Raw genomic sequence first — 72089 nt, 5'->3', positions numbered from 1 at the left:
TGTTAATGAGAGTAGAAATTGATAATGTCCTTTTAGGGGATGATTTGGCAGTGTCTAGAAGACATTTCAATGCACATACCTTATGACTCTGCAAGATAGGACTCTGTCTTATAGAAACAGAGGTGGGGAGAGATTAACCAAAGAATTTATATGCATATATGCATAACCCATGGACACACACAACAGTGTGGTGAAGGCCTGGGGCGGGGGGTAGATGCGGAGTGGAAGGGGTCAATGGGGAAAAAAGGGGGCATCTGTAATACTTTCAAAAATAAAGATAAGTTTAATTAAAGAAATAGTCACATATGAGAAAAAGAAATATTAAAACATCCTCACTGAAAATCTTGAGACCTCTTAAATGTTCATCAGTAGAGACATGAATTGATATATGTTTGTGTATTGATAATGTCTATATCTGATATAGATTGCTCTATAAGATATATTGTTAAGCAAAAAAAAAAATCAAGCCTCAAAACAATATATTTTGTACAACCTACTTTTGGAAGTAGTAACACTAAATGTGTGTGTGTGTGTGTGTGTGTGTGTGTGTGTGTGTGTGTGTGTGTAATAGGAAAACCATGTCCCCCAATCTTCTAGCACTGATTGCCTCTGGGTGTGTGTGTGAGAGGCAGGAGGACTGGTGATTGGCGTAAAGGTGAAGGAGTAACACACATACTATTTCCTAAGTGATAATAATTGTCAGCATTTATGGAATTCTTGCCATAGGCCTGGCACTATGCTAAAAGCTTTACATGAATAATCTTATTTAATTCTAACAACCATCTATTGAGGTATTATTGTTATTATATGAATTTTCCAGTAAGTTAATTGAGTCACAAATAGGTGGAGTAATTTTCTTGAGGTGACATAGCTAGGAAGTTGTTATGCTGAAATCTGAACCAAGGTAGTCTGATTCTAGAAACTATGTTCAGAACCTCAACTCTATCTAGCTACCCATCTAGCAACATATCCACCCATTCATCTATCCATTACCCACCTACCCATTATTTCTATCATCTATCATCTATCTATCATCTATCTATCATCTATCTATCATCTATCTATCATCTATCATCTATCTATCTATCTATCATCTATCTATCTATCTATCTATCTATCTATCTATCTATCTATCTATCTATCTATCTATCTATCTATCATCTATCTATCATCTATCTATATCTATCTATCAACATCTATTATCTATCATCTATCATCTGTTGTCTCTCTCTTCTATCTCTTCTGCCACACTAAGGGTCTCAGGTTGCCATGAAGAAAATTAAACCCAGTTTTCCATTTATATCATTGACATATAATATAATTTCTGAAAATACACTAAGTTTTTCAGAGAGCAGCACAATTTACAGGTGATGTAATTGGTTCTGATTCTTTTCCAGTGTAAGGGAGGTTTGGCTCATTCCAGGACATTTATCTATCCCCCTAGCTGGCCACTGATCCACAGAACTGAACATTTCATAACAAGGAGAAGACCTTAGTGATCCTCTCCCTTATTTTGCTAATGGAGAAACAGGTCCTGATTAAGTCAGTGGCAGAATTGGTGTTGAAATCAGGTTTTCTGACTCTTGGTTCAGTGTTCTGTCCACTGTATTAAGATTTGGAATTGTGTCAATTATGACACACAGTTGCTTCCTGTAAGATGTAGCCAGGGAGATGGACACAGGTGCTGACCCATTACTGTGTATAGAGTCCCCAAAATTTGTATATCTTTATCTAGAAGGAAAGAAAGGACTGAACAGTCAGTGTTGAACAGATTTGGCCACTGTACTCTCCTTAAAAATTATAGAGGTCAAACTAATTTCCTAGGGGTTATGTTTAACTATGTAAATTAGCTAGTTGGTTTTTACAGAGACTCATTCCAACTCTCTATTTTAAAGATTTCCATTTCCCTTACCCAAGAAAACCAGCTTGGTGATATGGTTAAGCAATGGTGTGGTCAGGTAATGGTGGACATGAAGCGAGTCATCCTCAGAAGACATGGGCAGACTGATGAAGCACAATGATGGGTCCAGGACATAGAGATGGCAGGAAGTCATTGTCAGCTAAGCTCATGGGCAGGTGACAGAAAAAAAGGTCAAGGGTCAGGAAACATGTGGACCCTGAGGAGCATAGAGAAAGTACTGAGTCTAAGCCACTTTTCCTGATTTTATTCAAGCCAAACGGAAGGCAAAGGGCTGTGTCAACTAACTTCCCCTGAACTGGTGCATCAGCAGAACATGCTGAGCCTCTCCAACTTATCTCAGATCCCAAACCCAGAGTTCATGGCCATCTGGCTGTTCTGCTTTGGGCTCCAGCAGGCAAAGGAGAAGAAAGGCCACTTGGACATCTGGAGCTCCTCAATCTTGCTCAAGGGTGGTAGCTGTCAGAGAATGTCACCAGCCAATAGAACATTATATCCACATGTTCTCCACTTCATAAACCTTTAGTCTCTCACTATTTATGATCAATTCCATGAGCCATGTGTTGTATCAGCTTTAAAATTTAAGCTTCTAAGGCTTTGGACTATTTGTTAGCAACAAAAAATCAAAATATTCATCTATTGCTTGAGAAAAGTTTTATTTTCTGGAAGGCAATGACCAATACTCTCAAATAAAAAAATCTGTGTGGAATGACCATTCTTCATGCCTAATGGTTGATTTTTATGGCTTTTTTGTTAATATTCTGCCTCACTTTGGATGTTTCTAGGTAATTTTTGGTAAAGCAGAGGGAGTATCTGAAAAGAAAAAATGTAAATATTACACATATACAATATGTATATTAATTAAATTATTTTTAGAAATTATATATATAGTATATTTTGCTAAATCTCCACCAGCACAGAAAATAATAAGATAAAAGTCAGCTGCCAGTCTCACAAATATTAACATTCTTACAGTTTTTCACATTACCTCCTGGAATTGGCTTGTGCATGAGGTGTATTTATGAGGTACAGATGTCCTTTTTTTAAACTAAATGGGATCATATGAGACATACCTCCTTGGCAGTTGGATCTTTTCCATTAGCAATATATTTAACTCTTCCCTGCTGGTAGATATTTAGGTTGTTTCCATTTTGAAAACCTTTTAATCATGTAATATTGCAATGAATATTGCTATTATAGGCACCTTTGTAGACTTGTACATGTATATCTTCAAATCGCTATATTTTGGTGTTTGTTACCAACTCTAGTAAAAGTCTTAAAAACTAGAAACAGAGCCTTGAAGGCAAAAATAAAGGGTATGACATCTCTCTAGATTTATCCTCTTTGGTCTCTACCCTCAACTGTTAGACAATTGAAAGCTGACTATAGGAAAAGAAAAGAAGCAGAAAAGAAACATATTTAGGAACTATGGACAACATTTTTCTTATATGTCATGAAGTTCAGCTCTTAGGAAAGATGTGACTTGGTATTTTTCATCCTGGTATACTATTTAAAAGAAAGTGATTTCATTTGTCACAGAATAAGTTACTTTTTTCTTCTTTAAGTCTCACCACCACTAAGGTTTTTCTATCAGCCCAGCCCTTGGTTTTGCTCTTTCTAAAGAACACCTATGATATTTATTGCTGTTCTGTAAATTTGACATGCTATGTATTTAGCCTTATATATTTATTTTCTGATGTACGTCTTCTGAGCTGCTAACTTCATGAATCTCTTCATGGCAAGCTTTAGACCTCTCTGTATCTTTGGTAGCACCTCTGCAGCAACATGCAATGCTTTGGAAATGGTAATGAATACCATTAGTCACTTCATAAATTGATTTCTTTAGACTCAAGAGACCTACCTTATCTTCTATTTAATAGCAACAGGTGAATAAGAATACATTTTTTCCATAGCCCCTTCCTAAGGTAGACTATACTTGGCATCCGATTTGAGTTTCTCAATCTGTGTTCCCAGAGTTTGAGTGAACCAAAACAAGACATTTTGGTAGACAATGACCATGGACTCTTGTTTTGTTTCCTTTCACAGATCAGGTGGCCTTAGCTGGCACATAAGTAGAAACAGATGTCGAGAATGGTAGGGAGATACTTGGTGCCAATGTCTCAGTTCTGGGAAAAGGAAACACTTCACCAGGAATAGGTGCCACCTGTAGGGGTTGCAGTCTGCCAAGCAAAACCAGTTTGACTTAAAGGTAGCAAAAAATAATTCCCAAGGGTATAGGTAATGTTTGTTTATACATGAAATTGAATGAGGGTGTGTGTGTGTACGTGTCTGTGTCTGTGTGTGTACCTGGTGCATGCTCCACTCCAGTGAAGCCTATTGACCTCTTTATGAATCCCAATTGCTGAAAGCACACTTTATTTAATATTTGACCTGTTCAGAAGAACAGAGCCATTAAGTCTGTTTTAACAGTCATAGAAGAACTTTTAATTTCCTTCTGCTTTTAACTATCTTACTGATATCTGTTAAGCTCTCCAAAAAGTATTTGGGACTTTGAAGAACTATGTAACTCTACATAAAAATTAAATACTATTTACCTCTTCTTCTTAGCAGAATTTGGTTATATTTGTGGTGTTAATTTTATCCAAGGCCATTAGATGGGATTCAGTGCAAAAGCCATGTCTCTTTGGGCAAATTACTAAACTTTTTATGCCTCAGTTTCCTTATCTGTAAAATGGGCATAATAATTGTACACATCTCATAGGGTTATTGAGAAGAGTAAATGTCTAAGCAAGTCACAGTGCGTAGCATATTAGAAGTTACTACTACTGTCTTACTGTTACTAATACCTTTACTATGGCTACCACAACCCCTGTCCCATCCTTTCATATTTATCTCTCCACCTTTCTCCTTTAATTCACAAAGATCTTCAATAATCTAATTTAATTGTGAAATTCCACTGAAATTTGTGGAATATTTTCTAGGTATGGAATCCATAATTTTCCTTGAAGTTGGAATTTAAGTCATGAGGCCTGACATAATGGACAGAGCACTATATTATGAGTTGGGTTTAGTTGCAGATCTGTCACTTACTAGCTTAGATATTATTTCTAAGTACCCTTCTGGGGAACACTTGGAAGGATTTGGACTATGTTATAAAATCAATATATAGGAAAACACCATAATATTTTATACTACAAGATGAACTCAGCTGTTAATGTGTTTTACAGAAGCAAAGTTAAAAATAATCCAATACAAATGAAACAACTTAGAATTGAACTAAATTTTTCTAATATTATTACATAGAACTAAAGATAAGGACATCAGACTATGAAGTCTTCAGTGGCAGGGACAATGCATTAGTATGTATCCTTGGACCTTCAGAAGCTAGTAGAGGGCCTGGTACATAGTAGATGTCTAAACAATTTTGCTGAGATAAATTAAATAGAATTTAGAGTCAATGTAGCATGTGAACTAAAGAATATTATATTTGCATTTAACCCAGGATTTAAATTATGAAAAGCTTGAAATTTCTGAAATCTAAGTCTTTATATTAAAGCAAAAGTTCCCTGTGGTTGCTGGGTCAACATCATGATTATCACCTGGGAACTTGTTATAAATGCAGGTTTTGGGGCTTTACCCCAGACCTAATGCAAATTATATTTAAGCAAATCCAAGATAATAATATTACTTCACCTGTAAATATATATGACCCAAAAAAATAAAAGAGAAGGGAACACATCCCAACCAATTTTATGAAGCTAACATTACCATGATAACAGAACCAGAGAAAGGTATTACAAGGAAAGTAAACTATAGACCAATGTCCCTCCTGAACATGGATTCAAAAATCCTTAACAAAATATTATCAACTCAACTCTAGCCATATATGAAGAAGACAGTACATCATGTCTAAGTGGGGTTTAATCCCAGTAGTGCAAAGTTGGCTCAACATTCAAAAATCAATCCAGGAAGTTTTCCAGAACAGCCATATGATTATCTCAATAGAGTCACAAAAGGCATTTGACAAATTCAACATCCATTCATAAGTTCCAATAAATTAGGAATAGAGGGGACTTCCTCTTCCTGCTAAAAGGAACCTATGAAAAACTTACAGCATTATACTTAATAGTACAAGACAATATGCTTTCTTTTTAAGCATGGATATGAGGCAAGAATATCTACTCTCATCACTTCTATTTGACATTATATTTGAGATCCTAGCCTATGCAATAAACCAACAAATAAAAGCATACAAATTTGAAAGGAAGAAATAAAACTGTTTTAGTTACAGAAACATAATTATCTATATAGAAAATCCCAAAGAATCTATCAAAAAGTTACTAACACTAATATGTGAATCTAGCAAGGGCACAGATATTAACAATATAAAAAATTAATTGCATTTTTATAGTACAAAATAATCAAAAATAAAAAAATAAAAAATAGTATCATTTGCAATGACATGAAAGAACACGAAATACTTTGGGATAAATCCACAAAAATATGGTCAAGATTTAGATGCTGAAAATTATAAAACACTATTGAGAGAAGTAATAGCCAAAACCATGATGTTTTCCAATGACTGCTGTCCTTATATTCAAACCCTGGCAGTAATGTTCTCCCATAGTGAATTGGTCTGAACTGTGTAACTAATAGGATATTGTGGGCACGACAGCATAGGACTTCTAAATCTAAGTCATAAATCACATTCTGGCTTCCACCTTGGTATCTTGGATCACTTGTTCTGGGGAAGCCAACTTCCATGTCATGAGGACACTTCAGTAGCTCTGTGGAGGCTCCCAACATTCAGCAAGAATCTGAATCTTATCAAAAGTCATGTGAGTGAGTCACACTAGAAATAAGTTCTTCAACCCCTATCAAACCTTCATAAGACTGAATCCCTGGCCTATATCTTACCCATAACCTTATGAGAGACCCAGAACTAGAACAATCCAATAATCTGTCCCCAATTCCTGAACCACACTCATGAACTACAAAAACTCTGCAATAATAAATGCTTATTATTGTTTGAAGCCAATAGGTTTTAGAGTAATTTTTTGGTGCACTGATAGAAAACTAACACAGGTTTTGGCACCTGGATGTGAGGTGCTTTTTGAACATTTAAAAACATGGGAGTAGCTTTTGAATGGAGTGGTCAGAAGAGGCTGTCAGGACTTTGAGAAACATGTTAATAAAAGGCTAAAGAATATTAAAGAGATGATCATGTGGTTTTTATCTTTCATTTCGTTAATGTGGTGTATCATATTAATTGATTTTCATACATTAAACCATCCTTGCATCCCAGGGATAAATCCCACTTGGTCATGGTGTATGACCCTTTCAGTGTACTGTTAATTTAGTTTGCTAGTATTTTGTTGAAGACTTGTGCTTTAATATTCATCAGGAATTTCAGACTGTAGGTTTCTTTTCTTGTGGTGTCTTTCTCAGGCCTTGATATCAGGGTAATGCTTGCTTGGTAAAATGAGTTTGGAAGTGTTCTCTCCTATTTAATTTTTGGAATAGTTTGGATTGAAGTTAGTTCTTCTTAAATGCTTGGTAGAAATACATTTCAGTCATGCAAAATTAATGCTTTCTGGAGATCTGCTGTACAATATTGTCCCTATAGATAATAATGTTTTATTTTATACTTAAAAATCTATTAAAAGGATAAATCTCATGTTAAGTGTTCTTAATACAATAAAACAAAAAATAAAGTAAAATAAAATAAGAAGAGTGAATTGTGACTCAGCATGGTTAAAATTGTCCATGAAGCAGAGCCGATATTCTCATTTTGGTTCATTTGGCCCCACACCTCCCACCTTTCCACTAAAGTATTGCACTTTCCTTTCAAATAAATATGGATGACTAGGAAAAGGAAAATGTCTTTAGGACACTCCATTTGAAACTAAATAACAGGTTTTATTATAGGAATCTGATTTTAAAAATAGTATTGAAAGCCTATATATGTAAGTGAATGTGAATTCCCTACATATTTTGAGGATTTCCCCCTTTCACAGCTATGTGGAATATATTTTGAAGGATGTTCCCCCCTTTAAGTCATGTGGATAGTTATTAAATATCTCATGAAGAAAAGATCTATGCTGAAAAATTGAACAGGCATCAATTTAAAAATGCAATCAATCAATGGGCCAAACCCTATATATCAAAGCTTCCCTGCATAAAATTTTATTCTGCCATTATGTAGGAGAACTTATATAAAGAAAATATTGATGAAATTTAAGTACAGTCTTAAAGGAAAATATTGGACATGAGGCAGAAGGTTTAGTAGAAAGGTCTGAGATGTCTCAGAGCTTATTTAGTCAAACAAGTGGGCTTCTATGAAACGTCAAGACTATTGTTTTCCAGCAGTCTCAGCAGAAGCCCAAGGTAGAGACACACTTATCTCAAAGAGATTTGTGGATGTGAATGTAGACTAATAAAGTAAATATCAAGAAGAGTTGTAGGAGAACTACAAAGTTTTTAAGAGAACTATGTAGCTCAGTTGTTTGGATACGCCAAGTTGTCCTGATACATCAGTTGTCCTGATACACCAAGGTTGCGGGTTTGAACCCCAGTCAGGGCACATATGAGAAGTAACCAATGAATACACAAATAAGTGGGACAAAAAATTGATGTTTCTCTCTCTCTCTCTCTTTCTCTGTCATCCTCCCTCTCTTCCTCTCCCCCCCAAAATCAATAAATAAAAAAATTAAAAAAGAGAATTAGTCAACAGAGAAATATTACCAACTTAGACTGGTATTCAATTATTGTTCAAAGTTCCTGATTGCTTCACAATTTTAATTTCTTTTCATTTAAGGACACTGATTTGTGAAGTTGAAAGATGTAGATTTAATCCTGACTCTTCCATTTATTAGTGGTGTGGGCTGTCAGAGATGCTTAAATTTTATGAGCCTCATAGGATTGTTTTGAAGAGAAAATGAGATGATACATAAGAAAACATTTTGTACAGCAAGAACATAATACATTTTAGCTTTTAAAATGAATTATTACTGAAAACTTATGACTTCTCTGAGGTCAAGATCTTGTTTTGGCACTACCATAAAACACATGAGGAAGCAGGGAGTATTACAGGAGAGCTAGTCCATGTTCTCTAAGCTGGAGAGAGAAGGCCAACCACTGCTGTTCACTTTCTCTTACCCACCTGGGCAAGTGGGGTGTTGAGTATGGCCTTTAATAGCTTTCTAAAATTTCAAAATTTATTATCACATGTTTATTAATATTTAAAATATAAATTATCAATAAAAATACTCAAAAATATGAGTAATAAATGAAATCTTTTCTCTCCTCCCATTCCAACCCTGATCCTCAGAGGTAATTATTTTTAAGGTTCATATGTGTCCTTCAAGAGTTCTCTTCATATATGTATAAAAAGCATTATGTGACTCTCGCCGAAAATTTAAGTCATCCATATTTTTCTCACCAAGGAATGATCACTATTAAATTGTGATGTGTATGTTTTTAGTCTGTTTTCTGTACACAAGCACACACATACAGGTATTTTTAAACTTTTAGAAACACGAGGTCATTAAGAATTTTAAGGATGGTTGTAGTTCTGGAGTCCTCATTTGAGACTTGAATAATTCTTGTAACTAGGTATAAAAGCTACACGTTACTCCAATTTATGGTTTGACTTTGGGAGCCAGGAAGGGTGAAAGACAACATCATACTACATTGATTTCATCAGTGTTTCTAGATCAGAGGAACAACTGATTTAAATGTTTCATCTGCCTCGAAACTCAGCTCTGGTGTCTTCTTCCCTCCCAGCCTCCCCCAAGCAGTTCTTTAATTCAGAATCGCATTTAACAGAAAGCTTAACTCAGAAAAAAATGGGAGAGTTGCTTTAATAAACATAAAAGCTTATCTTCTGTTTAAGGCTAAGACCTGGGAAGCTGTAAATCATTCTATCAAAGTGAATTGTTTTTACCAAACTGTTGACTTCAAAGTCTTTTTATTTCCTTGACTTTTCTTCAGCAGTAGATAGAAACATTTCATGTTAGAAATACTGAAATGTAATTTGAAATACTTGAGGATGCTATAAGACCTTTTTATTTATTTATTTTGAAAATTTTATTGAATTTATTGAGGTGACACTGGTTAATAAAATTGCATAGGTTTCAGGGGTAGAATTCTACAACACATCATCTGTATACTGTATCGTGTCCTTACCGCTCAAGGTCAAGTCTCCTTCCGTCACTGTTTATTCCTCCTTTGACCTCTTCAACCTGCCCCCTCACCCCTTTTGCTCCGGTTGTAAGACCTTTTCACATTGTAGGTGCTCTTTTGGAAGACTCACCCTGAATCATGGCAAATATACTAAAATGCACTCACATCTCACATTAAATATATTTTTTGGTTGAAGAATATATAAAATGCTTTAATAATTTTGCTAAGAATAAATTATTCTTAGAGTTTGCTAAGAATACATTATTTTGTCCTTATGAGTTACACTTTTTAAATTTCTCAAGTATTTTTGATACTCTTTAGAAAGCTCACAGTGACTATAGTACACAATGGATACAATAGTCCTGGACTTATAATGAATGTTTTTATTGTAAGTTTTGGAAGGATCATTTTTATTCTCATGCACGAGAGTTTAACAAGAGTTTAATGTGATTAGAATCGCATTAGAACACACACAAAAGTTTGTTGGTCAGGTTTTCCTCTCAGAGACTCAGATTTAATTGATAGAGGATGGTGCCAAGCACCAGTAGTTTTTTAAAACTCCTCAGACCCAGGAGATTCTAATGTGTAGCCAGGATTGAGAACCACTGGTTTAACATTAATAAATAAATTCTCTAATAAATAAAATAAATTTAAAAATAAATAAATATCTAGTAAACTATAATAAAAAAAAAAGAACAGTACAGAACATCTAGTTCATGGGTAATACTTTTGAAATGTCCAAAATTCTGGTGTTTGCACAGATATGTCATAATCACCTTGCTATTAAAAAGAAATTAAATAATTTGTTGAATGAATAGGGAATGCTCAGAAATTGGCCACCTGTACTTAAGGAGCCGACCTCTGGCACTACAGTAGGTTTCTGGGCACAGACTGTGGGGCAAAACCTCATAGTGGTGACATTTTGGGAAGACTATGTCACAGTCACATGCTAGAAGAAATTCTATGTTGTCAAGTTTGGTTGTGGAGAATCTTTTCAAAACCTTTTCAAGATGCAAATAATCAAGTGGCTAATGACTTGTTGACTGAAGACAGGAGACTGCTTGAGGGCCTCTAGAGTTCTAGGAGTTCCATCTCAGGAAGAGCAGCATCAAGGAGCCAATCGACACACTGTCCCACAGGAATTATTGTCAGGAACAATTCCAAATATGATCCAATATTCATTTCTCATGGTTTTATTCTTATGATTATGAGCTGAAAGACATTAAACATTTGACATTGGAGATCAGGTCAGGAAGAAGAGTACTGGGGATAGGAGAATAATTTTGGCTGAAGATATAAGATTGACTAACTTTCAAATATATGATTCTAGAAGTCGAGCCAAGAGATGGTCAGAACTTGGATGGTTGATTTAATGTAAGAACAAACTAGAAAGAACAGGTGTTAGGGAGAATTGGCAAGATTGAATGATGCTCTGAATGAGAGGGCTGAAAGACAAGAAGTAGCTTTTTAGAGGCTGTTTTTACCAGGAGGTATATTTTATTGAAAGTCGAATCCGCGTAAGAGTCTGTTTTAGAGGGTAACTTAGGATTTGTCCAGCATTGGCGCAAATCCTGACTCCACCCCACACAAGCTACATGGCATTGGGCAAGTTAAGTTCTCTGAACCTTAGTTTCCACATCTATCAAATGTGAGGATAATAATAGTACCTACTTTATAGGTTGGTGGTGAAGATTAAGGGAGTCAACACATGTAAAATGCTTACAACAAGGCCTGACACATGATAACTCAATCAGTGTTCGTTATTGTTATGATAATAGTAGTGGGTGAAGGGGAAGTGTGTCAGAGGAGTAATGAAAAAAATTGTCTTCACTTAACTGAAAGTTTAGAGAAAACAGTTATGAAAACTATACTAAACTTGCTCAAGCTCATGATATAATGAGTAAGACAGACATACATATCCAAATAAATCTGATGTAAAGCAGGATATCATATACACTACAACAGATATTGAATAATGGGTTATTGGAATGTGGGGAATATAGTGGTCATTGGTTGGTTGTCTCCTTAACATCCATTTTCTTTTGCTTTCTACAAAAACCTTCAGATTTTTCTTTGAGAAATAGTCCATTCCTCATTTTAATGATGTGGTTTTGATGTTATCGACCACATTCTTAGTTTCAGAAGTAGACTCTGATTGATCTAAATCTATTGAACTCTGATTGATCTAAACCTATTGGCATCATTGCTATATGGTCTAAATGTTTGAGTTCCCCCAAAATTCATATGTTGAAATCAAAGATGATGGTGTTGGTAGGTGGAGCCTTTGGAAGATGATTAGGTCATTAGGGTAAAAGTCTCATGAATGGTATTAGTGCTTTTATAGAAGAGACCTCATGGAGCTCCCAGCCCCTTCTACCTTGTGAGGATACAAGGAGAAGTCTGCAGAAGAAGGTTCTAACCTGACCATGTTGGCACCCTGATCTCAGACTTCCAGGCTCCAGAACTGTGAGAAATACATTTCTGTTGATTGTCAGCTACAACAGTATCCTGTTATAGCAGGCGGAACAGACCAAGACACTGCTCCCTGGTAATTGATGTAGGAATGAGCAAATGAAATGAAAAATCTTAGTTGAAGACAAAGAGTCTTCCTCATCATTCCTCAAGAGCTTCTGGCAAAGAGTTTTCTCCTTCTGTGGACAGTGTGGTGTGAGGACGTACAGCCACTTGTTTTGTACTATGAGGAGAGCCTGAGGGCCAGATTGAGAAAATCATAGAGAAAAATAGCAGCTGACACAATGAGACTCCGACAAAACTAGCTGAAGCCAGCCCATAACTTACAGCAACATGATCTTACACATTTAAGCCAGGTGGAGCTGTTTTTTCTGTCGCTTAAAACCCAAGGGATCCTGACTATTGTATCAGTGAGATAGTAATTCAGATGGGCAAGGCAGGAGGGATAGGAGGAAGGAGATGTCTTGGGGCCTGGTTTTAAAGGAAGGCTGCCTCCTATAGGCAGATATTGGAACAAAGCACATTCTAAACAAAACACAGTGAGCACAAACTGAGACAAGAGAGTATAAAGCACTTTCTCTAAGTGGCCAGTGGACCCTATATGGCTGGAATATTGAGTATATATGTATGGCATACTGGAAGGTAAGCTGGAAAAACAGAATATGGGCAAAGAATGAAGCCTTTGAACACCAGCCTTAGGATTTGGGGCTTCATGCTGTGTGCAAATGCCAACTGTCAAAGATGAGTGATATGTGGACCTTGTGTTTTAGGAAGATAACTTTGGCAGCAGAGTGATGGATGGATTGGAATATTCTAGGACAAAGGCAAAATGGTCATGAATCAGGGCAGGCTGATGAATGAAAATAGGGAATGGATGTGAGAGATGTAAATAATGGACACGAGACTAGATTTGGGTGGAAGGGAAAAGGCAGGGGAATAACACCGCTGCAGGGTACAGAGCATAAGCACCTAGCAGGACTCTGTGCTTGGGAAGGCTGAAGGAGACAGAAGAGACAGAGTTCAGTTTTGGACACTTTGAACTTAAGAGGTTGGAGAAACATACACATGGAGATGTCCAGGAAGGGTTGGGAGCTGGAGTCTGCAGCTATGGTAGGAAATCAAAATTGGAAAGCACAATTTTGCAAGTTATACCGACAAAGAAGATAAAGACACAAAGGGGAATGAGATTCCTGAGAAAGTTATGGAAGAAGACAAGGGATGGTGACCAATAGGGATTTGGAGCTCCTCTATGTTTAGGGTTGAGCAAAGGAACTTATGCCACTGACGGGCTTTGGCTGGATAGGCAGGCCTGTACAGTGTCATGTGTGTCAAGCAGAGACCAAAATTGAAGTGGGGGTAGCCAGTGGGATGGATGTTATGGAGATACCCGGCAGAGTCAAGACTGAGAAGAAGCTATTGTATTTGAGGAGACAAGGTGAGGGTTGACTTCTCTTTCAAGAAATTGTCCAGTGAAGGAAAGGTAAAAGTAACAGACAATTATAGCTGTAGGGAGAAGCAGGGACAAGGATTCTTATGATAAGGAAATGTGTTTTTGTACACAATCCAAAGAACAATTTTATTGTTTAATATTTTCGATGTGTTGCTTTGTTACTGGACTCATTTTCTCCACATCTGGAACTTCTATTTATATTACGTGGTCAGATGCATGAAATGACTCCCTTCTGACTTTTCATCTGCCTATAACCAGCCTGACCAATTTGGGGATGATTATCAGATCTGAAGTTGTATTTTTCACTTTATTTATAAGTTTCTCTCTGTGTGAGGTGTTTCTTGGTGAGTTGTTTCATTTGGTTTTATTATGTGCACCAAGGTAGTGAAGTATTAGAAATGAACTTTGAGAAACACTCCCAGAGAGAGAGATTTTATTTGTGCCTCAGGGGTTTACTCACCAATGTTTTGGAAACTCTGGAGACTAAATTTATACATGAAAAACATAAAAGTTTTCTGCTGTCATTGACTAGCAATGCTGGTGAAGTAATATTACTGGGAAACACTACGTTTATTCTGTAAAAATGTGAACAACACTACACACTAACACAACTAGGCTGGAAGTGTGTACATATCCTTCTGTGAGGGACGAGTGACTTGTAACAATTTACTTGGAAACAAGAGCATTTTTCTTTTTTCATTATTTGGTTCTTGGAAGACTTGATAAGCTTTTAAGAGGGGAGATGGTATTCATTCATTGGAAAATAGTTACAATCTGCAAAAGGCACAGACATGAAGTTCAAGTCACACATTTATTATATAGTACATGCAAATCTTATAAATTCCTCTTTTTCTTTTTCTTCACTACTTAAAATCAAAAACAAAACTCCCATCCCCACTGCTTACTACATTAAGAACTTTTCCACTCTCTTTGTGTGAGTGTTGCTGTTGTGTAGTTCTATTTATCCCAACAAGTTGCTCTCTGTAAAGCTAATTGTGATGGGTACCCAAGAGGCATGTGATTCGGGTGGGGGCGGGGGGAAGAAAGGGAAGTGACAAAAATTACTTGAAATTCATCAATGTATTGAGAGGTGAGTATGCACAGAGGTGTGTTAGGCACTGAACACACAAAATAAATTTGACCTAATTCCTGCTTTTGAGGGAAAATCATTCATATAAACATATGACTATATTATCATCTATCATATCATATAAGTGCTTTGTGTATATAGAAAAGGAAAGTAATTTCCTAGTTCTGTGAATAACAAAATAGCCCCTATTAATTTGTCTAGGATAAAGTATAAATTCAGTACAGTTATGGATACATTTGCTAAATGTATGACTATTCTTTAAATGTCAATTTAAAAATGATCATGTAAAGTACATGATGCATAGCTAGCACATATATTTTTAACCCCACAGTATCTTTGACAATAGCTCTACTTAATTAGGCATATCATGATAAGTCTTTAGTGTTCAAAATACATTTTACTAAATAAGCATCATCAGTGTGCATTCCGCTCTTATTATAACTTAGCAACCATCCTTCTAAACCTGACTATCTGCTCAGGTAAGATTTAATCTCTGCCCATTTCTTCTGAAAGTGTCTCAATTGAAGAAGATAGCTGAATGAAAAACTAAAACACATCACTGGGGAAGGGCATTGAGCTGGGTATTAAAAGATGAATACAAGTTTTTCAGGAGAGTAACAGACAAAAAATAACCCATGGCAGAAAAGAAATCCCCCAAGTGCATAATTATGTGTACAGGAGCAAGGGCTTTTCTTCAGAGGTTCAGGGGTTGGGTATAAGGTGAAGATCCAGCTGGGTTGGGACTCCTGGGGTAGGGCAGGGGGAGATCTAATTACCTTCCTTTCATCCTTTCGTGGGCATTTGTCCCAGAGTGATTCTCCTAAGTGACTTGGCCTTCCATGCACCCAGGAGAATGAAAGTGATTGTCATCGGGAGGCTGAGGAGGCCAGTGGCATCAATCCACTCAGCCTCATCCCTAGAAAGAGACCAATCCTCAGCAAGGAACTGTATGTACTTGAGGGGTCTGTCTTGGATGTTTTATACCTCTCTTCTGTTATATCCCGATTCCACCACTTACTTTTTAATCTCACCTTGACCCAGCACCCCCCCCCCCATGAGAATAATTATAGTATCTTCTCCATTGAGTCACTGTGAACATTAAAGTACCTGGCACATAAAATCTACTTCTCATTATTATTATTTTAAAAAGCAGAGTGTCTTGATTAGTATCATGTCATTAACTAATGGTGAGAAAACTGTATATTAATTGTTTTAAAACAAATAAAACAACTTTTTTTTGCAAGACTTTTAGGAAGACAAAGGAACATTTACTTAAGTTAAGGATAAATAATTTCTTATCCTTACTCTCTTCTTTACTAAGAAGTGCTTACTACCCTCATGGATGCTGTAGATGAACGGAGGGATGAGTGAAGCATTCAGAACAGTGCCTGCTCCAAGGATGTGCTCAATGAGTGTTGGCTACTTTCATTATATTCTAACATCCGTTTCTGGTGTTGTGTGGATTTCCAGTTAATTATTTAAATTCCCTGCATGCTTTCCACATTTAAAACTTGTTCTATTTATCCTTATGTGAAATATAACAAGAAATTATGTGGGAGAGCTTGGGAGAGCACATAGGCACACATATTTATAGTAACTGAGATCTTTCCTTTGCAGGTAGAAATAGTGAAGTTCTGTCTCACCTGTTTCACAAAAAGGGTGGGGAACTTGCTTTTTATTTATTAGAATGTAAAACTTTATGAATAAACCCAAACTCTGATACATCCAAGGCAAGCCTGGCGTTGTGGTGACATAGCCTTCTTTTCCTTGAACATACAAATACATTTTAAGATCAAGTTAAAAAGATAAGTCACACGGAGAGTAAAGCAAATGTGGGTGTGTAAGGAAGGTGAATAATGAGAGAGAAATGGTATGCTCATAATCTCTTAACGCATGATAGTCATGGGTACACACCAGCTATGGGATCTAGTCCACCTCTGGCAAGGTAGTCACAGGTTCTGGTAAGTTACGCATAAATAAATTTTGGAAACAAATTAGATAAAGTAAACATGAGAAAGGAGAAAGTGTCATGCAAATATGTAGTCAACAAATGGCAATATTTGAAAATATAACAGCCACTAGAAGACAGAGTTGATAATGATTTATACTTTTTTCCGGGGGGGGGGGGTTATTTTTAAAAATTTATCTTTATTGCTAAAAGTATCACAGATATCCCATGTTTCCCCCCAATTGACCCCTCCACCTCGCTCCCATCCCCTCCCCAGGCCTTCACCCCATTATTGTCTGTGTCCATGGGTTATGCATATATGCATGTAACTTCTTTGGTTAATCTCTTCCCACCCACCACCCCTCTTCCCTCTGAGATAGGACAGTCTGTTGCATGCTTCAATGTCTCTGGGTCTATTTTGTTTATCAGATTCTTTTGTTCATTAGCTTCTACTTAAAGAAGACCCTTCAACTTTTCCTGTAGTGCTGGTCTGGTGGTGATGAACTCCTTTAGCTTTTTCTTATCTGTGAAGCTCTTTATCTGACCTTCAATTCTAAATGATAGCTTTGCTGGGTAGAGCAATCTTGGTTGTAGTTCCATGTTTTTCATCACTTTGAATATTTCTTGACACTCCCTTCTGGCCTGCAAAGTTTCTGTTGAGAAATCAGCTGACAGTCACATGGGTGCTCCCCTGTAGGTAACTAACTACTTTTCTCTTGCTGCTTTTAAGATTCTCTTTGTCTTTAACCTTTGTCATTTTAATTATGATGTGTCTTGGTGTGGGCCTCTTTGGGTTCCTCTTGTTTGGGACCCTCTGTGCTTCCTGGACTTGTAAGTCTATTTCTTTCCCCAGGTAGGAGAAGTTTTCTGTGATTACTTTTTCAAATAGGTTTTCAATTTCTTGGTCTCTTTCTTCCCCTTCTGGCACCCCAATATTATGAATGTTGGGCCTCTTGAAGTTGTCCCAGAGGCTCCTAATACCATTTTCATATTTCTGGATTCTTTTTTCTTTCTGCTCTTCTGGTTGGGTGTTTTTTGCTTCCTCATATTCCAAATTTGATTCTCAGTGTCCTCTACTGTTGATTCCCTGTAAATTATTCTTCATTTCAGTTCGTGTAACCCTCATTTCTGACTGGTTCTTTATTATGTCATTGAGGACCTCACTAGTTTCCTTAACAGTCTTAATAAGACCCTTGAGCTTCCTTATAACCATTGTTTGAACTCTGTATCTAGTAGCTTGCTTGGCTCCATTTCATTTACTTCTTTTTCTGGAGATTTCTTCTGTTCTTTCCTTTGTGACATGTTTCTTTGCCTCCACATTTTGTCTGCTTCCTGGTGTTTGTTTCTATGTATTAGTTAGAGCTGCTGTGTCTCCTGGAATTGGTAGAGTGGCTTTGTGTAGTAGGTGTCCTGTAAGGTCCAGTGGTGCAGTCTCCCTACTCACCTGGTCTGGGCCTTCTGGGGCTCCCCTGTGTGGGCTGTGTGCACTGTCCTGTTGTAGTTGAGCCGTGGTTGCTATTGACGTCACTGGGAGGAATTGACCCCCAGGCCAATCAGCTTTGAGGACCAGCTGCAACTACAGCTGAAGAGCTGCTGTGCTGGAGACACCCCTATAGAGCAGGATTTACTTCGGTGGAGCTTTGGTGTTCACCAAGTCCACCCCTGGAGTGTGTGACTCATGGATGTGGTTGGGTTGTAATCTAGCGTCGTCAAAGCTGTCTACTGGGTACACAGTCTCTGGGGCGTCCCAGGAGGTGCAAAGTCAGCCTCTGCCAGTACCTTGTCCAGGACCAGCCAGCACGAGCTACACAGCAAACCGTAGATGGCTGCTGCTTGTGCTGGGCTTGGCTTTGTCCAGGAGAAGCCAAGCTATATACCAATGTAGGCTTCCACTAGTGCCAGGCCTGGAGGACTTACTGAGAGATATGGGGCATGCTGAGGCCAGGTGCTGCTTGTTTGAGAGATTTTAAGAAAGTCTTAAGCATGACGCTAGAGAGGCCACTTGCACAGAAAAGCCCCTGGAAATGGCTTGGATGAGCTTGCTGGTAGTAAGGGGCAGGCAGGGTCTCCAGGAATCACGGGGAGGCCCAAAGGTGTGAGTCGGGTTGATGGAGATTCAGAGAAGGCGATGGCCTCCTGGCTGTGTGAGGGGAGGGCTCATCAAAGGAGTAATGGCCTCCGCCAGCCCTTCTGCCTGGGAGGAAGCTGCCTCTCTACCTCTCGCCCCAATTCCAGGCAGGTTAGTTCCTCCCTGAGTGTCCCAGGTCCTTTCCAGCTCCTGCCCGGCGCTGGGCTCAGAGGCAGAGCGTCCAGGTGAGTCCGTGCGCGGGCCCTTTAAGAGGAAAGCCTGGGCCTCCCGCAGCCCTCGTGACCCTCAGCGACAGTCCCGGCTAGATCACAGCCGGAAGTTGTGGGGACGTCTCTTCCTGGCCCTGGAGCCCTGGGCTGGGGGCCTGCTGTGGGGCTGGGACCCCTCACTCCTCTGGGAAACCTCCACCGCCAAGATGCCCTCCCTGGTTTAAACCAGGCACCGGGTGTGGGCCCGCGGCGAGTCTCCAGGATTCAGCCCGGATCCGCCCGCGTCTCCGCCCCTCCTCCCGGTCTCGATGCTCCTTCAGCTCCCTGGTTGCGGGGCTTCTGTTCCAGCTGGATCTCAGGAGGCTCTGAGTGATGGTGGTTCTGTATTTTAGTTGTAATTTTGGTGTGGTTGTGGGAGGCAGCAGGGACAGTGGTTACCTAAGCTGCCATGTTGTCTTGATTTATACTTTTTATTTGTAAAAGTAAAACTTTCTCTGTTGTTGTTTTTTGTTAATCCTCACTGGAGGATATTTTTTTCCCACTGATTTTTTTTTAGAGAAAGTGGAAGAGGGGGGAGAGAAACATGGATGTGAAAGAGACACACTGATTGGTTGCCTCCTGCATGTGCCCCCACCAGGGGCCAGGGATCAAACCTACCACCCAGGTATGTGCCCTTGACCTGCAATTGAATCCGAGACCCTTCAGTGCTTGGGCCAATGCTCCATCCACTGAGCAACACCAGCCAGGGCAACACTTTCTTGTTTTGAAAGAATGTTATAAAAATATGTATAAAGTCAAAAGTACAAGTTCCCACCTGCCTGCCTCTCTGCTTTAACCATTTCCCAGAGGTAACATGGAGACACTGACAGTGAAAAGTCAATGGTATCATACTAGATCAGCCATCACTTTGATTAGAGTTTCTTAAAACACAACATTTTTTATCATGGAAAAACATGTAGCAGTAGAGAGAATAGCAAAGTGAACCCTGTGTACTCATCCAACTTCCACAATTATTAACATTTTGCTTGTCTTCATATTTACTTTTGAAGATATGAAGTCCAAAATACTGATGGCAGTGGAACCAAAGTACACAGAGTATAATTCATGCCTTGAGCTTTGGTGATATGAACAATGTATATTCTGTGTGCATAAAGCTCAAAGAAGTAGCTGGAGATACAGGGTACTCTGTGATTAAGTTAAATTCGCCCTGAGTGGAGCTGTTGTGAAGACTGCTCATTTATGCTCTTACTGCCTTTGTTTTCACCATTGTAACTTCAGCGCTTATTATAGTGCCTCACACATAGTAGGTACTCAAGGACTGTTGAATGAGTGAGTCTTATTTGCCATTTAGATCATGGCTATGTTTTATAGATACTTAACTAGTAAGTTACTCAAGACCACATGGATAGTAAGGGGCAGATTTGAGAGTCAAGCCCAGCCAGTGTGGCCCCAGAGTCTGCAAACCCAGCACCATTCTTTGTTGTTTCACCCCCCAAATGTGTCTGAATACCATTTGTGGAGCACTGAACACACTTGGGCACTTTGATAGGTGGTGGTCGGACCTATACTGACTGATTAACTCATAAAATTCCACTTTGCAGTGGTGCTTGGTAGTGGAAGGGTATTGCACATGGAACAGACATTTAAAAAAATATATACTTTGGTCCAGCTGGGTGTGGCTCAGGGGTTGAGCATCAACCTAGGATCCAGGCGACCGGGGTTCGATTCCCGGTCAGGGTACATGCCCGGGTTGCGGGCTGCAGCCGATCAATGACTCTCTCATCACTGATGTTTCTATCTCTCTCTCTCCCTCTCCTTTCCTCTCTCTGAAATCAATAAAGATATATTAAAAACAAACAAACAAAAAAACCCTTTAAAAATATATATATATATACTTTGTCATTTTTCATGAACACAAGGCACTTCTGAGTGCTGTGAGGGATGGAATGTAGTAGACTGACTTCATTGAGACCCTGACTTCATTCTGAGACCCCAGAATTTTCTGATCTTGTGGCCATCAAAGACACATCATTTCCTTCCAAGACTTCTAAAGGGGGCTATTACCATGGCCTGCAGGTTCTGGTTTGCATTCAGAGGAGACACTATCTTCTTAAGTGAGATGTGGAAAAGGAAGTGTCATGCATTGTAAATAAGGCTGAGAGAGAAGAATTGTTTGGAGATAGAGATGGAGAAAAATTGCCTTCTCCAAATCAGGTTTCACCTCCTCCCCCTTATTCAGCTTTGCCAGAGCCTATCCTGTTTTCTTTGCTAAGTTTACTAGCAGGAAGCGAGGAGTTTCTTTAGGGATACTCCTGCCCCTGACAAATAAATAACTCCTAGATTAAATATTAGTGCATGTATACTATTAAATGCCACTATTAAAAAGAGCAAGATGGAGCCCTGAGGGTTGATACAGAATGATCTCCAATTTATATTTTAAAGTGAAAGAGCCAACACTCAAACAGTATTTATACCAAGGCTACTCTTTGTGGACGAAGGAGAGTGATATAACTATACTTTCACATGCATAGAATTTGCTTGGAGGAAAAAAGGAAAGGTGGCAATGCTTGCCTCTGTCAAAGGAAGGGCTTTTCATTCTAAACCTTTACATATTAAAAATATTTTTAACCATATACATGCATGATATTTCAGAGTTAAACTATTTCAGTTGTTAACCTGGCAAGTCGGAGAGTAAATACAGTAAAATATTGTTTAAAATAGCAAAACAAAAACAATTGTTTCACATTAATTGTCTATTTCAGGAGGAAGGGTTTGGACTAGATGCAGAAATAATAATTCTACCTCTTCTTCTGCCTGAAGGACGAGCCTGTAAGTTGTCAAAAGCACCTGGGAAGCAGGAGACAGGGATCCAGGAGATCCCTGTTTAATGAAGTTAGGGGACATCTGATGTCATTATCCACGTGCAGGGAGTAATGGAGAGAAAAGAGGGAACAAATGTGGTTTAAAAAAATCCGAGTTCTCCTACCAGCGCCACAAGGAGTCCACACATGCGGAGAGAGGTGTGAGGTTTGGTACAGGGTGTTCTGGGTGCCCACGGTCTGGGAGCTTTCGCTTCATTGCTCCTCCAGTGAAGCCGGCTGCTAGGCCTCTGTCCGCTCTGCCTAAGGGTGTCTTGGCTGGAAGCTGTGCTCTGAAAAGGAGCCTGGCCTAAGGCCCAAGAAGAGTCATGCTAGGGGCTCCTTGTGGGGTAACCTGGTGGACGAAAGTCCTCTCTCCAGGAGAGCGCCACTGGCGGGACGATGACCGGCAGGCCCGCGGCCGGTTCGCCAGGGCCCGGGTACCTCCAGCTCTCTGGAGGCCTGAGGCACGTCCTTGGTGAAAGCCAGGTGGGGGCGGGGGTGTCTTAAATTTAAATGCCTTTGGGGGCTAGGCAGGTAACTTAAAAACACTTGAAACCTCCAGGCAAAAGAGGAAATAACGGGAACTTCGGAGAACTGGGCACGTGTATGTCGTGAGAAAAGGCATTCAGAGTCAGATGTGCAAGCTGCAACTGCGCCGGCCGAGCCTCGCGCCACTGCCCCCGGAGTCACCGCCAGTTCGCGACCCTGCGCGCGCTGCAGCCGAGTGGCCGCGTCTTCCCAGCTGCTCCGACCTGCGGCCCGTCCGCCACCTGTCCCCCACCTGTCCCCCAGCCACTCGAGGCCAGCGTGGCGCCGAAGGCTGTCCCAAACTTTGGCGCGCGTCCTGAGGGCGCAGCGTCCCTCGCTGAGCTCCCTGTCCCGCTCTCCAGTATCTCGGGGGTCCGACAACCGAGGGGACCGTGGCGTGCCCAGAACCTGTTGGGAACTACGTTTTAGTTCTGCCAGAAACAGGGTTGTCGCGCCGCAGACCGTCTCCCTTCCGGCGACCGGGGCTAGGCGCGGTTCCGGGCCGAGCGGCCAGCTAGGGAGATGTAATGGGCGTTGGAGCCGGGATTCAGGCCCGGTACCCCGCAGAGGAGCGGGGGCTCCCCCCACCCCGTTGCCGGTCCCGCCCCCGTCCGGCCCGCATCGCCCCGCCCCCGCGCTCTAGAGTTTCAGCGCGGCGCTCGCCGGGCACTGCGTCCCGGACCCCGGGAGAGCAGGCACACGGGGTGCTGGCTGGGCCGCCTCTGCCCCGCGACATCACTCGCGCGCTACAGAAAGTCCGGAGCTGTCCCGCAGCCAGGATATTCTCTCCCACGCAGCCCTGCAGCCGCGGCCGGAGCCGAGGCACCCTGGCCCCACGCACCCCGGAGTCGTGCTCCGAGGCGCGCGTTCCGCCTCCACGCCTGTTTTGCGGGGCGGGCCGGGGGAGAAAGAACCGGCGCCCGAATTCTGGGCACTGCGCCCGGCGCGAGGTGCGGGATGGAGAGCAAGGCGCTGCTGGCCCTCGCTCTGTGGCTCTGCGCGGAGACCCGGGCTGCCTTTGCGGGTAAGGAGCCCGCTCCCTAGAAGGAAGGCGGAGAGGTCGGGTTCGGGCGGAGACGCGGGGATGCGGAGAGGACCTGGAGGCCAGACCTCACTCGGAATCGTAGAGCTGGAGAGCCGAAAGCGACCTGACACTTGGTGTTCTTTCACTGACCAGGGAGGAAACTGAGGCTCAGCGGCTGGCCCACGATGACCTAGCAAGCTGGTGGTGTCCTGAGCCCCGTTCCTGTTCCACGACTCTGGTCTCGAACAGGGGCCTGGACTCGGGCGTGTCCGGGGGACCCCACGCACGCTCGGGCTCTCGGGAGGCGGGGTGGGAAGGCGCCCCGAGGCTGGCAGGCAGGAGGTGCCCGCGGGCGGGAGCAGGGCACCTTCCCGCTCGCCCCGTCCGTCCGCGCTCGGGCGCAGGGAAGGGCGCCTTCCCCGGAGCGCCGTCCGCCCCGCTCCGCCAGCCGGGCGCGCCTCCCCTGGGCCGGGGCTCACGCGCGCTCACTCCGCGGGATGGGTCCGGAGGAGGAAACGTTTTTCCCCTTCTTGGTGCAGGACACCGCTTTCCTCGCAGAGAGAAGGGGCAATTGGGGCTTCGACCCGGGGCTTTGACAGCTTCCCAAAGTGTCTCCAAGTAACGGTCGCCTTCCTATGAAAAACAGTGGCACGTCTTTCACGGTGCTCGGGCCCTTGCTCTAGGCGCATGGTCAGAAGTTCACCTGCTGAAAACTTACTCGGCGGGACTTGGTACCTAGATTAAGAAAGCACCTCTCGGACTCTCCTTGTCACCTAATATTTATCTCCTTCAGGATTAGGAACGCATACGCTCTTGATGCAATAAATTCTTTCCTTCTCCACCCCCCCACCCCCTCCCCCTGTTTATCTGTAGCCACAGTTTGCTGATTTCCAGATTTGCACTCTTTGGAGGGTGAGAGTGAAAAGTCCAATAATTCAGGGAAAAATTCCGTATGTCAAAAGACCCAGGCCTTAAAAACAGACACATATAAAATGACAAGGTCGTCTGTCTATAGCTATTGGATTCTTTTTAGCGATTTGGTTCATCAGGGCCAGCTCCACCAGGGACACTCGTTTGTCCCTGACAAGCCCTCTCTCTCCCCCTTTCTGGGGAGAGAATGAAGGTCTGGAAAATGTAGTTGTTCTGTGTCCTACAAAGAAGTGAATTCCTTTTAAGCCTGGGGTGTTTCATAGCGCAGCAGTAGTAAACTAATCGGGTTGTCCTGAATATAATGATGAGGTTGCCCTTTTGGAGTGTGTGACTTGCTTAATTGGATTGGACTATAATTGGTGCCATCAAATTCTACAGACAGAGGCACTGTTGTTTTTCCTTCCTGTCTTTGGAAGGGTAACAGTGCACAAATTAATTAATTTTGGCTATGGGATTTGAACATAGAAGGGCTTTTTATTGAGCAGTAGCATATGTACTTCTTATAGTTATTTCTTTAGAACTTTCTAAATAGTAGAACTCAAACTTGCCAATGAAAATGAATAAAGCTTAATGGAGCAAAAAATTTTTAAAAAATTAAAAATTGAGGGTTGGTCCACAGATACGAGTTGAAAGTTACATTATTGATAGCTTCATTGCATAGTTTTTTGTTGTTGATGTGTCCCTAGAATAGTATGTTATTTTGGCTTCCCATGAAAAATATGATAACTATTTTTTAACATAGGGAAGTACAACTAGAGTGTGAGAAAATCTGTTGCAATAATTTATGAAGATCTTTAAGACTGTCTTATTTTGGTGGTGGGGTGGGCAGAGCTTAGTCTTTCCTACCATTTTTTTCTTACTTAAATGTTACTAAATAATGGGTTCTTTCCCATTTGGATCATTGTGCAAATTATATTGTTACTGTTTTTGACGTTTTTCTCAACCCAGTGTTTATTTATCCAAATAAATTGTTTTCATTTTCCTTTTCTTAGACAAAGTGGGGCTCCATTATTAGAAAGATTTTCTTTTGCTTTTAAACATTTTGCTTTATTGTTTGTCTATTTTGAGGGTAGTTATTTCCTTCCTATTGAAAAGTACTGTGCTAATTAACTGAACATGACTATCCAAGACCAACATTGTCCAAGGGTGGCCCATAGACCACGTATGATCGAGTCACCTGAAATGCCTGTTAAGATGCAGATTTGTAGGCCCAGGGATATTCTGACACATCCTAAAGTCTAAGAACCATTGCCTGAAACACAAGTCAGCACCAATGCCAATTAGTTTCTGAGATTTGTTGACATAGTTGCTTTCAGGTTTTAAAAGATTTTTAAATTAATTTTTTTTATTATGTTATTTATCAACAAATTTACAATTATGTCGGCAACCTATCTTGCACATCTGGGTGAGTGTGTGAGGACATGTGTGACCAGTTGTTCATTTTGCCTGCAGCTGTTCACATTGCGATCCACAGATTCAATGCATTGGGTATTTGCACTGAATATTTGCTCATACTCTATTTACTCATACTCTCATATTTGCTAATACTCTCTTATTTGCCCAACAAGGTCAATGCCAGTTTAGGGCTAGAGAGTCATTTGTACTTAGCTGATGTGAGTTAACAATCATATTAAGCCTGGGTGCTTACCAAGCATTAATCTCTTTTTAAGGTGGTGTTTTGAACATCTGGGTATTAGTGAAGACCATAGCATCATGGACAGTTTTCCTTTCTCCGATGCTTTTGCAGCACCTGGTAGCTGGTTGCATTTAGTTGACAGAGAACTCAGTTTTCATGCTGTGAACTAACCTAACCCATGCTGAGGAATCTGTCCCATGGTATTTTTAAGTAAAGTCAAATTTCTTGTGTGCCAGGCTTGGTATCAGGAGGAACTCAGAGCTTATGCTTTTTCTAGTTCTATTCTCTGAGGAAAAGTATATTAATAGGCATATTATGTGAAATTGGAAAATGTTTTCTTTTACTCAGTTTCTCTCAACTAGTTTCAATGTGTCTTTCAACCTTGGAAGCTCAGTTACCAGAGAAAGTGCACTAGAAAATTGATGAAGGAAATGGAGACAAGGTCATGGATATTCCTGCCCCCTTCAGGGTACACACGAACTATATAGAAAGCTCCCTAAGTACTATTCATTAATCAGCAATTTAGTCAAATGTGTGCATCCTATGTTTTATAAGAAATGTCAGTGGGTCCTTTCCCAAGGGAGTGAGATCATCAGATGAAGGTTCAGTTGGTTTCAATGTCCCATATCCTTTTGTAAGACCTTGAAGTTGGCAATGCAGGAAAACAGGAACTCCACCCTAGCTCCATGAATTGCAGAACTGTTGTGTTGGTTTATGACCATCTGCCCATTCTTCCTGTTATGACACAGCTTGTGAACTTTTACTGGGAATGGTGAAAAGTAAATTCACGGTTTTATACAATGAATTGCTGAAGAGGTCTTTTAAAGTTATGGAGTGTGCATTGTTTATGGAAGGTGTTTCCTATTGGGTCTGACTCAGTGGCAACTACATTCATTTATCTAATTTGTTTCTAGGTTTGCCTAGTGTTTCTCTTGAACCACCCAGGCTCAGCACACAAAAAGACATCCTTACAATTATGGCTAACACAACTCTTCAAATTACTTGCAGGTAAGGGTTGATTTTAGATACATATTTCCTATGTTAAGTAACTCATTACTGAGTGAAAAATAATTTCTATACAGCATAATTATAATAGATTTATAGTAATTGTATATAAGTAATGAGGTTTCGAAGAAATGATGTAATGAAAAAATAAGAAAGGTCTTCTCCCAAAAATTCTGCATGGTTTTGCTGGCATTTTTTTTTTCTTCCCTATCACCACACACACACACACACACACACCAATAACCAGTATAGCACCTGACATATAGTATATAGTAGACACTCAATACATATTGAATGAATAAATGAAATTGAGGACATACCCTTAAGGGATAGGGCTGAAGAACTTTTGGGCCATATTTACAATACTTAGTGTGGCTCTTGGGCATCTGTAGCTCTTTTCAAGAGTTTTATGTCATGATAAAGTTCTTACTGTAGCTGCAATTTAATATTCAGTCATTAATATTACCGAGTACCTGCTCTGCATAGGTAATGAACTTCATACTCTTGCTCAATATTCTGGAATGCTTCTCTTCTCACTTGCTAGCAAGAAGCCACGTGATTATTGATTTGTACTAACTAGGGAAACAGGCCTCTATGACAAGAAGAAGCCTTTAAATTTTGCCTTTCAGCTCCTAAGCCAGGAGGAGAAGTCAAAGACCCTGTGGTTTAATGCAGTGATTATGCAGAAGCTTGTCAGGGCTGGTGCGTTTTGGCAAAATGATCGGCAGAGGCAATGTTGCCCTCTGAGAAGAGTGCTGGAGGTCCACCAGGAACCTTGGGCCGCTTATCGCCATTGTTTATGATTTGCTGAATACTGTCTCAACACAATGACACAGATCTGTTTTAGATTATGAACTGAGAGGGATTCCCTAGTCCCTCCAGGGTGGGTCACCAACACCCGGCCCTTGGGGAAAAAGCACACTAACAGATGCTGTTTCTCCAGCTTTGCTATTTCAGGACACATTTCTCAGTAGACTTTCCTCTTACCCTCAGCAACAAAGAATATTTACAAATTCTCAAAGATTTCATACTCCCTTTTTAAACTCTGAATAAACATTTCTTATGTTCTGAGAAAGCTATGAAGTTCCGTGAATGTAGCTGCCACTTCATGAAAATTTGAAGTTCTTTGAAAGAAGGGTCAATGATGTTACCTTCTTCTTGACATTGACTATCTGCCTTGGGACTTTGTAGAGAAATGCTGTGATAAAAGCAATCTATGTTGTAACTCAGTCCTCACAAGGTCCTATGAGGCCCTTAGACAGTTGCACCCCCTTCCTTTCTAACGTCACTTCTTACTCTCCTGCTTGCTCCCTCTTATCTGGCCACTCTGGCTTCCTTGCTGTTCCCTTAATACTCCAGATATGTACCCACCCCAAGGCCTTTACATTTGTGTTCCCTCTGCCTGGAATACTGTTCCTCAACCCCCTTCCTCCAGCACTCTTCACTCTTTTCTTTGCATCGTCTATATTTTGTCCATAGTATTTACCACCACTGTTTAAAGAATACATTGTAATTACTTTTTCTTTAAGTCTGCTTTATTGAGGTTTATTTACTTTTTTTATTGCCTATTTCCTTCAACGAGACAAATTCCATAAAGACATTGATTTTTGTCTGATTTGTTCATGGCTGTATCTCCAGCCTTTAATAATGTGGGATGCATAGCACATAACTTAATAAATATTTGTTGAGTGAATGAGTGAGTAAATTAATAAAAAACGCAGGAACCCCTATAAGTGATTTCTGAAGCTGAGTCTATGGCTTTTTGTGATTTGTCAGAATAACCTGTCATTATCGGTAAAAGTCTATGTGACTCTGTTGAGGAGTCTATATAAAGTTTGAGAACCAAAGCTTCTAGTTATTTTTTAGAAACAGCCTCATAGTGTGGCATTTCATATTAATACTTGACTGGAATTAATTTTTCAGAGGACAGAGGGACTTGGACTGGCTGTGGCCCAATAATCAGAGTGGCACTGAGAAAAGAGTGGAGGTGACCGACTGTAGTGACGGCCTTTTCTGTAAGACACTCACAATTCCAGAAGTGATCGGAAATGATACGGGAACCTACAAGTGCTTCTACCAGGACACTGACTTGGCCTCGGTTGTTTATGTCTACGTTCAAGGTAAGTGGCTAAAAGGAATTAATTTCCCACATTGATTTGCCAGCTATAAAACACAATAGGCACAGAAAAGAATCAGAGTACAACAAAAGGCTCGCCCTGAAGGCTCTTGGCCAACAGGAATATACAAAATTCTTTCCCAAGGCTTCCTCTGAGAATGAGACTCATTGATTTGTTCTGGAGCATGGGCTCTGTTACATCTCTTGCCCAATTAGTTTCGTTCTGATCTTTGTTTCTAAGGGAAATCTGTGTTCACAATTGGCTATGGAGATTTATCAAAAGCCTTCTGATGTTTGAGAAAAACCCCCAGAAATCCTCGAAAAGGAAGGTTCAGAGTGAATTATGGAGAGGTTTCTGTGGAGAGATAGGTTATCTACAGCAGTAAGAGATTTCCCCAAGAATGCACAGAGAAATAGCCAAGGAATCTGGAGCTTTTTTGTACATAGGGACTTTTCTTTCCTTATACTTTATAACAAATGATTCCCATACTCTGGTGCAAATGAAGATGCTGCCTTAAAGGGCCTTTGAGGACAGTGTTTCTTTCCTTTGTTTGTGTGGTCTTAGATCTTGGATGATATGCCACATCTTTTAGAGTTGACAGTTTGGGATTGACACCATGGAGGCCACCTTAATACCCATGTAGGATAAAATACAATGTTATGTATTCAGTATCTATAATATGAATTATTCTTTTCTTGTGTTTGAAAACTCTTCTATGCCCCGAATTTCCCTGTGAAAACCTCTCTTAACTAATGAGGTACCGATCATACTATTTAGAGGAATGTAAGTATGGTATAGTATTTTGCTTGGATGTACTAAATTTTTTTTTTCAGTGAAGATGAACTTTGTAGACATTTTATTTATACATTTATATAGCTCTTTAAATCCCAGAGGATTTGAGGTAGGTGAAGATGGCTTCAACTTTTTTCCAGAAGTATCTTTCACAGAAACAAGAATTTTGTGAGCTTTAGAAAACATACTCACATATCTCCACTTAAATTTTGATAATACAGTATAGTCAGTACAGTGGAAAAGTGAGACCACATCAAAATAACATATGTCACTTCTGGACTGTATAGTATTTGAGAATTATTTTGGTCCAGGGTAAACACAATACAAGATAGAATTCTGTGCCCCCCTCATCCCCTCTGCAGAATGTGAGAGAGACGAGGCTCAGATCCTCGAGAATTTCTGGCTCCTTTTGATCTGGCAGCCTTGGGAGACCAGGCTTTCTCAGAAGATTGCAAGGATTTCCTGCTTTCAGCCTGTCTGGAAATAGACTACAAGATGAACCTCTCCCATAATATCTCCTTATTTCCTTCTGCTTGGAGTCAGGAAACCTGGGGACATGTGAAAATTCATTTCATGAGCTTCAGTAAATATTTTATTTTGAGAGGATGGGTGGTTGTTTGGGTTTCTTTTGTTTATTTCCTTTTTCATGGGATACTGAAATAGAATTGATTTACTGAATAGCTTTAGTCTTATGTCAAGGGGTTAATTAGTTTCCAAAGGCTCCTGGTAAAGCAAGCAAAAGGCTTGCTCTGGAAGCAAACTCTATAACATTTCCTAGCACATGGATGAAAGGTAGGTCCTGCTAAGAAGTCGCAGGCCATAGCTGTTGACTGTGCACTGCCTAGCATTGGTATACCACCAAAGCCGCTTCTGTTCAAGATTTTGGCCATGAAGCTTAACAATGGGGAAGAAAACACTGGACAGCCCTTTAATGTCCCCTCTGGTCCCCACCTTACTTCCCTAGTCTTTTGACCCCATTCCCTCCAGCAATGGATGGAGTCAGGGAGTGGGCCCCGGCCTCGCAAGATAATGGCTGTGGCCTGTGGTGGCTGGATTGGCTGCTTTCTTTGCTTTCCAGCTGGGAAGGAAATCAAACTTCTGCTGTTGCGGGGAATTAGTTGCCTTTGTCCCCTTTGGTGTAATTAACTTTTCCTTCCCTTGGGCCAGCCATCTTGAAGAGCTCTGAAAATGCTAAGTCAGGTGTGTTGGGCATAGCACTTGCACCACTGTCTTTCTGAGGCTTCAAGGCTTCACACCACAGCAGCTCTTTCTCTGGGGAATGGAGGGCTTTCCCAGCAGCGTGTTAACATCGTCTGCACAATGTTTGAGTGACATTAAAATCTCTTTTGTTTCCTTCTCACTCTTCGCCACGGTGGCTTTGCAAGTTTTTGTCACTGAAGATATTAATGACTGCTGAATCTTAAACTAGATGCAAAAACTATTAAACATTATTTTAGAAAGAATCTCACACCTCGTCTTCACGATTTTAAAATATTCACATAAAACAATTCAAAGATTCTTAGTTATTTCTTGTTTGTTTTAAAGGTCCTTTGGGATCTATTAATTTTTTTTTTATGGCATTTACATTATTTGCCTAAGGAAAGAGAGCATGATTTTTTTTTTAACATCAATAAAACTCAGTAGGTAAAGTGTAAAGATTTAACTTTAAATTTACTTTAAAATTTATATATGAAAAATGTAGTGTATATAAAAATGTGTATGAAAAAAGAAAAAGTATTGCTCATTCATTTTGAGAAAACAATAATGATTGATCTGTTTAAATGTGGAGCCTATAAAATATACTGTACTTATTGATGATCCTTGTAAAGGGAGTCAATCCCATTCTGGGAGTTTTCTTTCAGAATTTTCACACACACACACACACACACACACACACACACACACACACACACCCCTCCTGTAGGATATCCTTGGAGCCAGATATCTACCAGCAGATGGACCTGTGGGTTCCTTTGCCTGTGTGAAATGTCATTCCCAATTTTTCACTTCTCAGGTTCTCAGGTCAGAGTTTATGAACCTGAAAGATAACCAACTTTTCTAGTAAATGCCAATAACTAAACAGAATTAAATTTCCTTTTAGATTACAGGTCTCCATTTATTGCTTCTGTTAGCGATCAGCATGGAGTTGTGTACATCATGGAGAACAAAAACAAAACTGTGGTGATTCCATGTCTTGGGTCTGTTTCAAACCTCAATGTGTCACTTTGTGCAGTAAGTTACATCTTCAGTCATCTCTTATGTTTTCATAATTTCAAGCTAATATTAAGATGGGTAGCTTGTTTATAATATAGCATCAAGAAGGATTTAAAGATCCTTTAGAAAGGGTCACAATGACAATAAGTAAAACCAATTCAATTTGTATTCTTTAAAAGGTCAATTTTTTTAGTGATCATTTTAACATGGTTTCACTTTTGGATGGCACTTGATTAAATATTTGATATTTCTTTTTCTACCCAGAGATATCCAGAAAAGAGGTTTGTTCCTGATGGTAACAGGATTTCCTGGGACAGCAAGAAAGGCTTTACTATTCCCAGTTACATGATCAGTTATGCGGGCATGGTCTTCTGTGAAGCAAAAATTAATGATGAAAGTTACCAGTCTATTATGTACATAATTGTGGTTGTAGGTAAGAGGACAGCTTCTTCTATATCATTATTATCACACAAAAAGATTGGCTTCCTATATTAAGATTCCTGGAGATTGAGGTATAGAGTGAAGGACTAAGATTTGAAAAATGTATTAACTCAAGACATGGTATTGGGAAACTCAGTATATCTACTCTTTTTTTTAAAATCAAATAAACCTATGAGCAGTCAAGGTTTTCTCTTCTTGTCAAGACAAAGGATGAAAGAGAATACTATTAACTAAAGCATATTTTATGGAAAATTTAATGTTCAGAGCATAGCTTGGCATCGATTATTTTAATTATACCTATTTTATGGAAAGTTCAGCAGTTTATTAACTAAGTTCAGCTGGCCCCATTGGCTCTTGACTGCTCAGATTTTACTACCTTACTATCCACTGGGCTGCAACATCTTTGAGATCCCCACAGGCCTGCTTTGGAAATCTCTATAGGCCATTTTTCTGGGAGCTCCCAAGTCCTGGTGAAACCCTCAGGGCAAGATGATGTGACACATTTTAAAGTTGCATCATTTTTGGAAAAACTTGTGCCAAGTTATAGATTTGTTTTCCCTCTCACTTTCTGTTTTTTCAATTTACTTGCTCCAGGGTCAAAAATTTATGATGTAGTTCTGAGCCCCACTCACAAAGTTGAGCTGTCTGTTGGAGAGAAGCTTGTTTTAAACTGTACAGCAAGGACTGAACTAAATGTAGCGATTGACTTCAACTGGACATACCCTTCTTTGAAGGTAACACTAACAATTTAAAGTCAGATCTCTAAATACTTTGATAATCAGCTCCAATAGAGTTTGAGAGAGATAGGGGCCTATCTAGCCAGATAAAATGTAAATGCCTGGACACTCATGCATGCTACACACTCACACTTTAAAAGAATTGCAGAATTGGTGGCATTCATGGAAAAGATGCAATTCCAAGAACTCTGTCCCAATCTGCTACAATCAGGCTGTGAGGATTAGTTTTCTCTGGGTGATTACATCTTCCCAGGTTGCTTTGTTTCTCTGTTCTGCAAAGTCTTTGATCTATTTTCCCTTCGAGGGAATTTCTCTTCGAGAGGTTGCATGAAACACACTACTTAACAGTGGGCCTATTTGCCTGTGTTTCTACAGTTCACACCCATCTCATTCCCACTATGTGAGGTTTTAAAAATCATAAGTCACTTGGATCCATTTATTTCTCCTGAAACCAAATATGCAAGGTGTCCCACAAAAATGTATACACACTGTAACAGCTGATAGCTCAATTTTGAAAATGAAATGTATTTTAATAAACATTGCCTTTATAATTATTCAAAGTATGTGTATACATTTTTGGGGGACACCCTATGTTTGCTGTCTACATATGTTAAAAGTTCTGAAGTCTCTATTATTAGCATTAAATAATGTCCACCAAGGGCCAAGACTTGATGTTCTGGGTATCTAGAAGCTACTGGGTCATGTTATGCTGGAATTTGAAAGTTTTATAAACTGTTTTTCAACATCAGCATAAGAAACCTGTGAACCGGGACCTGAAAACCCAGTCTGGGAGTGACATGAAGAAATTTTTGAGCACCTTGACTATAGATGGTGTAACCCGGAATGACCAAGGGTTGTACACCTGTGAGGCTTCCAGTGGCCTGATGACCAAGAAGAACAGCACATTCGTCAGGGTCCACGGTGAGCCGAGACCTCCTTTGGAATTATGCTGTGCTTTGGAAAGTGAGATAATGTAAAGAAATTCAGGTCAGCTAGTGATTTCTATTTTGTTCATTCAGAAGATATTTTTGAACTTTTGCAAGGGAGGCCACATGATCTAGAGGTCAAGAGCATAGCTTGGGTTCAAATCCCAACTTTGATGGTGAGATGAGCCAATATATCACTAAGGTTCACTAAGTGGTACTTGTAGTAGTTGTTGCTGCTATTATTACTATAGTAAGCAGAGTGTTGTTATCTAAGATAGTGTTTAAATCTTCATTTTATTGCAAGGCTGAGAGTCCTCCTTGAGTAAGCGTGGGCTTTGCAGTTGGAAAAACCTGGACTGAATTCCTTTCTGTGGGGCTTTGAGCAAATAATTGAATTTCTCATTTCTTCTCTTTCACTTAAATGGCTCAGTTTGGATGATAATTTATGTGGCACCCAACTTATGAGCCTCAATAAGGATTTGGGGTTTTATAATATGGGACTGCATAGAAGGGTTTTATGCAGAAAGGGAGCCATGTTCTGGCTTATGTTTTTATAGGATTACTTTTTTTTTTTTAATGTAGAATACTTTAGGGAAGTAAGGGTAGAAGTAGGGAGACCAGTTAGGAGGCTAATTGTAATAATCCAGGTGACAGATGGTGGGTGGCTTGGACAAAAGTGGCAAGGGTAGAAGTTGTGAGAAGCGACTTGATTTTGGAAATAATTTTGAAGTTAGAGCCACTAGGATCTGCCTATTAATTCCCTGGCTGTGGGGTATGAGAGGAAAAAGAATGGAAGATGACCTTTGAGTTTTTATCGTGAGCAATTGAGTGAGTGGTGATTTTACTTACTGAGATAGGGAACATTGAGAGAGGAGTAAGATTAGGGGAAACAGGACTGGGTGTGTTTATTTCAAGATGCCCATTAAACCTCCAGAAGGAGATATTTAATATATAAACCTGGAACCCAGAGAAGTCAGGGCAGGAGATACAAATTTAGGAGGCTGTAAGTGGCACCTTATGCCTGAGATTAGAAGAAGGTGTCGATAAAGGGAAGGGGCCTGAAGACTGAGTCCTGGGGCACATGGTAGGGAATGTGTAGGGTGTCATGGGAGCAGAGGAGAAGGAACGCCCAAGTGTCTTTGGGGAACTTAGAGAAAGCTTCACAGAGGAAGAACTACTTGAATTGACACTTGAGCAATTGGTAGACTTGCGGAGCGCACTTGGGGAGGGAGAAAAGCAAACGCGAAGCCTGGAGGCATGGGAGGAGCTGGAATGTGACCCATAGTGGGACAGATAGTATGGGCAGTCTCTGGACTTAGACCCCCAAGGCCCTGGCCCTTCTTCACTTGAAATGAAATAATGAACCAAATGACCACTTAACAATAAGTTGACATTTATGAGAATAATTTTTGTATTTTCTTTCAGAAAAACCTTTTGTTGCTTTTGGTAGTGGCATGGAATCTCTGGTGGAAGCCAGGGTGGGAGACCGGGTCCGAATCCCTGTGAAGTTCCTGGGTTACCCTCCGCCAGAAATTAAATGGTAAATCTTGGAAATAAATGCAAAGCATTGTTCTACATGAAAGCAAATGCTTAGATTGTATAATTCCTGTGTTTCCCCCATATAGGTATAAAAACGGAAAACCCATTGAGTCCAATCACACAATTAAAGTGGGGCATGTACTGACTATTATGGAAGTGAGTGAGAAGGACACCGGGAATTACACTGTCGTCCTTACCAACCCCATTTCAAAGGAGAAGCAGAGCCACATGGTCTCTCTGGTTGTGAATGGTGAGTCCATGAAGTTTTCCTTCTCTGCCCAAAATTTATTATGAAGAGTACAATTATGGTTTCCTAAACAGCCAGGCCACCCTTCCTTTGTCTCTCGCTGTTTCACTCTCATCTTGAGGGGCTGCTATGTATAAAAATGGTCCAGACAGTGGAGTTGAAATGAGGCGTGAGAGAGTGCGCTCTGGACATGCTTGCTGATGAGGCCATGGAAACGAACGGCTTGGTGGTCAAGTGCAAGGTTAAAGTAGATGGTGCCCTCCGTGGCTAAATGCTGAGAATGCCTGCGGGGTTGGCAAGCCTCAGCTGTGCCACCTTTGCGCCTGTCTCTTGGAATGGTGCACCTGGCATTGCCAATGTGTCAGACTCCTTTTGAATTTTGACTCTGTAGTTGATGTATTGGTGATGCCCAGGCCAGTAGACACTGTTGGCTGGTTGGAAGCTTTACAATTTTTTTTTGTTTTTAAATAGGAGTCTAGGATCTGACTTTGAGGCTGTAAAGGAAAGCTATTAGGTTTTTGATTTAAGAGTGATTTGAACTTTGTTTTCCCAAACTGAAAGATGTAAATAAGTTCTCTGAGTGGGGGAAAAGGGGTGCCATAATCAGTTGTAAGTGTGGAAGATGCTAAGTTGATGTAAAACAGGAGATGCTAAGTTGATGTCTTTATTGTGAGACTTATCAGGGCCTTTAGTATGTGAATGTATATTGCCATTCTCCAAGGGGAGAGACAGAGTCTTCAAGGTTTAACACATTTATTTGACCAAAGCATCCCTCCCCCAGTAAATTCATTAATATCTTGCTCCAAACATAGTTTGGGAATTGGTTTACTGTTATAACTCTTTGTCCTCCCCACTGGCATGCATGTTAAAACTGCAGGATCTTCTCCTATGACATTAAGGCGCTTCCCCGTGTGTCCTGCCACCTCCCTGTGTGTCTGTTGAGGTTGGCTTTATTTCTTTGCTCAGACATCAGCTTCCAGAAATGTCCCTTAGAAGCCACTTGGGAGTAGGGGATTGAGGAGTGGAGAGAAGTTGGAAAGCTAATAAGAAAGGTGGGGAGAAGGAAATGAACAAGAAAAAACGATGCAAAAATGGACAGTAAATAGCGCCATCTCATTAATTCATGAAGTCACTGGACATGGGACTCGCCCTGGCAGTTACTCTGCTACATAAAATCAACATAAGAATGAAGTCCAGTTTTAAAAGTATAATCTAAGGCTTTAAGTTGAAAGTGATGAAAAAATAGTTTGGCATGAATGACTTTGGAGCCAAAAAGAAAGAAAAAAGGGAGAGAAGGAATGAGAAAGGGAGGGAGGAAAAGGGAGGGAGGGAAGGAAGGAAGGAAAGGGAGACGGAGTAGGGGAGGCGAGTGACTTTGGACAAGTCATTTATCTTTTTTACGTTTAATTTTTCTCGTGTAAAATAGAAAACAAGAGTAGTGGTTGTGTGGATGAAATAAATTAATCAATGTAAGGCACTAAGAACAGTGCTTATTGCACAATAAATGTATTTACTGTGTTATTCACAACTTTTCTTTCTGTTTGCTCTGATTTATGAGACTGGAAGATCAAGGAGAACTATCCCTATAATGTAGATGAGAAAAACTGAGGCACAGGGTAGTGAGATTTGCCAGTCATTCAGCTTAGTAGATTATTGTTATTATTATTATTATTGGTAGTAGTAGTAGTAGTATCACTAGAAGTCACATCTCCTGTCTCCAAGTCTAGATGTTCTTTGAAAAACCAAAGGGGGGCAAAATCATCTGCTCAGAAAAATGTAGCCTTTAGTTGCTGAAAAGTCCTACTTTCCATTCCACTAAGCTGACTGACAATTCAAAAGTGGTTTTTCCCATCTCCAGTCCCACCCCAGATTGGTGAGAAATCTTTGATTTCTCCCGTGGATTCCTACAAGTACGGCACCACCCAAACGCTGACGTGCACGGTCTACGCGGTTCCTCCCCTGAGTTACATCCTCTGGTACTGGCAGCTGGAGGAGCAGTGCACATACAACCCCACGTGAGTAGGGCCAGGGCCACACCCTCTCCTTACTGCCTCCTTCATTTCTTACCGCCCAGCTCTGCCACACTCCATTGGAAGCCCAGAAGCCTGTCTCTCATAAGAGCGTCATCCCTCAGGTGGTGCCCTTAATCTCCTTCCATCTTTCCGTCTTACGCTTTAGACGTCTTTCTGGGGGGTGTCCTGCTTTGAGGTTAGCCAGCTCTCGCCTCACATATTGACCCTGATGCGCACCTCTCCAAATGCAAGCTGTCTGCTCACATTGCTAATTGCCAGTCTTTGGTTTTTCTCCTTATACCAATTAACTGGTATAAAAGCCCATATCTCTCCTTATCTGTGAGAAGGTTCATCTCGAGGAAGTGCTGCTGGATTCAGGGGAGCAGTCGACCTAGCTGCAGCCAGCCCTCAGAGGCTCAGGCCCAGCTTATCAGGTTCTAACACAAGTCCAGACATCCTTAGGACAAAAAAACGCCACCACAACAGGCCACCTACCACCACCCTAAGCAGTTCACTTCCTGTTGTTGTTTTTGAGATGGCCACTACTGGATTCTTCCTCAGATGCTGACCGTTTCCTACACAAAGGCCACAGTCCCACAGAGATTACTTTAAGGAGCCCAATGGTTTCTTAGTTTCCTTGCCTTCCTTTGAACTAAATTAACTTGAATTGTCTTGTCGATCCAGTTTATGAATGGAGGTTTGTTCCCAGAATAACTGCTTCCCTCCTGTATCCTGAATGATCTACCTGGAACCTCTCCCCTCATTGCTGATGCCAATTTTTAATTGGCACCAATTAAAAATAGGCAGGGTGCATTGAAAGTTATTTCTAAGAACGTAATAATCAAAGTCTGACTCCTTTCCTTACTATTGATGTGAATTAAAGAAGAATTTAATCATAACATGATCTGTTATCTCTTTCTTATAGTCAAGCTGCCTTAATGACAAACCCATATACCTGTAAAGAGTGGAGAAGTGTAGAGGACTTCCAGGGGGGAAATAAAATTGAAGTCAACAAAAATCAATTTGCCCTAATTGAAGGAAAAAACAAAGTGAGTTTGAAGTTCTTTAATTTGAAAATCTCTCTCTCTTTCTCTCTCTCTTATGGAAGGATGGAAGGATGGCATGGAAGCAGGGTATTAATATATGAGGAATATCGGAGATTGATAATCCAACAAATCAGATGATAAAATACTAGTGTATTAAGTCAGTTTGGAAACACCACTCACTTTTAGAAGCACCATTGGCTTATTAATAGCTTAGAATAAGATAAGGCACATATGTCATTAAACGTAAATAGCCTTTGTAAGGTGATTCTGATTTTAAAAGTATGAAAATGAGAAAATATGTTACATTAAAGCACATGGTTTCCAAAGCCCATTTTGTGTAATGCGTGAGCTAAACCAGCATAATTATACTTGCATGAATTTGCGAGTGCTCAATATGAATGCAGTAGGCAGGTCATAGCGCTTGTGGGGGTGGCTGAATTTTCTAGTCTGAATGCATGTGCACAAACACAGCCTCCATTGTTTATAGCCTGGGATTTTTTTTTTTCTTCACAGACTGTGAGTACCCTTGTCATCCAGGGGGCAAATGTGTCAGCTTTGTACAAATGTGAAGCGGTCAACAAAGCCGGGAGAGGAGAGAGGGTTATCTCGTTCCACGTGACCAGTAAGTGCTGCCCCCCAAGGGGTGGGCTGGATCTCTCATCTAAGCTGTCTGATACGTGTAGCCCTTGCTGTTCCTAGCAGAGTCATGGGCTTTAGGAAGAGGACTTGGACTGATAATTTACGCTTTTGTTTATAAGGGGAAACTCCTCAGGTAGCTCCTAAGGTCATGTGAAGTAGGTACATCCAACTTCACTGGAGAGATAATGGTTTCATACAGGCTTTCAAATCACAAGTCCTGTATCATATGTATGTCTCCACCATCAGAATCTAGCACAGTGCTTGGTTATTGGGGTTCAATTAATACTGGTGGGCCCACTGCTAAACCGTTGACAAGGTTGGGTTCTCTGGGGGCTATTGTAATGACATAGGAGCAGTGCCCTCCAAATGCTGCTAATTTTGTCTGTTCATCTTAGTTTTATGGCTAAGCTTTAGCTAATATTTGATAAATATTTGTAAAAACTTATATTTCCAAGTAATATATTTTGGTAAAATAATATTTTGGGGGACCAGAATTGCCCAGTTTAGTTGTCTCCTTGTATTACATTGTCTGTGATTGCCAGAGCTTCACTTCTCTTGGCACTTTATAGCAGTCTGAAGGCAATAGGAAGACAGTAGGGTGCTACCCCAGCTGAATCACTATCTTCTAACCATGGCTTTTACATTTCAGAGGGTCCTGAAATCACTCTGCAACCTGACACCCAGCCAACTGAGCAGGAGAGTGTGTCTTTGTGGTGCAGTGCAGACAGATCTACCTTTGAGAACCTCACATGGTACAAACTTGGCCCACAGGCTCTGCCCACACCTGTTTGCAAGAACTTGGATGCTCTTTGGAAAATGAATGCCACCATGTTCTCTAATAGCACAAATGACGTTTTGATCATGGAGCTCCAGAACGCATCCTTGCAGGATCAAGGATACTACATCTGCTTTGCTCAGGACAGGAAGACCAAGAAAAGACATTGCGTGATCAAGCAGCTCACAGTCCTAGGTAGGAAGGCGACTCTGGGTCATCAGAGGCTGTTGTTATGCCTTCAATTTAGTGCTTTCAGAAGCTGAGTGAAGATTACTGCCCTCTAGGAGCTTATAAAGGCAACTGGTGCACACTTATCTTATTCACTGAAAAGTCCTTCAGGCAGAAAGAAGCTAATAATGGTGACGTGATGGATTAAAAGGAGAAAATAGCTTGACTCTTTCCAACCCTGATGGTGGAATAACTCACTAGTATCTGCAAGGGATTAGCCTAAGCCAGGGAAATTTCTGCCTTACTCTTGGGCATTCATTTTTTTAAAGAGGCACAGATTTGTGAAGTGCCTAGTATGAGCTAGGAGGATGCCAGTAGTTCACAGTGGTGACTAGGTGGACAGGCTGAGAGCACAGCCACTGGGCAGTCAGAATGAAGTCTCTATGGCTGTGAGGACAGGGGTTGTTTTGTGCTGTACTCGTTCCTACGCTTCAGTCATCCAACACAGTGGCACATGCTGGGTGCTCAGTAAGATATCTGCTACATGACAGTGCGGTGATGGGTTGGTTAGGGCCTATGAGAGCCTTTGGGGGGGGGCGCTGCACTCAATGCCTGTACCTCTTCTGTCCTCCATGTGGTTCAGAGTAGGTCAGGGCCCCTGAGATGAAAATTTTAGTGATCAGATAGCTTTGTGAATTCCCCGTGAAGCCACTCTCTACACCTTATCTAACCTTGGATCTTGCACAAAATCTGTGCAGCCATGGTTCTTTCTCCGGGGAGATCAGGCCAATTTGGCAAGTTTCTCTTGACGCCATCTTTCTCCGTTTCCTCCTCTCCTCAGTGTCCCCTCCCTGTTTCTAAGATGCATGTGTTCTGTTTTTTGTTTGTTTGTTTTTATTGTTTGAAAGGGGAACTTCCCAGGTAAACGAATCTATACCAAAATTTTAGAGGAATAATACCTTCAGAGGCCTTGGCATATTTTAAGAGGTACCTTAGACAGGCACTAGATATCTTAGACAGACAGATGGGTTTTGCTAGTCTGAAAACTCAGATGTCAAAAGAAAAGATATTTTTATGTGAAGCCATCCCAGGGCCCTCCAAAACTACCACATACCATGTTTTCTGTTTACCTTGGTAACTGCTCTGGTTTTAAGCTACAGAAGAATTCAGAAAAAAATGTAAAGGAGGCGCCTGACCTTGCCATACCCTGGAAATATGCGGTCACAATGGGCTGGTTGGGTCCCTAAGGACTCCCAAGTTGTTTCCCAAAAATTATTTTTAGGAATTGACTAGAGCCCAGGACATTGGCTTAAACCCGAGTGTTGTGCACTGTTGCGGTGACGTCATTTTGCTAAATGTTGAAAGAGATTCTTTCAGCAAGATTCCTTCTAATGTTCAGTTGGTTTGGATAAGATATTTCCATAGCACTTTGATTTTTAGGAAAAGGGTAAATATCAAGTTTTGCCGTACATGTAAATAAATACCCATGGACTTACTTTTCTTTAAATCTTTGACTTTCCTTAGGGTTGCTTTGTTTGTGTTTTAATGGAAGTAGCATTGGACTAGATTTTTAGATTCACCAGGTTCTATTAGTTCACCTGTTTCCTTAGTTCTAAAGACTTGGGCAAGTTGTTTAACCCCCCGAATGGCAGTTATTTCATTTGTAAAGTAAGGCTAATACTCCTGTCCTGCCCATAGGACTGACAGTGAACAACAGAAATAGTATAAATGAGTTTTGTAAAAAGTGCCAAATAAATATAAGGCATTCTTTGTTTGTTGAATTACACTGAAGGTTTGCACTTTCCAAGAGAAACACGCAGGGTTCTAGGGTGTCACCAGCTAGAACTTTCCTGGGAGGGAAGCCATGTCTAATTAGAGGAAAAATCCATAAAGGTAATGACCTTTATTCTGTGATGTGATTACCAGCTCAAATCACTAATATGAATGTTCAAAGAGATGCAGTAACCTGTCTGAACTGTCCTGAGTTACTGATTTCATTTCAGTTTACTCAGTGACCAATGGAACTGTTATCACCCTCTGTGTGTTTTCAGCTTAGTGAATCAACAGTGTGCTGTTTACTAAGTTTAAATGGTTTAATAGTTTAATGATACTCAAACCATTTCAGAAGTTATACCTGAATGCTCTATTTTCTTTCTGCGTGCATAGAGCGCATGGCGCCCGTGATGACAGCAAACCTGGAGAACCAGACGACAAGCATTGGTGAAACCATCGAAGTTTCCTGCACGGCGTCTGGGAACCCCCCTCCGCAGATTTCCTGGCTTAAAGATAATGAGACGCTCGTGGAAGACTCAGGTGAATTGAACATGTCTCTCTCTCTTTGCTTGCAGAAAGTTTCTGGAGGCGTTATATAAAATCCATATTATATTTTTTATTTGTTTGAGGTAGGAAAAAATAACAATCTAAGTGTCCACAGCCTGGCTCTTTTCATAGGCTAGAATCAGAGCACTCGGAGCCTGTTGGCTTCTCCTGGGAGTCGGGGGTGTTGAGTCAGCAGTTGATTCCATACGTCTCTTTGGAGTCAGATAGTAGCCCAAAGAGAGGGCAGCATTTATATTTCAAGGAATTTGCCTGAGAAAGCCCAGGAGACCACGCTATAGATAAAAGTGACCATTTTCTTCCCCCCCAGGCATCGTGCTGAAAGGCGGGAACCGGAACCTAACCATCCGCAGGGTGAGGAAGGAAGATGAAGGCCTCTACACGTGCCAGGCGTGCAGCGCTCTTGGGTGTGCAAAAGTGGAGGCGTTTTTCATAGTGGAAGGTCAGCGGCGCTCCAAAGATGCATCGGCTGGTTCTTAAAAATTAGCTTATGTCTCACACTCACACGCTTTGGGTGGGCAGATTCTCGGTGATTTTCAAATATTCCTTGCACCTGTAAGTTTGCTGTGACGCGTGCACGCTGTTTTAACCAGCGAGTGTGGCTGTTGCTTTCATTTCCTTCGCATCGCCCTCCTGTCCCTGCAGCTCTCACTGCGGGAATCCTCAGCCAGGCAGGCGGAGTGTCCGCCTTCCCCCGCTTCTTTCTTTCTTTGAATAGCTCAGCAAACTGGTTATGGAGTTATACCTCTATATTTATTTGGGAAATCATTGGAATTACTGCCTAGTCATGAAAATCAGTGCTATCCAGATGGTCACAAACGTTCACAGTTTTCACTGGACTAAAGATCATTGAGATTCCCTTGTGAACAATAGACCATTGCTTCTCTGAAATGAAGGAGCTGGGGTTCTTACCTAACCATGAAAGGAAACTTGTCTACAGTGTGTGCAGGGATGAGGTGAAATCGGGCATTTTCTCAGATGGGGAAGGTAATTTGTGACAGCGTGTTTTATCTGCAGGAGTGTACTCCTGTGTCTTTTTTGATAATAACCCATCAGGGGGACAATGGAAGTGTATTATGCGGGTGAAGGAATGGTATGCAGGGGGAAGAAAGAAGGTGGTGGCAGGTGCGGGAACTGATGGATTTCTGTGAACTCATCCTAACTTGTCTCTCAGAGTCTAGATTATAGGCCCTTTAATCTGTCAAACTCTGTTGCCAAGTACTGCATCTCAATACCTTGACTTGTTTTTGAATCCATAAGCTTATTACCATTTCATAAACTGCACTTGCAAGTAAAGATTTGAAGTGTATGAAATAAATAAATATTTAAGCGCTTCATGTTTTGGGGCAAATCCTAAGGGAGACGTCTGTTTTTATCCTTGGCTTTGCCTCACCTATTAGCTGTCTGCAGCTGGTTACTGATAGCTAACTAGGTAACACTGGCACAGGGATTAGATTTACTTCCAACCCAAGGGAAATACTAAGAAAGGAAGAGGTAAATGCTTAATTTTCCTGCTTGGTTCCCAAATATCATTATGGGGATATGAATACAAAAACTTATATAGACAATTGAATCTTTGAACTCTTTTCCATGTATAAATGGACATATCCATCCCTATGTATAAATAGAGAATTACTTCAGTACATCCACCAGGGAAACAAAATCTACTTCCAAGCATCCTTGGTGCTTACCTCTCGACTGTTAACTCTTATTTTGCTAACTAATTAATTACTTGTCTCTCTAGCTTCTTGAGGCTGCCATGGGCCACTCACAGCTTGTGGCCTGTTTGATTCACACTGCCCTCCTCCCCCAGGGGCCCTAAGTGATAATTGCTTCCTTGTCACCTCTTTGCTAATCACTCTTAAGTCCTCTGGGCTTAATTTCTCCCACTCAGAGCTGTCCTCTGGAGCTTTGAGCTTCTGCAGCTTTCCTTGTCCACCTCTAGCTTTCTCTCTTCTCTTTTCTTTCCTGAGACTTTTTTTAAAAAATAATTATTTTCTATTTTTCAGTTACAGTTGACATACAGTATTGTATTAGTTTCAGATGTACACATAGTGATTAGACATTGATATAACTTACAAAGTGATCACCTCAATAAATGCAGTACCCATCTTACACCATAGTTATTACAACAGTATTGACTATATTCCCTGTGCTGTATTTTACATCCTGTGACTGGTTTTATAACTTGTAATTTGTATTTCTTAATCCCTTCCCCTTTTTCCCCAACCCCTCCCATCTGGCAAACATCAAAATATTCTCCATGAGTTTGTTTCTATTTTGTTTGTTCATTGTTACTGTTTCTCAAACACTATACAGATCAAAACATAGACTATCAGAGTAAAACCAGACGTTTATTTTCCCCCATTAGAAATACTTCTCTATAGAACATGACCTGTTTTCTCTTCATCAAAGTCTTCTCTTCTTTCAAACACTTTCTATGGTTGTCTTTGGAAACATGACTATTTCTATCCTTAATTACTTTAGAATTTTATTGTTGGAAGTTTTCATGAACAAAGTTTTGCAAACTTTAAATTATCCATTAAGAATATTATAGACTCCATCTGAGTTAGAGGTGGTGACCTTTTACTCAGGATTTTTCCGTGTTGGTAAGCTTGAGATCTTGCTTTAATGTTGAACTTTGTCATCTTCTATCGAAAGGTATGAGTTTCCAACTGTTGATGCTCATTCAATTGTATCTTTCCAGGTGCCCAGGAAAAGACAAACTTGGAAGTCATTATTCTAGTAGGCACTGCAGTGATTGCCATGTTCTTCTGGCTACTTCTTGTCATTGTCCTACGGACTGTTAAGCGGGTAACACAATAATTTCTCTTCCATCTCATGCACGTTGGTTTTCATGATTAATGAAAGCTGACTGGGGCTCTCTGAGTTGTTTCTTCCCATTGTTATTGGCTCAATGGGCACAGTTCATTTCAATACAGTAATATCTTGCCCACTTTCTTTTGGCTGGACCACTGGGCTTTAATTGATAGAAGCCACTAGTGGAGAAAAAGGCTTGGACTGTCTATTGTAATTAAGATTTAAGAACTTTAATTCTGAGCTCATTTGGGAGTTGAGGGGACACTGGAAACAGGATTATAATAGGACTACTCTGAAACTCCATGAGTTTTATTTCAAAATGAGACATCAGAAATGGGGCTTCTATCGAAACAATAGCAAGCACACAAACAACAGCCAAACAGCAGAGTGTGTGTGACTTAAAGGAGGATGCTTTCCAGGCCAATGGAGGGGAACTGAAGACAGGCTACTTGTCCATCGTCATGGATCCAGACGAGCTCCCCCTGGATGAGCACTGTGAACGCCTGCCGTATGACGCCAGCAAGTGGGAATTCCCCAGGGACCGGCTGAAGCTAGGTGTGCTTTCGAGTGATGCTTGTTTGATGTTGGGCCATCTCTTCTTTCTTTAGGATTGTGACAAATCTAGTCTTTGCAAAGGTTGGATTCTAGTTCAAAAATATTCAGTTTATCTCTTGAATTTAAATAATCATCCTTTTAGTCACCTAGAAGTAGGGTCTCTTGGAGAGTAGGACATTTGGAGAGTAAAGGGGGAGATACTAAATAACTAAGCCAAGACAAGGAGTAAACGGGACTGTTCATGTTAAACTGGGATGCATGGCCACCATACCTAGTTAGAACCTCCGCCTATCACTTTGGAGGTATAATAGTCCAAGTCTGTTTGTTGTTGCTGTCGTTGCTGATTGTAGGTAAGCCTCTTGGCCGTGGTGCCTTTGGCCAAGTGATTGAAGCAGACGCCTTTGGAATCGACAAGACAGCAACTTGCAAGACAGTGGCCGTCAAAATGTTGAAAGGTAAAAGCAAAATTCTATGGTGATGTAACCCTCTATCTGTTTATCTGGTCTAGGCTTGTATCAGTGGCTTTGTGGTTAGGTGGGCCCACTAGCCGAGCATGCAGTCAACCTATATATCTTTGTGCAGATTGAGGGAAAAGTCCCTCTTTTCTAGCCTCATGCCAAGGTGCATGTCAGGCAGGCGAAGTTGGAGATGGGTTTCAGCTGCCCCCTCACTCCCCACCTTGCCTGGGAGTCCTTGTGCAGGACACAGTATGCACCCCTGTACTAAGTGGCCTGACTATAGGGAAAAAACCCCACCTTGGTTATGTAAAAACTGTTTCTTATTATATTATGTTGCATTAGTAAGATAATTATAGACTGTTCAGAAACAGGAAAAGAAATTTGATATAATAAGTAAAAATAGTAGAGTACAAAAACAGCATGTTCCCTAGAATTGGAACATGTTAAAGATTTCATATATAAAAGGTAATATAAAAAATAAGAATGGTTGTGCTAGGAAAAAAGGATTATGGGTGATATGTAAAAAATTAAAAGCTTTGTGAACAGTTGTTAATCCCAATAGTAATGGAATTCTGGTCTTGCCATTTTATTTTGGGGAGGTGATGCATACAAAACCCTTTGTTCCAGTGGTGATGTACTTTTATTGATGGAGATGATACTACCTACCCTTTGCCATTTCAGAGCCATCTCTCTCCGTTTGCCTGGTCTCCCTCAGGGCCAAGGGGGTATGTAATTTTGAAGTGGCTCATCAGGACCTGAGGTGCGGGTCATGTCTGTGAATTACAGCGAAGTGTAGCGGTTGGCACTGGATCAAACTCACAGTCTTAGCTTCATCAGCTTCAAATGCCAACTGGCTTTGCCAGCTGGCCCTTGTTAAGTTTCCTGCGCGGCACAGATTGGCGGGAACTTCAGCATAGCCCCGAACATGAGGATATTTAATACACGGTATTGCTTCCTTACAAGGAAGCACCGAAATAATCAGGCCCCAAGAAGCATAGTAAACCTGGTATATGAAAATTCAATTTTGTAAAAGAAGAAAATCTAGGCATGATTCCATTTACAGATCTATTCTCCACTTTGCAAAAGACTTCACAATGGATTCCTTTAAATATCAAACATTCTGAGTGCACTTAAAGGAAGAATTTGATTTGGAATTAGAAAATATAGTTTATATTTGACTTTCAGGGGAATGTACCTAGTCTGTAAATTGGGCAAAAAATGTGTTATCCCTGGAGGGGAAGTTGATTTTCCTCTTCCCCTGTATTTGTAGAAGGAGCAACACACAGTGAACACCGAGCCCTCATGTCTGAACTCAAGATCCTCATTCATATTGGCCATCATCTCAATGTGGTCAATCTTCTAGGCGCCTGTACCAAGCCAGGGGGTGAGTATCTGTGGATGGTTCTGGTTGCCTGATCTGAGCATACACAACTCTGCTGGTATTTGAGGGAAACCACTCAACTGTCATGGCCTTGATTTCCTTAACTTAGGATACTTTGCCAGATATTCAGATACATATAAATATATTTCATGGAGGTTAAATGGACACTATAATTATTCTAGATCTACCTGCGAATTAAAAAATGTCACAACACTATAACATAGTTTGCTACTTGTATAAAAGGTGTTCAGATGAAACAAGTAAACTTCCCAAAAAACCTAAAAACAAAAGACCTTAACAGTAGTTCCCTGTAAAATGGAGTCATCTTAGGCAATTGTGTTGAAAAGCAAGTGAGTGTGTTTTCTTCTTAAATTTTTGTCAGTCTTGTGGAATTGCCTTTTGGAAAAGCAAAGCTACAGTGTAAGGGGATTATGACCAGCTGATTTCTATGATCCTGTCCCCTATGAAAGGTTGTAGCCTTTCTACAATATTTTCTGGTTCAAAAATATATTAAACACTTAGTGAGAAACATGAGTGAACACATTTTCCTTTCTTGACATGCTGTGCTGTCGGCAGGCCCACTTATGGTGATTGTGGAATTCTGCAAGTTTGGAAACCTATCTACTTACTTAAGGAGCAAGAGAACTGAATTTGTCCCCTACAAGGTATGTATGTCATTTCCTAACTCGTCTCTGGCTATATTATAAAATAGAGGAGAATTCAGAGTGGTGCAGATTAAATTTTTATTAAAATTTTGTGAAAAACTTCTGAGGAATCTTCTCATATTACCTCTTAGGTGTCATAACCTCTCTTTTTCATTCTGGGGCACACAGGCTCTCAGGTTTTATTTTTGTGACTTTAATCGACTGACCCGTTACAGGTGGTGCCTGAGGAGGGGAGAAGGTGGGCATGGTTAAGGAAAGGAAGGGCAGCTCTGGATTGTCTCTCTTCCCCTACCCATATTTGACCCTGTTGAGTGGGGATCCCTCTGTAAAGAGCATCCTAATCTTGGAAGTGTGTCCGAGTGAAACTTGAAACAAGGCATTGAGCTCTGTGAGCTAAAAAGAAGGAGCTAGGCTGTGTGGAAGGAAAACATCTACTATGTAGAACACTTGTCCAAAATTGTAGGCAGGAGACTTCCTAATCCTGACACTGATGCCCTTCTGGTCTGCTTTTTAATAGTTACAATTGTTTCCAAAGTTTATTACGTTTTAGAGATCCATTTTGTAGTCAAGGGATTTGTTTGTTCATGCGCTTTCTTGCAGACCAAAGGGGCACGATTCCGTCAAGGGAAAGAGTACGTTGGGGAGATTGCCACGGACCCCAAGCGCCGCCTGGACAGTATAACCAGCAGCCAGAGCTCGGCCAGCTCTGGGTTTGTGGAGGAGAAATCCCTCAGTGATGTGGAGGAAGAGGAAGGTACCTGCCCTTGCTCTCTCCATGCGCCGCGCATCTCTCGGGGGAACAGACCCGGCGACGGGGTGTCATGAGAAACTTTGCCAAGGGAAGAGCCCAGTACTACCTAGTATTTGAAAGAGACCTGAGTTTCTAGACTGGCTCCGCTTAGTCTCCCCAGAGGTGAAGTGTGGAAGCTCCAAATGAGCAGGGGCTGGCTGGCCTGAGAAATCTCTAACCCCAGGAGAGCTCAGCAGTTGGCCACCATCAAACCAATGCCCTTAAAACACTGGTTCAGCACTTATTAGCAGGAGAGGCTCGGCGCTGTGTTCCAGAAGAGCAAAGGAGGCTCTTTGGGGCCGATGGCCTTTCAGTTAATCATACCCAGCCTTCTCCAAGGCAGCGTAGGGGCCACCTGCTGTCCCTACCCCACCCCACGGGGCTTATCAAGTCTTCCTTCCAAACTGCTTCCTCAGAGGAGCCTTGGTAAATACACTTTTCTCTACCCAGCTGTGCTTGCAGTGATATTTTAGGGTTCTTTCTGAGCGGCGCTCCATTCCCAGCCTAACTTCCAGCACTTCTTCCAACTCCAGGGGACACTCTCTATCTGCTTCCCTCAGGAGGAGCAGAGCGAGCTCTGTGGATGTAGAGACAGGGAATCCTGACATCTGGCTCCTCTTGAGGCATGAGCTTAGGGTAATCCAATCACGAAGTGGGAGCCGGTCACTATGTCCCTTGACATAGGACTGAAATCTGACTTCTGTCCCTCCGAAGCCTAGCAGGCAGTGTGAGGCTGGAACTGGTCTAGAAGAGCGTGGGGAGGCCGTCTAGACCTCCCATGACTGGTCCCACCCTGATGGAGCCATCTCTGTCTGTCCTGTCTCACCACACAGTGGCCAGTGAGCTGGAAACCCAAGGACTGAGGCAGTCAGTTGGAGCAGAAAGGGTGCTAGCCTAGGATTTTGCCTCTATTTCTTCATTTGGAAAATGAAGGGGTTTCAACTAATTATTCACTGAGAACCCTCTAGCCCTGTGAGTGAAAAGTCATTGGGAAAATGGTTCGAAGCCTTTTTAACACTTACAAGGTTATTACAACTGAGTTTTCATTTACTTTGTTATTTGTCTCCAGGAAAGAAGCCCTGTCTTATCTTATCTGACTAAAGTTAAGAGATTGTGTTGAAACACCCGTTAATGTCTTAGTGTTTATTTGTACCAGTTGCATGGAAGTAAATAAATCACCAATTTATGTAAATTCGTCTTTCTTCATGTTCCTGTCATTTCTCATTCATATCCTTGAAGGAAGAAAGCGTCCTCGTAGTCCAGGTTTACTGTGTTTACAACACTTTCTCATCTTGAAAGTGAGAGAAGTAAATATATATCTGGTATTTTTAGTTATCCGTTGTAGATTATAATTTGACCTTTGTCTTTGTCCCAGGACAAAGCCTGTAGAGAAAGATTCAGTGACCCTGAATATTGTTGTTTTATTTTTAGAGTTCTTGATATGAAACCATTGTTTATCCCTCTGGGTACATGAAAAAACAACAGTGTAAAATAGTGCATTTGAAAAAGTCCACTTTCACCCTGTTATCTGTGCCAAGTTCACCTCTATTCTATCTCCTGGATTTGCTGGTTCAATTTGGCTGGAATGGAAAAACTAATATTTTTGCTAAGCAGTATGATGAAGGCTAATAATACTGGTATTCAGCAAATTTATAGAAGTAGAAGCATTTTCTTTCTGCTTGTATTTTCTGAAATTTAATTCCCAAGTTATAAAGTGAAGATTACAAACTTATAAACAAACAGTTTCTGGGGGAAATGCTGACCTCTGTCTCCCTGCTCCTTCTGACAGTTTCTGAAGATGTGTACAAGAACTTCCTGACCTTGGAGCACCTCATCTGTTACAGCTTCCAAGTGGCCAAGGGCATGGAGTTTTTGGCATCTCGGAAGGTAAGACAGCTCAAGGGGCAAGAAAGTATCTCTTCAGATCACAGATTTGGAAATAAGACCTGAAGTGCCACGCATTGGTGTTTGTTTGGGACTGTAATTCATTCACCACTCCTGGGTCTATTAAAATAGCTCTACAGGGGAGGACCCCATTTCTGCTCTTTAAGGAGGTATGGAGATTTCATGAAATTAATTTATGTGATTTTTGAGCCTTTGATTATTGAACATCTACAAAGCGCAGGCAGTCTTCTAAGCACTAAGGATACTGTGTGAACAAACATGCAAGACTCTAACTTGGTGGAGTTTACATTCCAGTGGGTGGAGCAAGTAGTAAATATCAACAAGTAAAATACATAGTAGGTCCCACAGAGTAAGAGCTAAGGGGAAGAAAAAACAGGAAAGGCTATGGGATATGTAGGGGCGGTGTGTCGTGTGTGCATCTGCTCTTACGTTTGTGTACATCAGTTTTAAACAAAGTGGACAGGGAACGCTGTATGAGAATATGACATTTGAATGATGACCTGGAAGAGGTGAGGGACTGAGCCTTGCAGATATGTTTATTTTTAATTTATTTTACATTCATCACCGTCCATCAAAAAGTATTTGTTAGCAGTATAATTAGAAACCAGGAAGGACAGGCCTCAGATGAGAGAGATTAAAAGAGCTAAAATTAGAAAAGTAGGCCAAACAAAGGCTGAGGTGGGGACGTGACAAGTAGCAAATATTCCAAAAGTTGTGAACACCAGGGAGGGAGCAAGGTTGGTTGAAGTCACCTCTGTGGAAAAGGGTACAATGAATGCTTTGACATTAAACAAGAAATATTCAAATTAAGTGTCAAGAAAAATTGTTGGTTGGCAAAATGCATTTGCTGCAGCAGCCTACTGGGGGAAGAAAGACTAAGTTTTGGGGGTTTTTTTTGTTTGTTTGTTTGCTTTTTGTTTTTTCTAAATTAGAGTGAAATTCCTAATCCACTTATTTTCAAGTTTAAAGCTCATCACAGCTTTCAGAGCTTCAGGATCTCAGATATTTCTGCCAAAGGGGAGCTCTTGTCTTGTCTCTCCTTGCAGAATTTTCCCAAAGAGAAAGGCCCTTTGCCCTTCTCAGAGATTCTGATTTTCTAAAATTACTTTTTAAAGGCTAGAGCCTGCCATTTAGTCAGAGTCTGCCTCCTGGGAAGGAGGGAGATCTTTTAGCTTTCCTTGCATCTACCCAGTGATTTATTGAATACCACCTGGTCCTTGGGCTACAAAAGGAAGCTCTTAGGTTGGAAAGAAAGTAGGAAGGGCTGTCTGTGTTTTGGAATCTCCTGTTGCTCAGTCATGCTAGACGATGTGCTTTTAGCTAGGCCTCATTCAGAGGGAAGTGCTACCCAAATGCGAGGTGTGGGATGGTCAGTAACGCTCGGCTCACATGATCACTTCTACACTGACCTAGGAATTCTCACCCAAACCTGTCACCCATTGAAAAATGTTCCCCTTGACTCTTACTCTCCCACACATCTACCAGGGGGAGCTAAAGCTGCTTAGTGGTAGGAAGCAGATGAAGTTGGGGGACATAGAGGAGGGAGAACCGGGAGCAGAACAGAATAGAAGGAAAGGCCAGGGGGGTGGGTTTTCCTTTCTGGTGCACCAGAGAATCAACCCGACTAGTGGGAAGCTGACATTGCTTTCGCAGACCTTTATGATAACCCTACACTTTGGAAACAGGATGAGCCCCACTGGGAGCTGTTTATCGGAGTGGGTCCAGCTTCAGGGACGTATGGCATGGGGGACCCAACCAGCCACCTAGCCAGCGAGAGCCCCTTGTTCCTGGTTTCCGTGCATTCATTCAGGATAAATCCCATTCTGGGGCGTCCCTTAGAATAACACGTTCCCACCGTATATGGGGCCAGGCAAAAGGGATGTGTGGATGTGACCAGAAACACATTCTTAATTGTGTCCAAGAGAAGTCTATTTATGACTCCCTCATCGTACCATAACTTAATTCTTTAACTCCAAAGTCTGGGGCTGTTTATGGGATAAACAGATGTGCGCCTCTGCGAAACTCAGACTTTTTCCCTGAAGTGTTGATAAAAGATATTAACCCAGTGCTTGTTAATCAGCTGGGTTTCTGATGTGGGTTTTTTTTTTTTAAGCATGAGGTCACAACAGATGTAGAAAAGATCAGCTGTGCTGAGACCTAATGCACACACGACTCCTTTTCAGTGTATCCACAGGGACCTGGCGGCACGAAACATCCTGTTGTCGGAGAAGAACGTGGTTAAAATCTGCGACTTCGGCTTGGCCAGGGACATTTACAAAGACCCAGATTATGTCAGAAAAGGAGACGTAAGTTCCAAAGATGAGCCCAGTGACCCGTTCATGGGCACAGTTCAGACGCCTCTCAGCAAACCTCAGGACCTGTGTTCAGGGGGGAAGGAAGTGTTGTTCTTCAGAAACTGGCTAAGTGGGAATCTGATTGCTTGTCTTCCACGCTCTTAGGCTCGCCTCCCTTTGAAATGGATGGCCCCAGAGACGATTTTTGACAGAGTGTACACAATTCAGAGTGACGTGTGGTCTTTTGGCGTCCTGCTCTGGGAAATATTTTCCTTAGGTAAGTCGCTTCTCTTGGTCCTTCCAACCAGACTCCAAATAGAACGATAAATCAGTGGCCCCCAATTCATCTTTCCCTGTCTTGTATTTGACCTTTATTGAAACTTACTTGCAAGCTTTGTGTTGTGAAATTTAAAAAAAAAAAAAAAGAAGAAGGAAATAAGTATATATAGGTGATCAGTATGTTCAAGAATCAGGTTCAGGGCTTTCTATAAGAGAAAATCAAATCACATAATAAATGTCCCATTCCTGTTTTATTTCAGGCGCTTCTCCATATCCTGGAGTGAAGATTGATGAGGAATTTTGTAGGCGATTGAAAGAAGGAACTAGAATGAGGGCCCCTGATTATACGACACCAGAAATGTAAGATTTTAAAAGTATCCCTTTATTCTTTCTTTGCTCACAAAATTCTCCCTGCCTAGAAGACTGGCCATTATATACACCTTCGTGGGCCAGTTTGTGTTCTACTTCTTTGTTGCAGTCCTTCCTTGATAATCTCAAGCACAGAGCCATCTTTTCTTGAAATGTCGGCATTTTATCTATACCATCCAATTAATTTTATCAAATCATTTTTTGTTATTGTTAATCATCACTGGAGGGATATTTTTTCCATTGATTTTTTTTTTTTAGAAAGAGTGAAAGGGAGGGGGGAAAGGGGAGAGAAACAGAAACATCGATGTGAGAGAGACTCATTGATTGGCTACCTCCCACACGCACCCTGACTGGGGCTGGGGATCGAACATGCAACCCAGGTACATGCCCTTGCCTGGAAATCGAACCCTCGACACTTCCCCTTTGGTGTGCAGGCCGATACTCTACTGAGCTACACTGGCCAGGGCAGTTTTTATTAAAATCTTGATCTATAATTTTCCTCTCTGTACACACTTCATGCTCCCAAGTGGAGGGGAGCATCACATATCTTATGTATCCCTGTTCAGCATCTTGGCTCCTGGAAGACTCTTCATGAATGTTTGCTTATTCAAGTGCTTATTTTCAGCATCAGATCAAGACAAAAAGGCAGTTAATGACATCAGTGTTTTGCTTCTCTAGGTACCAGACCATGCTTGACTGCTGGCATGGGGAGCCCAATCAGAGGCCCACGTTCTCAGAGCTGGTGGAGCATTTGGGAAATCTGTTACAAGCTAATGCTCAGCAGGTTTGTGACCTCCATCCAAGAAGCTTCTTTAAAGAGTACTTAGGTGTCAAGGACTTCTTGACTGCCCAGACCTTGTCATGGCCACCGTGCTATATTCTCAGCCACTGAATAAGAAGTTATATTCTTGCAGATCTGAACAGTAGTGATGTTCTCACAGCTGTAATTAACCTTTTAGACAGACGAGATCCTAATTCATAACCACTCTTATTCCTACCAATGTATCTTTTTAAGCCTTTAGATGCTCTCCTAAAGTAAAAACAACACACTAGTTGACCTAAAGAATATCAACAATGTATGGATTTTCAAGGAATTTTTAATACATTCTGCAGGCAAAAACACATGTGAACCCTGAAAAATAGATGGCTTTATTTTTCCCCAGTAAAATCCCAGGTCCCCATAACTTCCACCGGAGGATTTTAGACTTGTAGCCTTTACCACTAGAAAGTTATTTAACCTCCAGTCAACACCTCTTACTACGGTGAATGGAAGCCATTTTCCTACTGTTTTCTTTTGAACATCTGGGGGGCAGTAGGTCAAATCTGTTTTTATCATAAACCTTCCAAACCTTTAAAAGTATCATCTTGCCCTTTATTTCTTTCTTTTGGTGAAATGATGTTAAATTGGGTCACCTTTTTTTAGAAGACCCATTTTCCTGCACATTTATTGCTTTTCTCTAGACTGTGATCAGTTTTTCCATTGCCTTGAAATATAGAGGCTAAAATTGGACGACATGCCCTTTAAAGGACCTGGCTGTGTGGATAGCGCTTTGTGTACAAATGATTTCTCAGCTCTGTGGGGCTGTGTGTGTCCTGTTGCTGCATCTGTGACCACGGCCTGCTTGGTCTTCACTGAGGCCACAGTGCTCTGTGTCCCCTTTACTCATCTCCTTATTTGTGAGCTCCTTTAATATACTTTGATGCACACATCCCTTTCAAGTGCCCTTTTGTTTTTACAAGCCAGTTTTAATGTTGTCTTAAAGTTTTACATTTCCGATGTGAAGGCAATATACCTCATAACCAAGAATCCATGTTGGCCTTTGTTTTTCATGAAAAGGCCCTTGAAGGGCCAAAGCCATAACAATAGCACTCTGTGTTTATTGTTTCAGGATGGCAAAGACTACATTGTCCTTCCGATATCGGAGACTTTGAGCATGGAAGAGGATTCTGGACTCTCTCTGCCCACCTCACCTGTTTCCTGTATGGAGGAAGAGGAAGCGTGTGACCCCAAATTCCATTATGACAACACAGCGGGAATCAGGTACTGTATATGGCCAGCATCCCCTGGGGAGCGGGGTGGCACTTCGAGGTCATCTTGGAAAGGGGGGTGGAAGGAAGACGTTTCATGGAGCTGCTGCCTCCCACTTCCACATTTATCCGTGGCCCTGAGGCTAATAGAAAGAGAAGTGCTCCTTGAAGAGGGCCTGGGTAGGTGTGTTTCCTCCCATCTGTGGCCCACATTGCTGCCCTAGCTCTTCTTTTCAGAATTTTAAGCCCTGCAGCTGCAAATAGCTGGAATGCCACAGTTTGTTAATCTCCAGAAAAAGAGACCAGTTTTACAAAGACATCTGTATTTAAATTATCCCCATGTACTCTTTTATTAATGTGAATTAAATGGCTCAGGAAAGATTCAGGGAGGAGGAGTTCTGTGCATATATGAAAACACACTTATGCCTCTGGGGCTAGGATACAGTCTGCCAGGGGGATGCACCCTGAATTAGACTGGACAGCACATCTCCCAAAGCCCCTCCCAAGTCTGATTTTCGGGGTTTTATTTGCATAATGAGACTTCTGGGCTTATTTAAAACATGTGCACTGCAGTCCTTCCCTGATTTGTAAAGGGGCTCTGAGGCAGCTTTCCTCTCTCTCCCTCCCAGCACCTGTGCATAAGGAAAAAGTTGATATGATTTTCTATGTCGCGATGTGAAAATTGCCTTTTACTAAGCCTGGGACTTCTTCCCTTTGCTTTGGTTCTTTTAGTACCCCTTTGGGTGTTTTCCTCCTATAGCTGGGCCCCCCGACAGCATGGCCCCAGCTGCCGTCTTGAGTGTGCTGTGGCCTCAGAGAGGGGCACGGGCCTTTACACACTTGGCCAGGTTGCCACATAGCAGGTGAGGAGGCGCCTGGACAGTTCGTGCCACGGAATCACATGGGGCAGCGGAAACTCTGTTGTGAGAGAGAAGCAAGCTCAGGGCGGTTGGTGGCCAGCAAGTGAGCTGCCCATTCCATTTTGTCAAGAGCCTTTGGCTTTTCCTTATATTATCAGATTTTGCCCACATGGTAACGCTCAGTGTTAGGCAAGGTGGAAAGTATGATCTTTTTTGATGTGGATGTTGAGGCTCAGAGAGGTTACCTGGGGAAATGTGATTCAAGATCCAGATTTTGAGTCAGACGGAAGTGGCCTGAACTCCCAGGTCAGCCTCTTGGCAGCTGTGTGACCTGGGGCAGATCTTCGCCAAGACCCAGGCAAGGCCGCCGGTATTCGAAAATGATTGCTTTGAGAATTACTGATATGATGTGTTTCTCAGTGCCTCGCACTTAGGGAGCGCGCAGTAAATGCTAGTTCTTATGTGACTTGCTTAAAGTCGCATTGCCCAGGATGACTGCAGTTTCCCTGATATTGAACCCAGTGCCGTTTCTCCCACACCAGGGAGGATCTCTCAGAGAGAAACAGTAATGGAATGAAAGCCTACACTTCCACTCCCATGTTAAAAAAAAAAAAGACCTCGTTCCAGTTCAGCCGGCCTTCTGGCGTGGTCATTATTCCCGCAACACTGTCGCCTGCTGGTTGATCCTGAGGCCTGTTCCCTGGTGCCCTGACCGGGTGGAGCGCGGGCCCACGTCGGCAGCGTGTGGCTCGCGTGGGCACTTTGCACATGGTGCTGAGAGCGGATGAAGTCATGTTTGTGTAATGGAAGTGCCAAGTGCGAGGCTGGATCTGAGACGGGGCTGCTAACATTTATCCCCAGAAGCGTGGACAAATGTGACACCACACTCCCAACGCAGGCCTGGCTTCTATTTTCTGCCTGTGATTTTTGAATTGGTCTTTCCAGCTCAGTTTCTCTTTTATCCAGTCGTAATTTAAAAAATAAAGTGGAAATTGGCATCTTTTGTCTGAATCCCCTCCCTGCCGCCTCCACCTTTTCTCCTTTTATAAAAATAAGACTACGCAGTCACATTTTAATCATCTGGGTTCAAAGAAAGGCGGCACCGAGGCATCTGCACACGGCACACTTCATTCTGAGGGTCTGCTTCCCTGGGGGGAGAGAGACGAGGCTGGGGCACCTCTCAGCGGACTTGTTTTCCCCTCTCCCACATTTCCAGTCAAGTAGAAAAGCCGAGGAGCCTTTCTCACTTGCTTCCTCCTTATTTTCAACTCCATTGCATTATAAATAGAGCTGGACAGAGACATCACTGTGGGAGCCAACCTCATGATTTGCTGCCTAGTTAAAAAATATGTGTTCAGCATTTATTTAGAGAGAGGCTGAGAAGTGTGTGGGGGAAGGGTGGCGAGGAAGGACCACCGGTGTCTAGACGTAGCTTCGTCTCTCGTTTCCCCTGTGGACCGGCCCTGGCCCCGAGTTTGCCTGCTTCCTGCAAGAAAACACATATTAATTGCACTCATCTTTCTTTGAAAGCAGTTTGGGGGCCATCTGCGGTTGCTCCATCATTTCCCCGGGTAGTTTCATGTCCCACTCCCAGCAGCTTATCAAAGATTTCTTTTCAGTTCTCTCCCAGACAAAGGTTTTGGCACATAGCATTTTCTTCATTTTGGTTAATTGCTGCTGCTGACTGAATGTTCCTTGGAGATTGATGCTTGGGACAGCCTGCTGGCTAGAGGCTCCTGAATTTGGCTCTGATATTAGACAGCTTGAAGTGAAACTGTCTTTTTCCATCTTTAGTCTATCTCACACCCCACATACACCCTTCTCACCACCTCTCATCGCACAGGTCACACATGGGAGAGAGCTGTGCTATGCACATACTAGGTGCTTAATAAAAACTTGAACAGCCATATCCACTGCTCTTCTTTTTCCTTCCTGATACTTTTCCGAAGGAGTCAATGTAGAACAGAACAAAACAAAACAAAAGAAAAACCACCACCACCAACAAACACTTGCATGGGCTTTGGTGTCTAAGACCAAAGTGTGAGTGCCAGTTCTAGCCATTTCTTCCCTAAGGCTTATCCGCCTCATCTCCAAATGGGAAATAAACACACACACACACACACACACACACACACACAACTTTGTAGTTTGGTGAGGAGCAGATGCAGCAATATCCATAAAAATGCCTTTTTAACTATGAAGGGCCGTCAACTTTTGGAGTTATTGGGCTCAGAAGTCAAGGAGCTGCCCTCTCTAAGGTAGCTGCAGTATTGCTCAAGATCGCCAACTTTAGTTGATTCTATATCCTAATATCTCTCGAATCTGTCCATTTCTCCAAACTCTGTGAGCATCGCCTTTCTTTAGTCAGGCTGCCCCGCCTTCTCCCAGACAAGTGGAATTGTCCTCTCAGTGATCTCACTGGCTTTGGTCTTACCCTCCTCAACTCAGGGTCATCTTTCTAAAGAACATACCTGACCTGGTCATTCTCATGCTTAAAATTCTTCAGTGGTTGTTCATTACTCTCAAAATTATAATCCAGATATTCCAGGTATGTGATTTTGGACATATTCCTTAACCTTTCTATGCCTCAGTTTGTCATCCGAAGTCGGGGTAATAATACCCTTCACTAGGGAGGTACCACTTGTGAAGATGCCACAAAACAGTGGTTGAGGAGCATTTAGCACAGTGCCTGGCACATGGAAGGGATTCCTGAATGAGTGAGCGAATAGATGACTGACTGTGCTACCAATAGTCTTTAGCAACTGCCGCTTATAAGGACTGAACTTAGGATAAGGGAGCTTTTTCTCTCTGTGTGTGTATAATGTCTTATTTCTTGTGGAGTTTCCTGAGTGAGGATGTTACTGGTGAACTTCGCTGGCTCCTCTCTGTAGGAGAAGGAACCAGCCTCCTGGGACACAAGAGGGAGACTTGGTTTCCACTCTCTTCCTTTGGCCCAAGTGAGTCCTCACTCCACTCATTCACAGAAAATGCAAGGAAACACAAGTGAGCATGTCCAGAAGGCTGCCGATGGTGGGAAGTACTCTGGGAAAAGAGTGAAGAGTGAATTTACTGTCCATTCCTGCGAAAAGGAATTTCCTGCTTTCCACTTGGGCTGTCAGTGATTTTAACCAGATCGCTCAGACTCACCCAAAGGCACAGGGCAGGGAGGAGCACCCGCCGCAGGCAGGAGATATGTTGTCTGACAAGTCCTATTCTTTGGGCTCCTGAAGGAAACTGGCACCCTTTGGACACAAAGGAGGAAAACAAGCTTCGGTTGCTAGAACATTGTACTTTCTAAGAGCACTTAGCAGTTGCCATGTATTCCTCACCTCCTGCATCTCCATCCATCCTTCTGGCTGAGGGGGAGGCTATGGCCAGTACATTTTCAAGATGAAGCAGCAGGGGTGTAGAAGTATTTAGGACTCTCCCAAGTTTGTGTAGACTTTGAAAGAGACAAACTATCTCGTGACACTTGAACCACTGCCCTTTCCTGAGACCAGCAACTCTGTGGGCTGAAAATAGGGGATAGTGAGACTCCTGTCTACACACTAAGCTGCTATTACCTGTAGACGGAGGTGATTGTCTTCAGATCCTGCTGGGTTCAGCATCCTATAGTGAGATTCAGTGAGGTTCAGGAGTTTCCCTTACCCATCTTCCATTGGATGTTTGCTCTGTGGACATTGTCTAGAAACCCTTTCTTGGGAGATGGCCAGGAAAGTGTGAAGCACTCTGATATGTTGAGAACTCAGTGGAGGAGCTGCACGCAGTGAGGAAGCCAAACAGAAGGCAGCCGATCACTTAATTTGCTGTTGTCTTTAGTCCAGCCCTGGACCTCAGAAGTACGATTCAAAGGAACAGGGCTCATCTAGGCCCCTCGGTTATATTATACTTTTAAATGGACTTTTGCAGGAAATTAAGCTGTCAATGTGTGCTAGCAGAGAAAGATTCTGTTTTGTTTTTCTTTTTCCAAAGGATGTTTGGAAGGTCACTGTTAAATTTGTGGTTGAAAGATAACGAACTTAGGTATCACTTATGGTAACTGCAGCCAAATATACCACCGCTAAAATACAAATATTTGTTCTTTTGCAGTCAGTATCTGCAGAACAGTAAGCGAAAGAGCCGGCCTGTGAGTGTAAAAACGTTTGAAGATATCCCGTTGGAAGAACCAGAAGTAAAAGTAATCCCAGATGTAAGTACATCTTTTAAAAATAGTCTTAGAAATAATACAAAGGACGAAACATTTGCTAGATAAATATTAGCCTAAGCATCAGTCTTGGAGGCTCATTATAAGGCTTTCCTTGAGGGTCTGTGTCATGGGGTTGCTACTGAAATGAAACTTATCAGACCCCCTGGCTTTTTCCAGAAGTAAAGCCTGGTTCAAGGTTCAAGATACTCTACTTTCATGTCCAATTCCGCTCAAGTGTAAATAGTATCATTGGGAAAAGAGGGATAGAAATAGGTCCCTCAGCTTTTTTCCCCTAAATTCCTCTCTTCTTCCTGGCCTGGGTCTACTTCTAGGAAGCAGTTGTTCCCTCTTACAGCTTGCACAGTTTCTGGCTGTGTCACCTTTACCTCCCTCTGCAGAGCACTGGAACATGTTGTCTGATAAATGGGTTAAGAAATCAGCTTAATGAAGTAGTTGGTCAGTGTATGCACTCAATCAACTGTGCCATCTCATTGTCTCTTAAAAAGGACAACCAGACGGACAGTGGTATGGTTCTTGCATCAGAAGAGCTGAAAACCTTGGAAGACAGAACCAAATTAGCTCCGTCTTTTAGGTAAGGCCCAGCCAAATAGAAAAGACAAATTTCAACAAGAATTTTTGGAAGGAGCTTAGGATTTTCAATGTAGGGGCAGAGTTTTCACATTTTGTGTCTCCGTTGGTTGGGCAAATTTGCATCAACCTATCTAATAAAGAACTTAAATCAAACAATTAAATTAAGTGTTAAGTCTAAGAAAGAGTTTGAAATACATTAGAGGATTTTTATGAGATTTGTCTGGTACTGGCTAAATAACAAAAAGATCATTATTAAAATCTTTGTGGACCTGGACATAAATAGTGCATCTGTCCTTAAGAATTATGATATATAAATAAGCCAATATCTGTTTGTTTAAGATACTTAAATATTATTGGCTGAGTTCGCCTTATTCAATTGTGGGAAAAATACTAAATTTTGTTTTGAGTATCATTTTCTCCAGGTGGTTCCATAGGAACCTGTAGTTGTTTTGAATATACGTACCTGCTTTTGACCTAACAAATAAATGAAAATCTGCATTATATGAATAATAGGATGCAGAGTAGTTATTTATTTGCTAGTGGGTTCACTCAGGGTAAGAGTAGAGATGATTTTGATCTACCTGTAATCTAACTATTGTATAAGTTGGGAATACCGAGGGATTATTGAGTGATGTTCATGTTGAAAAGACAAACATTAAAATGTGCCATTGTGCTATTTTGTTTGCCTTAGCCCAAGGTGGGAAATTGTGAGAGTCAATCATGTTTTATTCACTGATTCAAAATATATTTACTTTGAATATATATATGACTGTGTGCCAGTTACCATGCCATTGCTTGAGACACTAAACTCATTTTATTGAGGTTGGGTTGAAAGGAAAATTGCATTTCTAGTGATTTGAAATAACTTTTAAAACATATATGAGCACAAAGTTAATAAAATCCTTTTTGCAGTTTTCAACATGAATAATTTGATAAAGCACTTATTAAGGGGGAAAAAGCCACATCTCGGAATGGCTTGAGAAATGTAAATCCTAAAGTTTAAGATCAGCACAGCCTACATTTCTGAGCTCTGACATGATTACCATCTGTCATGCTTCCATATCATTAAAAACATTCTCTTCTTGTTGCCAAGTGATCCAGGCCCTCAATCCTTCCAACGAACGTGATTTTGATGGGTAAAAAAGTAGTTTCTAACATGTCTGGCTTGATTGCACATACATCTTTCAACTTATTAAAGTTTAACATTGCTTGAGAACTCTGTTGACACCATACACATGCCTTGTAATCCCCTGGTTGACAGTGTGGGGAAGGCACAAGTGGACTTTCAGAACATCCCAATTTCCTTTCATATCATGAAAGAGCCCCTTTGGCACCTACCATTGTATACAAACTTGTCAATCCACAAGGCCATAAAAATGTTCCATTGGTTGGAGCCTTTGCATAACTCAGGAGAACTGCCTTTCATCTCATCTCAGGTTTGAAAGACTCAGACCTGAATAAGGGGACTTATCTGAAAGGACAAATTCATGCTCGTACCTGAAAATAGACATTGTCTGAGCAAACCTGATATGTTGATTAACAAGTGGGAGAGATAAGGGCCAGTGTCTCCAGGGAGATTACTGCCTACCTGGGGCGGGGATGGAGTTAGGGTAAGAAGCAAAAAGCTGCCTGCTCTCCACCAACTCATGCAGTTGCCATTTTTTCCACAGTGGACTGATGCCCAGCAAAAGCAAGGAGTCTGTGGCATCTGAAGGCTCCAACCAGACCAGTGGCTACCAGTCCGGGTATCACTCTGATGACACGGACACCACCGTGTACTCCAGCGAGGAGGCAGAACTTTTAAAGCTGATGGAGATGGGACCGCAAGCTGGCAGTGCAGCCCAGAGTCTCCAGCCTGACTCTGGGACCACACTGAGCTCTCCTCCTATTTAAAAGGAGGCACCCATCTTCCCTACTCCTGGAAATCACATGCGAGGTGCTGCTCAGATTTTCAAGTGTTGTTCTTTCCACCACCAGGAAGTAGCCACATTTGATTTTCATTTCAAAAAAAAAAAGGACCTCAGACTGCAGGGAGCCAGCCCTCTAGGCATTTCCTGACAAGATGCTTATGACCCAAGAATGTGTTGTGTCTCCTCCCAGTGTTGACCTTCTCTTTCATTCTTTTAAAAAACATGTAAGATGTTCCCTGGTGTGGGTCTCCCCACAGGTTATAACAAAAGAAGTCCAAGCAATGGCTTCATCGTCCAAGAAGCAGCAATACCTGGGGAGTTGACGCCTCTCTAAAACCAGAAGATAATCCAGGCAATGGAAGTGCTTTTGGTGTTGAAGATGCGAAGACCTTTAGGGCCGAGTCCATCTGGGAAGCTTTGTTTAGGATGTGGGTCCTGAGCCAAGTCTCACGTGCAGGGTTTGGACTGATAGAAAGGAAGGTGTCGCGTACTTTGAGGGCCTGCTGGAGCCTGCACATGCATCGTGTTGCTCTGGTGGACGTGGGCATGGGGTCTGCGAGGGAATGCAAAGGCTTCAGACGAGGTTACTGGTTTTAGAAGGTTGCGTGCTCTTCCCAGTTGGGCTAAATGAGAGTTCCTTGTGCTGTTTCCGACTCCTGATGAGAGTTCCTTCCGGACTCTTACGTGTCTCCTGGCCAAGCCCCAGGAAGGAAATGATGCAGCTCTGGCTCCTTGTCTCCCAGGCTGATCCTTTATTCAGACGCCACAAAGCAAGGACATTCAGAAGAGGCTCCCCGTGGCGGTGAAGAATCTGACTGTACAAACCAGCTTCTGGTTTCTTCTGGATGAATAGCCACATATCTGTCCCGACGTGTTAGGCCTGAGCCTGAATGCAGCAGGTTCAGTGTCAAGCTGTGGTGTCAAGGCTTCGGGAAGGACTTTATTCCTTTGTCCCTTCTCTGCTCCTGTGCCATCCCTCTCCCGTTCACCCTCCACTAGTCAGTGTTTTAATCATTTGGCCTCTACACCCTCGTCAAAACTGATTTGGTTTGTTCACTCTTTGAATAATTATTAGTCAGATTTCAAAATTATTTTATAGCCAAAGTTATAACAACACCTATTGTATTGTGTAGACTTTTTAACATGTAAAGCTATTTCTACTGGTTTCTGCCCTTGTTTCCTTTTTTAAAAACAAAATGTATTGTTCGTTTGGTACCATAGTGTGAGATGCTGGGAACCATGACTCTAAAACATGCTATGGCACATATATTTATAGTCTGTTTATGTAGAAACAAATGTAATATATTAAAACCTTATATTATATATAATGAACTTGGTATTATCCACATTTTGTATCAGTGTATGTGGCATAACAAGGTCACAATGCTTTCAGCAATCGATGCCTTTTATTAAAAAAAAAAAAAAAAAAACACTGAAAAACTTGAAGGAATCCATTTGCAAGGTTGTGTGACTGTACCTATCACTGCTCTCACTTCTGAAACGAAGGAGGGAAGTTGGACGTAGTTTCCATGTGGTAGTTTTTCACTTTTGCTTGTTCCCCTATTCTTCTTATAAAGGATATTTTCGTAAAATGTTTATATACTTTATAAACCAATAAATGTATTCTTAGTTTAAAAAAAAATACAATGGTATAATATTATCCTAACTATTCTGAGGGTACATACTTCTGGCTTGAGGTAGAATTGCTTCTCTCCCTCCTCGTCTTTGGGACACAATAATTCACACACGTGCACAAATTGTAGTCCAAGCACTTTTTGGAATCTGACAACATGGACTGAGAGATACATGGTAAGTTCTCGAAAGTATTTTTGGCCCTCCAGTAAACCCCATGCCTGTTAGAATCGCCAAGCATGAAAATCAGAGGGGGAGAGAGCCTGAGATAGGCGGCCACACCCAGGCATTGCAGGGAAACTTGGAGCATACCGATAGTTTTCCATACTATTTTACTCTATACTTACAGTGTCAGGACATCACATTCGATGATGCCATTTCCAATGATTACTTTGGCCTGAATTCAGTGAGTGGAATTATCTAACAAATCATTGACACCATCAAGTGGCCCCACTCTGCCATATTTTTATATGAGATTTTGAAATGTTAATATCGTCAGATATGCTTATTTTTTTTTAATGGCTTCTAGGTTTTTAAATCTTATTGAGGAAGATCTTCCCAATTCTAAAATAACTCAAATTCTAAATTTTCTTCTTTTTTCTTTACATTTAAATCCATTTGCTATTTATTTTTGTATATGGAGTGAAGTAGGGGTCTAGCTTTGTTTTCCTCAAGCAGTTGTCAATCACGGCAGCAGCATCTATTAAATATGCCTCTTCCCCACTCCCTCTCCCCATGGTTGTTACATCGCAGCATTTTCGAACCCTATCATCTCCCTGAGACATTCTGCAGAACTTTATGGTGCAGAGGGTGGCTATGGGGGTGTGTGGTTCCTGGGGACAGCACTTACAGATTGGGCCATTGTCTGGGGTTAGTGGATTGGGGTCTTCTGACAGATGTGAAGCTGTAGGTCAGGCGTGGCCTTGTCCATTCCGTTGTTAAGAGTGTTGTCCAGTAAATGAACAGGAGAAGAGTCTAGGTTATTCAAGACAGAGAAGACCTCACAGAAAAACAGAATTTTCTTCATTTTAGGAAAAAGAGATCGTGTTTCTCATGAGAGGCACTGTTTCCAATACCAGGAATTTGGATTCAGTTGAAACTTCACACTTTATAAAGAAATGCTTCTAGCACCTCAGGCAGCATGATTAGGAGGTAAGGTTTGCCCTCTCCTTTCTCTCTCTCCTGTCTTCTGCTCCCCTTGTTCTTAGCTCCTTTGCTCTCCTCATTTGCCCCTGTATTGAAGAGAACTCTGTGGCTTTTTTAAGTGTTTCCGGCATGGTCTTATTTTCAAAGCTTTAATTGGAGGCATTCGTTGTATTTTAGATGAGGCCACAGCTGTCTCCCCTTGGCTCCTGCCCTCCCTCCTCGCTCCGTTAACTTGCTTTGTTCCTTTCCCCCCCCCCTCAAACTCCTCTGCCCCTTCACCCTCTGTTTCTCTCTTTGCACCACTCTCCTCTGCACACCCCACCCTCACCCCCAACAGCCCTTCTCGTCAACCACATCAACAGGGAAGATGAGAGTTGGGGGAGGATTAAATTCTTTACCCCTGGACTAGGTTTTCCTACTAAGGCACATTTATTTGCCCTCTTCAATGAAAGGAAAGAAGAAAAGTAAAAATCTCAAAGCCACAACTTTGTAGTTAACAGAACCCAGTTTTCCTGTCTCCTCTAGCATGTCTTTCTTCCCACCTCTTACTCAGATATGTTTCACCAAGATGATAAAACGTAGGTACATCCAGAAAGCCAAAGCCTTTAAGATAGTCACTTTGCATACACATCTCTCTACACTTGAGTGCCTTTTCCCTTAGCAGCACTGGTCATGCCATGTTCGTGCCTTCCTGGGTCTGTAAGGAGCACTGCTCAAAGGGAGTTCTAATCTGTTGTTATAAAATTGCATTTGCTACATGAATCTCTTCAATGTAAGGGCTTAGACATAAGTGAAAATCTGGGCAGTGTTTGTGAAAGAAATTTTAAGTCCATTTTTTTTGGGGGGGGGCATAGTTACAGAATGATCTTAAGTGAATAATTTATTTTGAATGGAGAAAAGTAATCTGGGAGGAGCAACCCAGATAGAAATTTAACAGCCAAGTTGGCGTGACATTCTGGATCAAAAGTTTTAGGACATACCAGCCCAGCAGGTCTGACTCAGAGATAAGGACTCTGAGTTAGGAAAAAAGTTTCCTAATAAAAAGGAAGTCTGATAAGACAAGGGTTACAGTAAACTGTGATTGATATCAAGTGAATGTTAGTAAGAAGACCTCTAATTGTACCTTTCTTTACAACACAACACAGAACTTTATATAACATTTAGACACCCATAAAACAACATTAAATTTAGCAGCTAATGGACACATACATATGATTTATTTGTTAATTTTAGCCTCACCTGTCATTTATTGCAGTGCAGTGGACTCTCATGCCTTCATTGTTTGACACTCTCAGCTTTTAGATACATTGCAATGGAAAAATGGCAGGGAATAAGAAAACTGGGCTTGCTCTAGTTTCAATCCATACTTTGCTCTGCCTGTGCTGTCCCATCTTCAGGAAGTCACGTTTTGGGGGGATAAATTCAGGAAAGTGGGTTGAGTTTTTCAGTGTTGAAGGTCCTCTCATTGCCTGACTCTCAGCTCCCAGGATATGGGGCATGGAATGACTCCTCAGGAGCCCTCTGCAGAACTGCTTCCAGGAGAGGTTTAAGGGGAGCCTGGCGCTGTGCTGTGTGGGTGATCTCGTTAAGCTGAAATGACTTAACCTGGCAAAGGGGATTGAAAACATTCCACTCATTGCCACAGAGAGGACATAAATGGAAATGAAAACCCAGATGCAAAGTGGAGAATTCAAGCTAGATATATGGTGACCAAAAACACCCACCTTCATTCCCCAGGGTAACAAGGAAATTAGCAGACAGTATTGGGGAAAAGCAGGACTTCGATAGATTCAAGTACCAAAGATTCAGCCCTTCGTAGTAAACTTTGAGTAATATTTTACTTGTTTGTTTGTTGTTTATTCATATTTAACTGTACTTATAAAATGCTTACAATGTGCCAGATCCTCTTTTGAAAAGTTGACTAATATTAACTCAATTCATAGGGACCCGAGAGCAAGCTGCAGGCAGCACAGTATAGAGCAGACGGCGAGCCAGAGTAGGGTACATGCAAGGATCCTCACTGGCGGTTCCCACAAGTGTTTGCCAGGCAGGTCCTGTGTGCCAGGCACCTTAGCAGGCAGTGGTCAAAACTCTCCTTAGCTGCGTGGGTTAAGGGTTAGCAGCAGAACCACCGAGAGGAGGAGCTCCACTCTTATTTCAGCACTCTGCCTGTTCTGATGGCCTCACCTTAATGACTGAGCATAGTTCTCATCACTGGCTCGTTCTTTCTTCAGCCATTCTTGAATAAAGATCTGAGTTCGATAACCCTTCTAGGTCAAGAAGCCATTTCACAGAAGGCTGAGGAAATTAGCTTCTTTTCGCTGGCTTGCCTCGTGTGGCAAAATTCCCCGCTGACTTGTGAAGCAAGATGCGATTCTGATGGTGCTCCAGGATTCCGTGTTGGCAGGCATCGTGTGGCACACAGAAGGAATCTTTGGTTTTATCGTCAATAACATAGTGTCGTCTTTGACTTACCAGTCTACATTTTAAACTTTTCCAGCGGCTGCAAATCCAAAGCACAGGAAGAATAAATTCCGTCACTGTCGTCGGTTTTATAAGGAATTCTTCGGCTGGGGTTGGTTTACGAAACGACTTCTCCTTGGTCATTTTAAAGTATTATCATGTCCCGTGCAGCAGCTCTTCAACGCATCAGTTTCACAAACCGAAGTGTGGTCCTGTGTAAGCTGCCTTGGGGATCTTTTAAGCAGCCTGTACTTCAAATCAATAGAAATGAATTTTCTTTGAGTTCAGTCATGGATAAATAGTGATATATTGCTGTGCCTCCCCCCCCCACACACACACACCCCACATCTGATGTGGTTGGCAAATTGCCTTGAGGACCTGTCATGAAGAGAGCAAAAGATCTTCATTCTTCCCTTGTCACCTTACTCATCAGTGAACGTCCGCGTTCTGCCCAGCTTTCATTCTGGTGGCCTTTGGACTGGAGGGGAGCTTACTGCTTTGTTAACTGAGGAGCAGGACAAGAGGATGTCATACCAGGAACCATTCCTGAATCAAATCTTACAGAATTAGTCAATAATTTTTACTTAGAAAAAGTACCAGTGAGCATTAATTTTGGATGACCTATATTAGAGCAGACTTAATCACGACATACTAGTTTTTTCATAAATATATGTTATGAATTTAACTTTTATTATGTTTCTTTATTTCATGGTGATAGACATTACAAGTAGCTCTGTAATCACTGAGATCTGAGCAGCTTGAAGGGCAGAGAACTAACGTTCATATGCCATATGCCAGGCATCGAGCTGCGCTCTCCTCACATGTTGTCTCATTGAATTGGAGATAATATATGAGGACTGCCTGTTCAAGCTGAAACTTACTGCTCTCCCTAGTCCATTAAGTTTAAAGACCTGTGTGTAAGGATTCTCTTAGCATCACAAACAAAGTGTTGGAAGGCATGTGCCTGGAAGGCTGCAGCGCGATAGAGGCGGGATTCAGAAAGAGCTCACTTGTGCATTGCTGCTGGGCTTGCCAATTGGTGCAGTGTGGCCACTATGGAAAACAGCGTGGAGTTGCTCCAAAAAACTAAAAATAGAACTACCATGTGACCCAGCAATCCCACCTCTGGGCATCCGTCTGATACCCTGTGTTCAATGCAGTGTATTCACAATAGTCAAGCAACTTGTGTCCATAGATAGATAACTGGATAAAGAATATGTGCCCCCCCCCCCAGGAATATTAGCCACAGCAAGGAATGAAATCTTGCCTTTTGTAACAGTGTGGATGGACCTAGAGGGTATTATGCTAAGTGAACTAAGTCAGAGAAGGATAAGTACTGTATTATTTCACGTATATGTGAAATCTGAAAAACAAAACAAACAAACAAAACAACAGAAACAGACTCGTAGATAAAGAGAATGAACTGATGGTTGCCAGAGAGCAGGGGTGGGGGTGGGGGTGGGGGTGGTGGGCAGTGAGAGGATGGTGAGAAAGGTAAAGGGGAATAAGTACAAACTTCCAGTTGTAAAATAAATAAGTCACAGGGATGGAATGTATGGCACAGGGAATAGAGTCAATAGTACAGAAGTAACTTTGTATGGTGACAGATGGTTATTAGATTTATCACAGTGATCACTTTGCAAGGTACATAAATGTTGAATCACTATGTCGTACACCTGAAACCCATATCATATTGTATGTCGATTATATGTTAATTTGAAAAAAAGAAAGAGCGCACTGGTCGGGGTTCAAAGGTTGATTCAAATTCATTTGATTTCTCTGCACAAATTTTGGGATGGGGCACCATGACTTTAGCAATGGCTTTAAATGAACAAATATCAGTTTGCCAAAATCAATTATAAAATGACCAATTTGCTAAAAATCAATCTGTCAAATGATCAGTTTGCTCAATGATCTACTCATCAAATTAAATTCATCAATAAACCCAAATCTTTAAGAGTTATTTATAAACTTTACAACAATTTGTATTGAATGAAGTTTTCTGTGAAATTGTAATGAACTGTTTCTCCGTCTGTTTTCCAAGCAGAATTTTATGGAATGTTCAATTTTTCAAAAGGTTTAAATTTCTCATGAATATATTTAATCACTGTCAATGACTTGATCAAATTCATCAATCTCAGCATAAGATTATACTGTATATTTGCCATTAATATGGAAATTCTGCAAAGGGATCCAAACTAATCACATCAATATGAGACGTTGAATTTTTCTTACCAATTGCTAGAAATATAAAATTAAGGCTTAAATGCCATTTGAGGCATTGTTAAAAAGACTTTCAAAAGAATCAACTCAAAAGTGTCTGGAGCAATTCCATTGTACAAAGAATACTAGTTCCATCAAAACAGGAATTTTTGTGTATGTTGTTCACCTTAATCTCCAGTGCCTACAACAGCACCTGACAAGAGTAGGCGCTCAATATCTATGGAATGCAACAGTAAAAT

The 72089-nt window shown here is 41.5% G+C and overlaps 1 protein-coding gene across 2 annotated transcripts; it reads left to right on the top strand.

Annotated features, from left to right (window-relative positions):
* Nucleotides 1-23350: 23350 nt before the first annotated feature.
* KDR (kinase insert domain receptor) lies at nucleotides 23351-66020 on the top strand. Of its 2 annotated transcripts, XM_081135796.1 has the most exons (30): nucleotides 23351-23734; nucleotides 27215-27308; nucleotides 29229-29425; nucleotides 32316-32446; nucleotides 32693-32861; nucleotides 33464-33603; nucleotides 34356-34527; nucleotides 35958-36072; nucleotides 36158-36321; nucleotides 38177-38333; nucleotides 39256-39379; nucleotides 39890-39998; nucleotides 40665-40985; nucleotides 43125-43271; nucleotides 43606-43737; nucleotides 46003-46109; nucleotides 46535-46670; nucleotides 47021-47125; nucleotides 48399-48512; nucleotides 49086-49174; nucleotides 49775-49928; nucleotides 51754-51851; nucleotides 54053-54175; nucleotides 54329-54440; nucleotides 54703-54802; nucleotides 55490-55595; nucleotides 56701-56852; nucleotides 61789-61888; nucleotides 62392-62477; nucleotides 64147-66020. In XM_081135796.1, exons 1-30 carry the CDS (start codon nucleotides 23668-23670, stop codon nucleotides 64367-64369), a joined length of 4044 nt encoding a protein of 1347 aa, XP_080991922.1. In that variant the 5' UTR covers nucleotides 23351-23667; the 3' UTR covers nucleotides 64370-66020. The 2 variants fall into 2 exon arrangements, with proteins under 2 accessions (XP_080991922.1, XP_080991923.1); XM_081135797.1 differs by lacking the exon at nucleotides 62392-62477 and having other exon boundaries at nucleotides 64147-65796.
* The last annotated feature ends 6069 nt before the right edge of the window (nucleotides 66021-72089 follow it).

The sequence above is a fragment of the Miniopterus schreibersii genome (assembly GCF_964146895.1).
Source record: "Miniopterus schreibersii genome assembly, chromosome: 1".
Taxonomy (NCBI): Eukaryota; Metazoa; Chordata; class Mammalia; order Chiroptera; family Miniopteridae; genus Miniopterus; species Miniopterus schreibersii.
The sequence above is the reverse complement of the archived record's forward strand: the minus strand, read 5'-3'. Positions and strand labels throughout refer to the sequence as shown.

What these genes read in the sequence shown, in the direction of transcription:
- KDR (XM_081135796.1), top strand. Translation starts at nt 23,668, where the DNA reads ATGGAGAGCAAGGCGCTGCTGGCCCTCGCTCTGTGGCTCTGCGCGGAG. An exon ending in GTACATAATTGTGGTTGTAG is followed by an intron (nt 32,862 to 33,463) that starts GTAAGAGGACAG and finishes TACTTGCTCCAG; the next exon opens with GGTCAAAAATTTATGATGTA. An exon ending in AAATTAGCTCCGTCTTTTAG is followed by an intron (nt 62,478 to 64,146) that starts GTAAGGCCCAGC and finishes TTTTTTCCACAG; the next exon opens with TGGACTGATGCCCAGCAAAA.